The sequence below is a fragment of the Eulemur rufifrons genome, chromosome 15 (genome assembly GCF_041146395.1).
Source record: "Eulemur rufifrons isolate Redbay chromosome 15, OSU_ERuf_1, whole genome shotgun sequence".
Taxonomy (NCBI): Eukaryota; Metazoa; Chordata; class Mammalia; order Primates; family Lemuridae; genus Eulemur; species Eulemur rufifrons.
In genome coordinates this window covers 85,037,607-85,109,695 of record NC_090997.1, presented here as the reverse complement: position 1 = coordinate 85,109,695, position 72,089 = coordinate 85,037,607, and the positions used below count along the sequence as shown (strand labels likewise).

Below are 72,089 nucleotides of genomic sequence, written 5' to 3'. Positions count from 1 at the left end.
AGGAGGATCACCTGAGCCCACGAGTTTGAGGTTGCTGTGAGCTATCATGATGCCACTGCACTCTAGCCAGGCCGACAAAGAGAGACCCTGTCTCAAAAAAACCGACTTATCAAAATGTTGGTGAATGTTCATACGCAGATAGGCTACAAGCGTGACTCATCTATGTGTTTGTATTGGTGAGAAAAGACGTTGCCGTTTCCTTCCTGTCAAGGAGGTAAGGACACCTTTCATGGCACTTTTGTGCAAATGGATGGAGAGTTGGAGGGGAATGAGAACAGTCAAGCAGAAAAGGAAAAGTGATGGATCTTGGCAGGGTTTGTCCAGTGAAGGCCATACCCAAATATTAGTAGGAAAAGATTCTTGAAAATATACTTTCTGGCCGGGCGCGGTGGCTCACGCCTGTAATCCTAGCACTCTGGGAGGCCGAGGCGGGTGGATTGCTCAAGGTCAGGAGTTCGAGACCAGCCTGAGCAAGAGCGAGACCCCGTCTCTACTAAAAATAGAAAGAAATTATATGGACAACTAAATATATATAGAGAGAGAAAAAAATTAGCCGGGCATAGTGGCACATGCCTGTAGTCCCAGCTACTTGGGAGGCTGAGGCATGAGGATCACTTGAGCCCAGGAGTTTGAGGTTGCTGTGAGCTAGGCTGACGCCACGGCACTCACTCTAGCCTGGGCAACAAAGTGAGACTCTGTCTCAAAAAAAAAAAAAAAAAAGAAAAGAAAATATACTTTCTAACACATCGGTACCATCAGCCTATACAGAGGTAGCCAATTAAGGATGTGGTATAAAAAGCGAACTCTGATGTTGAGAAATAAAAATAATTTTTAACCAATGATTATTTTTAATACCAAGTTGTCAAAATTAGTAAGAAATACGGCAAATGGGAAATGCAATAGGAAGACTGTGCATCACAAGAGAGAAGGGAAAATAAAAACCTTGGGTGTGCTTTCTGCCTTTCCTCCACTCGTTTATTTTTACCATCAGGCAACAACGATCCTCCTCCTCAAAAGTCCCCAGGACATAAACTGTTGCTTGCTCAATGTTAAACCAGTGACTCATCTTTTTAGTGCAGCTCGCCACTTTCCTCTTCCCACAATCCAAAGTGCCTTGATTGCAAGCAGACCAGACCATGTGGCTACTTGAAAAGACAAGCTTTCTTTCAGGAGTCAGAGCCAAGGGGATTTTACCAAGGAAAAACAATAGCAGGAAGTGTGCAATGGTAGAAGGAATCTTGGACACACGATCAAGAGTCCAGCCTGCAGGACGAGCTAACCATGTCACCTGGCTTGGGACTTCAGGAAAGTCAGCTGGTTGGTCTGCCCTTCTATAACCACATCTACAAAATGATAATAAACAGCACTGGTACTATCTACAGGTTACAGTTGTGGGAATCCAATATTATAATGGTTGTTTAAAAGCACTTCCTAAACTGTAAATCAAACAGTAAGTTCTGTTACTATTGCTATATTAGAAGTCACTGTTGAAAGATAGCTGCATAGGCTCAAGCCAAGCTGTGCTGTGAAAGATCAAAAGAAATATGAGATACATATCCTAGACCAGGGCCACAAGCTGGACATCTTCAATTTAGAATCAGGTGTCATTCTCTACATGCAGCAGAAACTGATTCTTGGGTAACAATCAGAAGCTTATACAATGGCTTCTTTAACCACGTGCACGGAAACAGAAAACCAATGAAGGAACTGTGCTCAGTAATCCACAGTGCTCTATCCCAATTCCTTTCCCGAGGCCCAGTCTTCGGAGCCCCTGAGACGCCCCCATATCCTTCCAACAAATTCCATGTTTTTGGACTGAAGCAATATATAATTTCAAAGCCTCATGGCAATGCAAAGGAAGGCCAGGCAGAGGGCCTAGAATCTAACAATTCCCAATATAGAGTCATTGTGGGTGTTAGGCACAGCAATGGCATGCTGATTGAGGAAGATCTGACCAGTGACAGCAGATGACGGAGCCCAGGTGAGAATGAACATGGTGTCAGATGGCAGACTGTTGCAGTGACAAAGCACAAGGGCCCAGGACCAACACGGTGGCCACAGATACACAGAGAAAATAACAGCAATGAAGGACATCACTGAAATAGGTGAAATTAATTTTGGTCATATATTTTCTTTAACTCAACGTATTCAAAGTATAATCATTCAACATGTAATTATTATTTTAAAAATATTAATGAAATGTTTTACTTTCTTCTTTTTTACTACGTCTTCCAGATTCAGTGTGTATTTCCGATTTATGGCTCATCACTATTTAAACTAGCCATATTACAAGTGCTCAGTGGCCACATGTAGCAAGTGGGTACCATCGCGAACAATGAAAGTCTAAACTCCTAGAACATTTTCAGGTGTTTTACTCTTTCTCATTTCCAATGCTATAAACTGGACTGGATTTACTGATTTCTAAATCCAAATCTTTGCCTTTTAAAAACACACTGTATGTCCAGTCCATCTTTTGTTCTAAAATCTTCCACTTAGAGAGTCTGATCGCATAAATTTGAACTAAAGCAACGCTTATGGTGAGTGTTCTAGCTGAAAACCCCACTTACAGCTCAACAAAATCTCTAGCTCCTCTTCACTGCTGATGTATTAACACATACTTCAAACCACAGAACTGAAAAAACAAATCTTTTGAAGTGATAATGAAGTAATGATTCAAACTTAATACCTTCTAAAAAGGAAGTTCATTAGTATAACTATTCAAACTTCTAGGCTTTAATTCAAAACCTCCCCAATTTTTTTAACAGAGGAAGTGAGACCAATTTCTATCATAAAGATTATTATTTCTAGAATTTCATTCCCTCTTTCTAAAAGAAATATAAAATAAATATAATACCATCATCATTACAATAACCATTTTATAATAAAACTTCTAAGTAGCTGATAATTTTAAGGTAATGATAAGAGATAAACATAGAATCTGTTTCCCATGAGATGGAGCAGAACCAATGATGGCTTCAGATTGAAGGCTTTCTCTTCATGCTCACCTCATAAGAAACAGTGCCCACGTCCTGCAAGTCCCGATCAGGGCAGAATTCACCTCCCTAACTTCTCTTTTGTCTCAGATGCCCAACCTTCCTAAGTCACCATGCTTAGAAAGTATATGAAAACTATACTGGGCATCAACTTTCTTCTCACTGAAGCAGATTCTAGCTTACCTGCCTTTTTCTAGATGTTTGTCTCCCAGAGACAGTCCTAAGTAGTCAGGCCTTCTCTTGTGCTAGCAGGCCTGCTTCTGGGAACTTGGTTCTATGCCAGCTCCTCCTCCTTCCTTGGCCCACTCAGAGACAAGTGTCCCAAAACTGCACTAGGAAGATCCAGCCAAAGAAATTCTGCCAGCAAACCGCCTTCAGACTTGACGTGCAACATCAGCTGTTCCCTGGTCTCCAGTCTGTCAGCCTTTAACTTGAACGACAATATCCACTCTTCCCTGGGTCTCCAACCTGCTGGCCCACGCTGCAGATTTGGGACTTGCTAGCCTCCATAATCATGTGAACAGTTCCTTAAAGTAAATCTTTCCCTCTACACATACACATCCTATTGGTTCTGTTTCTCTGAAGATTTCTGATTTATACAATCATGCTTAATATTTGGTGATTTAATGGACTATGTTGCTAGCTATTTCTGACCAAGCCTAGGAGAGTTCAAGGATTCCTTCGGAACATTACAGTTGTCTCTTGAAACACTCATCCCAGCCCTCCCCCACTGTATAGCAGTCATGGGGTTTGGGTAGAGTGGACCCCACCCCTCACTCTAGGTGGGGCCACCAGGGTAATTCAGGCCTCAGCCTTTACTGGCCACCATTCCTTGTCCACAGAAACTGGTCAGAGATCGTCTGCTGGAAATTTGTGGGAAATGCCCCTTCTCTCCCTCTAAGTGAGAAGAAGGAGTATCATGGCTCTATTCTTTCTGCAGTTCACCCCGTGACCATGAGGGAAGTCAGCCTTAAGAAGAGGAAGGGCCAACAGAAGCCAGGAAAGTGAACCTGCAGCTAACCCCACTTCTAGAAAATGTACTTATGTGAACCAGTCTTACACCTGATTGGATGGCAGTCTTATCTAATGGCTCTTAGTCCTGTTGCCACTGGTTGATGGGTCAGAATATAGACTTGATGCCCTAAATGTGATCTCTGCTTTGTCCCACTATAGTGTTGCTGGTTTGCAGAGCCTCAGCCTCTCCAGAATTCTCTGTGGTAAGTGTGCCTGGTCCTTAGAACTTTAGTCTGCTCATGTTCATTAGCATTCTCGTTTCTCACCAGAACTGAAGCACCGCCCAGCACACCAGCCACTTGGCAGGGGTTCCAAAACTCTGCCTTATCCTTACTTCTTTGTACATTGGACTACACCCCCTGATTTCCTGAACAACCACATCAAACAAGAGGGCAGAATCCCTCCACTCACCACCCCCAGCCCATGCCATGGTGCTACCATCCACCTGACAGTAAGTCAGAGGAGGACCCCTGCAAGAGAGATGCTTTTTGGACAGAGATTGTTTTTCTACATTCTGGAAAATTTCTCATCTGCCTCAAATGCCCACTTTAGAGCCCAGTTCTCCCCAACCCCACACTTAACATCTCGACTTTTCCAGCTGAAGATCCAACACATTCTGTTAGCTCACCTTTTTAGTTCATAAGTTGCTGGATCATGAGGAGCCATGTGAGACTGTCAAGGATGAGGATGGCCCATGTGCAGGAGGAAGAATGCAATGAGGATGTGGTGATCTTGCCACTGTCCTGCACTGACAAAATGGTAGCCACTCAAGCTCCCTGCCAACTGAAGTCTCGCACATGTGCGTTTGAAGAGATTTAGGCACATGCCAGTGTCCACAATAGAAGGGAGTCTGGGGAAATACAGTATTTGTTTTAATTCTATCTTAAGCACACAAAACCTAAGGAACCAGTATAATGAGAGGAACCATCAAAATGTATTGAAAGGAGTTTTTTAGGCCACAAATGACACGTTATCTACACCTGTTCTTACTAAGTGCACAGACACTTGAGACGGGAATAAAGGTGGGATCAGTGGAAAGTCAAGCTCAGGTTCACACTTTACCCGAACCCCTGGCTCTCACAAGTGGCCTGGCCCTGCTACCCAGAATGGTTGATCTGCCAGGCTTTACTCCCACGGTGACTTTCAGAGGCCGACTGCTCCTCCCTGCCATCTCTAATATTGGTTTCTGTGTTCCTGAGTCCCAATTGCAGGTAGAGTTCAAGGTCATCTCAAGAGATTCCCAGACACCTTTAAATCAGATGTGGCTCAGCACCTGCTTAAGGCTCCCACCCATTTCAGGACAATTAGGAAGTCCCTCGTTGTTCTGTGACCATCACCAAATTTATTTGTTCTCTGCACTCAGAGGAGCTCTAGCAGATGATTTTGCCTTTTGCCAAACACCAGCAGTCAAAGTCTCAGCTTCAGCAGCACGAAATAACCAAAGTTAAACTCAGGAATGTCAAAACAGAGTAAGCTTGTGTATGAAGTTTGCTGGGACTGAGGCCAGAGGAAAGAGGATGGAACTGTGACCAGAAGATGCTGAGCAAAGAGAAATACTAGCCATGGCTTATCTAGCACTTTCTCTGTCCTCGGCACTGCACAGCTGTTACACGCATTCACTGAGTTCTCACATCTACTCTGTTGAGGTGAGCACTAATGTGACCCCCATTTTACAGATGAAGAAAATGAGGCACACAGAGGTATAATAACTTAGCCAAGATTACAAAGCTATTAAATGATGGGGCTGGGATTTGAACCCAATTAGTCTGATTTCCCATGCTCTTAATTAACCCCTGCGAGGGACTAGATATGTGAATCATCAGGAAAGGACACCCTTTCCCTTGGACTCTGCCGGGAACACACTGAACCTTTTTGCTTCTCTGAACTCCATATTTTTGCTACTTTTATCCTAACCATTCAGAAGTTGACATGGGAGCCTTTGATGTAGTTTTAAATATATATCTTAATGTCCTCACCTAGGTCCCGGTTAAATTCTTTCTCCCTCTTTTGGTCTGAGGAATAGAGTTGGCATCATTATATGTTGATTTTAAGAAGAAAGCTCTTCTTACAGTCTTCTTCCAGACTGCCTATGTACCTAACCTGCCGTGAAAGACTATGGAATAGGGTGGGAGTACAGTGTTTGTGGGTCAGCAAGTGCAGGCAAAAGCCATAAACAGAGGCAGCACAAGCTGACGATGCTTACGGATTTGTCACTTGGCAATCATTGAAATATAAAGCAGTAAGCATGTTTTTAAAAAATATGATAAATCCATAGGGAAATGTTAATACATGCTGTTGAAAGTTTTTATTTTCTCTACCATTATTTGGTGGTTGCTAGGAGACCATGGTGACAGTAGGAAATAGTTTCAAGATTTAGTTCAAAGGTCTTCTCTTATTATAAAGAATTTCCTGACTGCTCTCCACCACTTTGAGTAGAACTGACAACTCCCTGCTGGGTTCTCAGCAGAGGAGGCACAGACATTTATCACAAGTTAGATAAGATAAACAAGTAAAGCTATAATGCCCTTTTTAATAAACAAATCTCTCTCTCTCTCTCTCTCTCTCTCTCTCTGGTTCGTTTGCTATTAGAGAGTAAGCTCTCTTTAAATCACTGGGAGGACTCGAACAAATAATAACACAGCTAGTGTTGATCTTCTTACTCGTCAGACATGGGACTAAGCATTTTTCATTATTATCTCATTTAAGCTTCACAAGGATCCTATGCAGTACACATTATTCTAGCTCCACTTTACAGGTAATGAAACCAAAGCATACAGAAGTTAAGTGACTTGCCCAAGCTCACATGACTATCAGTGGTGACTGGAGCTCTCAATCCAGGCAGCTCAGCTTCAAAGGCTTTGAGCTTGACCTCGGCGCCATACTGCTGGACCGTCTCTCTCACAAAATGCCTGACTAAGGAAAGGACTGTCTTGCTCGCTCCCAACCCCACAGCTAGGATTTCTGTGACAAAATTAACACATTTTTTAGATGATAAATTTTCTTGTAGATAAAATTGTTCTCTATGTAATTCGGAGCAGTAAGAAATTACCTTTTCATTTTTGTTTCATTTCCAGTCCAAAAAGTCATATTATCAATTCTTTATTCACACAAACTTCATGCATTTGAATTCTCTTTTTAAAGGTCTAAATGTCAGCACATTCTTTGACTAAAGTATCACTTATGATAACCTGGTGGTGTGGGGGAGAAGAGATTTCTTTTCTCACCCATCGTTAGGTTCATGGTTGAAACACCTGTGACAAAAGACAGATTAATGAGAGAAAAGCACACAAATGCATTTAATATAAGTTTATGTGACTTGGGAGGCTTCAGAAATGAAGACCCAAAGAAACAGGGAAACTTGTGTATTTCTGTACTTAGGTGTAAGGAAGAGTGGACAGTCACGGAAAGTATGATTGGACAAGCAGGTATAATCTGATAGTAATAACTTAGCGAGGCCTGTTTCTTAAGATTCTTATCTGTGTCCCTGTGTCTTCAGAGATAAAGATGTTCCTCCCCTCTGGGTCTAGGGAGGGCACCTCTCAAATGAGGGTCTGTGACCTACATCAGAGGAAAGTCAGAGAATTCTTTTATGGCCTGCTTCAGGGGAGAAGGTCAGAAATACATTCCTGCTTCTGCTGTTTCCTCAAATGCCAAGGTGCCATATTTTGGGGTAACTTGTCCTAAACTCCATTTGGTAAATGCCTACATGTTAGAACCAAGAAGGTAACATAAATCAAGTAGCATCACATGCGACAATTGAGATGGTGGGCCTGTGACTCAGCTGTGGCATTGTAGCTCATAGAGAAAGTATTTTTATGTTCCTGCACAGTTCAGTTAGAGATTTCTGAATACATTTTACTGAAACTTGGAGTCTGAGCTAAAAGAACAAGCCTAGAACTTAATTTATACATGATTAACTAGAAAAAATTCCAGAGATCTACCTTTCTAAAAGTATATATGTTTTCATTTCAAGGAGGAATGAAACCCCCAAGACCATGGAGGCATCTCCTGGGATGGAAAGCTAGAAACATTGGTCTTACCTCTCCTGTGGAGAAATTTATTTACATTCCAAAAGGTAAGCACAAATTCTTTGTGTTCCCAAGAATTTGTCTATACTAGAGACCAAAGGATTTCTTTTCATTTCTCAGACAGGGAGGCGGAAGCTGCCTCTCTCTTTTACATAAATGGCCAGATTCATTTTGAGGGTGTCCTTGCCCACAGAAGACACCATTACCCGTAGGATGACATCTGGTTCTCATTGCATGGCCCTAGTGGTAAGAACTGGGACAAAAGGGAATTAGCATGATTATCTGTGGTAAATAAATAATGTTTTGCTCTGCTCCAGAAACCTAGTCTTGGCATTCAAGGTATCAGTAGTAAATAAAGATATTAACAACTGAATAGGAACACATGCCTTGTCTAGAACCAATGAAAACGAAATTCTCTCTGCTGATTGAACAGACATGTCTGTTGGCTGAATTCACTTTGTGAGTTGCTAATTTGTCGTAACTAGTGTAAGATATTGCCTGCCTTTTAGGAAATGACCTGTCATATCATGTTTTGAAAGGTACCCAAAAGACTCCCTTGTGCAGGGCAAAATATCTTCTCTACTTCCAGTCATGACCTCCAATGTCACTACAGCAAATCCATTGTTTCACTAGTTAAGAACTGTCAGAATGCCAAAATACCTAGGAGTCCTAACCTCAAAATGGTCATCAAATACCACTGTCAATAAATTAATTTGTTCATCCATTGTTACCCAGAGCCATCTAAGAGCGTCTGCCTACAGAATACAGAACTGTTTACCTAAGTGTGGTTAAAAGATCAGGATGTTGAGAAGCCTTAAGCGGAAGCCTTATGAATCAGGGCAGTTCCAGGTATTCTCCAAGTAGGAGGATTCTGGACATCTGAGAAGCAGCAAGAAGGCACTGGGCTTTGGTGTCTGGCGTGTCATGAGGGAAAGCACGTACACTGGAGGGGAAGACGTGATGAAAGAGGAAGTGATGAGGCTCTGAGCACAAACTGCAAGCTGCTTTAGCCTGCCCCGTTCTTTTTAACAACAGCTTTTCCAGCCCAGTGTTTTGTGTGATGCTGAGAAATGTTTTCTAAAAGAACACGGTAGCTGCTCTTCAACAGACTGACCATCCATGGCTAGAAATTATGTCAGGTGAGCTCTGTTAGTTGCAAGAAACAGCGACATTCAGATGCCCTTTAGTGACAAGGGACGTTGGTATAGACGTGTGGGAAAGTCAGAAGAGGAAAGACTCACCAGTGAGCTAGTCTCCAGGCACTGCAGTGAGGGCGACCGTTTACCAAGTCTCTGGCTGCTGCTGTAGCTGCAAGACCTGGGCCTCTTGTTCTCCCCTCAACAAGGGATCTTCTTTGCTTACTATTCTAGTATTCTACATTCTAGAAGTTTGAGTTTGTTGTTTCTTCTTTGCTCTTTTCTCCCTTTCCCCTTACCTGTTCTCTTCTCCATTGTTTAGTTTTACATTCCTACTCTCTGAGGGAGAATTTATTTAGGTTGGCCGGACGTTGAATGAGAAAACATTTCAGCACAATTAACAGAAAAATCAAACTGACAGTGGCTTGCATCAAGAGGGGTTTATTTTTTCTCCCATAACAAGCCAGAAGTAGGTGGTCGCAGACATTGGTTCAGCTGCTCCATGCTGACATCGCTGACTCAGGCTTTCCATCTTCCCAGCTGTGTAGCTGTTGACTTTTCATCTTCAGTCTTGTGCCTTGTGGTTGCAAGACGGCTGCTGCAGATCTAGGCATCACTAGATCTACATTCAAGGCAAGAAGACTGGACAAAGGCCAAGGCCAGCAAGCTCCCCTGTTGCCACTGTCACTTCCAGGAGGAAGGAAAAGTTGTCCCAGAATGCCCTGCAATGCCCTCCCCCATCTATCTCTCTCTCACACATACACACACACACACACACACACACACAGGCGTCACAGATTTCTGCTTATGTTTCATTGAGCAAAACTATGTCATATGACTACACTTAGCTGCCACAGAGGTTGGGAAAGTGAATATTGAGCTTTTATAGGCTCTATAGTGGGAAGGCATCAAGGTAGAAGAGGACTGAGAAAAGCTGTTAGCACTCAGCTAATGAACAATGTCTGCCACAGTCACCTCACAGCACGTGGCTTCTATCCTAGGCAGTGCTCTAAGACAAGCCATCTACTAGAAGACCTGGCTGTGTATGGATAACTACCTTTGAGCCAGGGTTTGGTCTGATGTGATCGCATATCAGCATGACAGCTAAGAAGGAGGCTGTGCGCAGGGCAAGAATGAATAATGCTTTGTTTTGTACCAGTGTGATGGCCAAACATCTCCAAATTCTCATCAGTGACACAATGTAGCTTAATCACCATAAATTTAACTATATCTGTTTCAATCCCACACCTCTTTACAAGCTTTTGTTCATACATATTTTTATTCAATAAATATTAATGGAATGATAGCTACTTGTCTAGTGCAGGGGATCTAACAGTGAAGAAAACAAGTTTATTTTCTAGTGGAAGAGAGAGAAAATTGGAAAAAATGTGTATATGTACACATATATTTATACATACATTCGTACAGATATATGGATTTCCTTAAATCTCAGATTAAGTCCCTGTTTATGCTCCTATAATCCTGTTGTTCTTCTTGGTAATGATGACTATAATTTCAGTAATTATTTGTGGAGAATATATATATGAATAAATGTGTGTGTATGTGTATGAATATATATGACATTTCCAACGGAATCTCCAGATGGTAATTTAATAAGTGCTACGACAAGAACAAAGGGGCAGTGTGGAGGTGTGGGTAGAGTGTGGAAGGGCAAGAATATTGGCTATAATTTATAGAATAATCAAGAGAGTTTAAAACTATGTGCTTCAACCATAAACTTTCAAGCTGTCTCCTTTAAAGGGAAGCTGGCAGACATTTCTGTTGTGGAGAAAAGGGGAAGGAAACGCACAGTGACCCAAGCCAAAAAATATAAAGTTTGTGCTACACGCCCAGTCTCTGTTCTCATTGGAGCATATTTCTAATTTCTTTTTTTTTTTTTTTTTTTTTTTTTTTTTTGAGACAGAGTCTCACTTTGTTGCCCGGGCTAGAGTGAGTGCCGTGGCGTCAGCCTAGCTCACAGCAACCTCAAACTCCTGGGCTCAAGCGATCCTACTGCCTCAGCCTCCCGAGTAGCTGGGACTACAGGCATGCGCCACCATGCCCGGCTAATTTTTTCTATATATATTTTAGTTGGCCAGATAATTTCTTTCTATTTTTAGTAGAGACGGGGTCTCACTCTTGCTCAGGCTGGTCTCGAACTCCTGACCTTGAGCGATCCACCCGCCTCGGCCTCCCAGAGTGCTAGGATTACAGGCGTGAGCCACCTCGCCCGGCCTCTAATTTCTTAAATTATTTTATTCAGCCTATTAAATTCCTCTAGGCTGTGTTGAGTGTGGCCTGCAAAAAAAAGCAGCACTTCAGTGTACACCCAGCTTTGGAATGCTCTACTCCTCACCCCAAATTTGTTTTCTTGGTTTTAAAAACTCACCCAAGGCTACAATGGAGACCAACATATTCTTGGATATTCTCCAAGAATATCCATTAAATAACCAGCCATTAGACATTGGAAACTTACCAAGGAGGCTGGCACTGCTGATTGGTTTCTATGTTGACTCTATAAGATTTTTATATTGGACTTTAAAATACATTTTATTGATCTTCCTCCTATCTCTCTTAACTAGTCTGTGACCCCTGCCCCCATCTCCCAACTTTATCCAGGCTAATTTCCCCTTATCTTTCAGGCCACAACATAATTGTACTTCCTTAAGAAAGAATGTCTTTAAAACTTAGACTAAGTTAAATCCCTGTTTGTGGTCCTTTAATCTTGTTGCTCTCCTTGGGAACAATTACCACAATTTCAGTACTTACTTATGTAATACCTTGTTTAATGCACCTCTCCCTCAGTAGACTGTAAGCTCCATGAGGGCAGGGGCCATGTCTGTCTTGCTCAAGTCTACATCTCAGTGCCCAGCCGTGTCAGACACACACAGTAGCACTCAATAATATTTAGCGAATTAATAAATATCTTTAGTCTCCAAGTGACTAGCACATGCCTCAGAAGAACAGGTACTGTGGTGGGCACTATGACCGTGAAGCTTTGCCCAAATCCCCCTTCAGGAATAGAAGATTTAGTTCCATCCCTCTCCTGCCTCTGGGAATGTTGCCAGTAGATACCCTCAGCTGTCAGCCTTCTCTGCAGAACACCTCAGCTAACAAAACGGACAGCCCCAAATCATGTCCCATTTTAGGTGCAGTTTGTATTCAATGACAAATCAGTGCCGAGATGTGAGGTCCAGCCCCTCATACCAACTCAGGACACCTCTACAAAGCCAACCCAGCTCCAGAGCTCTGTGTGGGGTCTGCTGAAGCCTTTCTTGGGATGGCATCACAGATCAACTTCTTCCTCTGCTCCGCTTCCTCCACATCCCTTTCACAGGGGTTTATCCCTGCAGCATTCCCTAATAAATGCGTTGCACCTTAATCTCTACCTCAGAGTTTACATTTTGGGTAACCCAGCCTGTGATGGGTACTAAAATAATGTTTATCAACTGAATATTATGTTCTGTCCTTCCCCATAAACTCCTAAACAGCAAAGATCAGTTATATATCCTTGCACTGGCTACAGGGTGCCTTTCATACAGTGGACATCAAAAATACATCAAAGGAAAATATTCCTCCAAAACCTAGTCTAGATTGAACTACGGTCTTCCTGCTCGAAGTGTGGTCCTAGTGCCAGGGCGTTGGCATTGTCTACATATTTTGTTAGAAATACATAGTCTCAAGCCCCAACCTGAATCTGAACTACTCACTCCAAACCTGCATTTTAACAAGATCCCCAGATGGTTCACACGTACATTGAAGTTTGTGAAGTACTGAGCTAAGGGACTTTTTATAATATAAACAAAATGACCTAGCTGGTAATTCCTCTAGTTGTCTTCATAAGGTTTTTCCTCTCCAAAATTCTGCTTAATGCTAATGTAATCATGCATTCTATCATTCAGCAAATACTAATTGAGTGCCAAGCAAAGATTTCAGCCCTATGGAGCTTACATTCTAGAAGGGGGAGAAAATAAACACCAAGGTGCATGTTATAGCGTGAGCAAGGTCAAAATGCCATGAAAAAATAGTAGGGCGGGGTAAGGAGGATGGGAGGGTGGGTTGCAATTTAAAATCTTTACAAAAGGCCACGATACACAGAGAATTGCAGCCGAGATGATTAGCCATGTGTATGTTTGAGCACAAGCGTTGAGCGTCCTCGGAAGGGCAAGGAGACCAACGTGGCTGCAGTGAAAGGGGAGAGATGCAAAACAACAGATGTGGTCAGAGGGACAAAAAGCCAGGCCTCTTTATGAGAGGCTGCTTAGTAAATTGCTCTTTGACACTGAATTGCTGAAAAGGTAATGCAGGTTGTTTTTTTCTACAAGAATAAAGTAGTTCTTGGCCAAGTTAATTCGATTTGGGATGTGGGAGTTTGCAGAAACCATTTTTAAGCTCCTTAAATAAAAAAGCAGAGACTGGAAGAGGACTTTAAGGGCTCTTCTCTTCCAGAATCTCAGGCTGTAAGACACGTAGGTGGCAAAGTCTAATAGGGTAAAGCAAGTATCGTGCCCGATTGTGGCCTAACGCAAGTTCTACAACCCCAGGACACCACAAAAACAGGAAGAATCGCGGAATGTGGTGCCAACCCGAAAGACGTAACCTTTGGACGCAAATTACCCACACACGCATAAGCCCAGGCCACGACCACAGACTAGGTCACCAACAGCCCGATGCTTGGCGAGAGTCCCTCTCCCTGTCTCCACTCCTCCCACGCCCCTCCCCGCTCCTCCCACGCCACGGCCCCGCCCCTCACGCCGTGGCCCCGCCTCCGACCGCAGCGCAAGTTCCCTGAGGCGGAAGTGACGTGAAGCTCTGGCTAGAGTGCCGCGCCGCGCGACGCCCGCGGTCTCTCCGGGCCGGGGTTGGTGTCGGTCGCGGGCAGCATGGCTCTCTTCGTTCTCCTAACCCTCCTCATGCAAGCTGTGAGCAGGGCTGAGAGGGACGCCTCGGATGCGGAACCGTCCTCTGGTACTGTCGCTCGCGGCGGGCTGCGGCCGGGTGGAGACGGGATGGCAGGGAGGGAACCGCCCCAGCCGGGAAGCCCCGCCCGGTGGTGCCGCCTCGGTTCTCCGCGGCCCTGCTCGCCCCCGACCCAGCGTCTGGCGGTGAGCTGGCGGCCGGGAGGTGAGGGGGTTCTCCGTGGTTGCGTAGGTCAGGTCCCTTCCTCTCGCCTCTTCTCTTGTTGCCACCACAGTAAATCACGCCTCTCGATTTCTCCGGCTCTTTTAATCTATTTTTAAATACATTTATGCGCTGCTTAAGGACGTTTTCGGTCAACGTGGGACGGTGTGGTCCCATAAGATTATAGTACCGTATTTTTACTGTACCTTTTCAGTATTGAGTACAGTAACAAGCTGTATAGGTTCGTAGCTTAAGAGCAATAAGCTACATCATATAACCTAGGCATGTAGTAGGGTATACGGTCTAGGTTTGTGTTAAGTACACTACCACAAGACGAAATTCCTTGTCGTTAAATGACACATGACTGTGAGTTTCCTGGTCAGCATTTGACACCGTGGCCACAATTCATGGCTTAAATACTTTATCCTTAGGGTGGACCCCAAATCCTTGGGATGGGAGAGATTGCGTTCTATTGCCAGCAGGGAATTAAGTGGCAGTAAATTTTCCACCTTAAGTCTGTCTTGAAGTGGTGGGATGCGAGTACTCACTGTCTGATTTGTCTGGCGGTAGGGCTCTTCATATAGCTTAGTTCCTAGGAGCATTTCATTTCCACCTGCTTATTGACTTTCCTAGGAAACAGATGTTGATGGTAGCGTTTCTAAAGTTCAGTAATGAAGTAATGATGATTAGGAGCTCCAGTGAAATCAGTAGACCTTTTCAACTCATCTACCACCCCGCCCCCTCCCAAATCTTGAGTGTCTCCAGTTAGCAGCTGCCTGAAAGGAGTAGGGAGGCCCATCCTCTTTAATCCTGGCAAACTCTAGGTTGAAACTCTGTATAATGACTTCTCCCATGAGCTCCTGTTAAGTGTGCTCCATTCATATCCAGCTATCCCTTGGCTTGCTCTTTAAAAGTCAAGTAAAAAATATTTAAAATACGTAGTCATTTTTTGGGACAGACATTGTGTCAAGTGCTGGGAATACAAAAATAGTGGTTTCTCAGTTTCCGCTTTCAAGTCAAGGATCATGATTATAATAGCTAATAGCTATTAAGTGCTGGGCATTGTCGTAAGTGCTGCAGTCTGCCCAGAGTCCAAGTTCTTTTTTTTTTTTTTTTTAGAGATGAGCTCTTTTTACATCATGCTGGCTGGTCTCAAACTCCTGTCCTCCTGCCGTAGCCTCCCAAGTATCTGGGGTTACAGGTGCCAGCCACCACGCCCAGCCAGAGTCCAAGTGCCTAACCACTCTGCTAGCTGCCATTATGTAAGGCATGTCAGTCATCCACATGGGCAATTGCAGCATGTATATTAATACATTGTGATAAGAACTTGAACTTAGGCACAGGCTCCTGGAACAAGCAAGGTATGGGTACTTGTCTCTTCCAGGAGAGTCAAAAGAGACTTCACAAAGAATGGGACCCCAGCATTAGAACCAGAGGGGCAGAGAAACTGGTATGTTCAGAGGCAGAGGTGTGAAAAAGCATTTTGAATTAGTGGAATACTAAGCGTTTTATAGGCTATGTGTGTGAGGATACAAGGGGAGATAGGATAAGTGAGAGATAAGAACCAAATAATGAAGTGCCTTGGCATGTATAACAGCAATGGTTAAAAACATAGCTTTGGCTAACTTAAGCAAGAAGAGGAATTTATTGACTCAGAAAAACCAAACAAGAGTTAAACAGAAAATTAGAGATGCCAGCTGGGCCTGAAGAAGCTAGAACCAGGAACACAAACTGCTAAGACTCTCCTCTTATTTCTAACTGGGTGTTTATTGACCATTTTGACATCTTGCAGCTTTCTTCATCTTAGCAAAATCCCAGGGCAAGGCTCTGATTTGCTTGTCTTGCTTTACGTGCCAATTCACATGATAGGGACATTGTAACAGTGGGTGGGGTTACAGAGTTCCCAGAAGAAGATGAGTGGTGTCCCTGAAAGAAGTACAGGTGCTGAGCCAACAAAATGATATGCCAAGTGTGCCTTGCTGCAGTCGGTCGTCATTGACTAATGCTGATGTCTTTGAATTATCTTACAAAGAGGAATAATTTTATGCAGGATTAGATATGCCGTTTAGAAAGACCAGTCATCTTACAAAATAGTTTGAGAGTAGACAGGAGGCCCATTAGGAGGATGCTGCTTTAGTGTGGGGAGGAGTTGATGAGAAGTAATTTAAATGGAGAAGAGAGGACAGCTTGAAGGAACATTTAGAAGGCAGAGTCATAGGACTCTGACTGACTGGATGTGGGCAGAGAGGAGGAGATTGACTCAGATTCCCAGCTCAGGGTATTGAACTAAGTACCAAGCCCTTCCTTCTGAGTGCAGGGCCCTCCTGAGTGTGGGATCCCTTGTGATTCACAACTTGCACGTCCTTGAAGCCTTTCTTGAGAGTAGGATTGCCTGTCTGCCTCCCATGGGAAGATCTTCTGAAGACTTTGTGTTCCAGAATTTTATAAATACAAGTGTCAGTGAGCCCCCTTTTTCTTCAGTGCATTTCTAACACATTTCTCTAGATTTTTTTCGTTGTATTTCTGTAGATTTGGTTGTGTTCCTTAGGCTTTTAAAGTTAATTTAAAATACAAAATCTCCAGAGAGTAGGAGGAAACCCACAGAGACACCTGGTTCTGGCTCTTCTTGGTTAGCTTCCCAGTCTTTCCAGTGCCTGCACTTGGTATGCCCTCCTTGTGTTAACTCTTACCCTTGCTGAACTTGACTATGTAGTTGGAAGTTCATCTTAGATGAGGGGACTTAGTAGGAAGCAGATAAGAGAATATAGTGATATAGTCAGTCTCTGGAAAATCCAAGTGTTTGGAAATGTGTTACATTCATAGGCTTTGATCAGTATTTCTTAAGTGAAAATAAAAATGCATGTGTGCCAGTTAATAATCAGTAATGTTTCATTTTTCATGCCCTTTTACATATTAAAAAAAGTATATATTTTTTAAGTAAATCAGGATGTGCTACTGGCTGCCTTCATCCAGTTTGCTGTTCCACTCTGGGTAATGGCTGGAGGGGCAGACTGGACTTCTCCCAGATCCAGGGCTCTTAACTGACCTGTATTTTATCACCTATGCTTCTACTTGTCCTCTGGCTTTAGGATAATGCTTTGGATAGTGTTTAAATTTTTCATTATTTTCTCTGGGTTCTATACATATTTCAGAGATTCAGAATACTTAAGCATTACATTAGCATTTTAGTTATATTTATTGAACAGCATATTAAATTTTCTTTTTCATTTTATTCTGATTCATGATTCATACAGACTTTGAAAGATTCACATTTTGGTTCTATATAAAAGAAAACCTAAAGAAGCGAATGTATCTTTAAATATTAAATTTGTTAAAATAATAAAGCACATTACTGAATGATAATCGCTGTCACATAGTAAACATTTACTCCAGGACATGCAATGTGCTCAACTTTTTTGTGCATTATCTCAGATAATCACCACAAGCATCTTGTAAGAGAGATAATATTATCATACATATTTATCAATGAGAAAACAAGACTTGAAAATATGCAGAGTTTTTTTGGGATTTTAATTAAGAAAAACTGCTTAAACATGTCTGTGATCGTGTAATAAAATAAGGGATAAATAATCTCCATATATATTTGAGAAATTGTGTTGGCTTTTAAAAAGCAAACTCATCCAGAACAGTATGAGAAATTTAAAATGGGCTCAGTAGCTAACTCGTTCTTCCACCTCTTGCCTGTTTTTCATATAGACTGAAAAGGCCTGTTCTGTTTTTTCAGTTCCTAAACTATAAACTGTTTCTCAACTTAAAATGAGTTAGTCCAAAAGGGAGTTAGTCTTGAGAAATAACTTCTCTTGGGGACTAGATTGGACTGTTCCAAATCAGAATTAATGCCGGACCAAACCGAACCCTATGAAATTGGATAAACAGGAATAAGAATAAAGTCCTAGGTTTCAAGTCAGAAAAGTGGCTGAGCAGATATTTATTGGATAAGCCCTAACTTGGTGGTGCTGTGAGGGAAAGATACGCAGGAGGTTAGTTAATACAAGTTCAGTGTAAGCTACTATTTGTTATGCCCAGTTCTAAAAAAAAAAAAAAAAGGAAGAAAAGTATTTCACATCTGTTTTGTCATTTCTGGGCTCCACATTTTAAGAGAGAGAGAGTGAGTGATTAGACCAAAATAGGTCCCAAACATAGAAGAGAAGACTGAAAGGAATCTTGACTCAGTTAAGGAACTGTACATAGACCTGAAATGTTTTAGATGTCCTCATTGAACCCTTAGTTCTGAAACTATCTTTTTCTGAAAATGTGAGAAAATAATAGGAAGTAGAAAATGGACTGTTTTTCCATTAGTTTCCAAAGTGATCAATATATGATTCCTTTCAAAGACCAAAAGTGTTGAAATATTTCAATTAAAAAATTTTTATGAACACTTGAAACATGTGCAAGAATTCTCAAAATGTCCTTAATTCAGCTTAAATCTAGGAGATGCTGCTACTTGCTAAGATTAAAGTTGGAAGGCATTAAGAAAAATAGCCATTTTATAAGCACTATAAAGCTATTCAGGAGGTAGATTGTAATCATAAATATATTCTGACAAAAATACGAAAGCTTTGATTTGATATTTTTCACTTAGTACAGGAGTCCCCAGCCTTTTTGGCACTAGGGAAGACAGTTTTTCCATGGAAGGGCGGGCAGGTGGAGCTCAGGCAGTGATGCAAGCAGTGGGGAGCGGCACGACTTGGCTGACTTGCCGCTCACCTGCTTCTGTGAGGCCCAGTTCTTAAGTCTCGTGGAAGACAATTTTTCCACTGGGAAGTGGGTGCAGGGCTCGGAGTTCAGGCTGTGATACGCGGCCCAGGGGTTGGGGACTGCAGAACTTAGTCAATCTGGATTTCTTACGCTGTTGCTGTTTGCTGTGCAGAAGAAACCTTTGTGAAAGTACCCATGGGCCTGTGTCTGTAACGTGGGCAAGGTGTTAGATTTCTTCTCTGAGTGTCCTTTATTCAGAAAAGGGTCTGGATGCTTTAATTTAGAGCATTTGGTTTTGAGTTGTACTATTGACTGTGGGTGGCACTGCTCCATCACCAGCTGATCTTTACTGGTGCTTTACTGTCCTTTCCCTTGTTATTTTTCCACCTCCTGTCTCTTCCGGCTTATCAACTTTCTAAGGAAAGAGTTGGCTCTAACTAGAGTTGTCCTTTTTTTCTGCATTGTAATTAGAGTATTATGAAAAACTGATTCTTCTCTCCTGTGTTTGGTTTTGTTAAGTCCTGAGCTATGAGTTCTGGAGGAGTTTTGGGAATTAGATCTTAAAATAGCTAAAGTTTACTCTGGGTGTAATGCAAACCTAATGCACCAAATAATTTTGAGCCCATTTCCAAAAGCAAGAGATGGGAAAATTTGTAAGATGATTTTATTTCACAAAATCACTCTAGTAGGATCTTTTCTTAAACTCTTCAGATAACTCTTTTGCTATTTCTACATATATTTTTATTTACACAGTGTAAATGTACTATAAAAGTTTATTATAAGCTTTAATTATTTTAATCTGAATATGTAACAATTTAAGCTTCAGATTACAAAATTCTGAACCTTAGTGAAAAAACTACTCTTGTCTGTTTATCATGTGATTTTGGCAAAGAGGACAAAGGCAGATATCTAATAACCACATGGTTTCTCTTCTGATAGAATTAAAACCATAGGTTACATCCTTTGATGTAAATATTCAGAAGTTTCTCCTTTAACCTAGTAGTAATTTCTTTCTGCCCTAATCCATTGAAATTCCCTTCCCCCTACCACCTGTCTGTCTTGATTACTTTGAAAGCTATGATTTAAGTCCTTGTCCTAGTCTAAGCATGTCAGGCTTTTCCTTAAATTATGAGAAACATACTTTGGTTCACATTAAAAACTAATGCTGCATGAGTCTGTTGTTTGTGGTTTTATAGTGTGTGATTCATTAGCCCCTTCCTAATACAAAGGTATTACTTTATTTAATATTCTAGTATATAGATTGACTTCTATATGCATTTTCCTCAAATATAGGAATTTCAGATTGAGAATATACAGTTGTAAAGCTATTCCTATTGGAAATAATTAAAAAGAGGGCCTTAAGGGGAAGTGAAGAACTTGTCACTATTGGAAACTAGAGGAAGGAGGACCCCTGTTGTGTAGTGGCAGAAAGCTTAGCGACACTTGCCTTCACTAACACGGAAAGTAGAAATTGTGCCTCATGAGCTGCATGATCTAGCTCGGGAGGTTTCCAAGCAAAGTGTTGAAGGTGCCGTCTGGTTTCTCTTGCCTCTTGTAATAAAATGCAAGACTTAGATTAATCATGGGAAGGACTGTTAAACAAAAAGAACCCAGGACCTGATGGTTTGAAAATTCCCAGCCTCTGAAGAGGCAAAAGATGCTAAAACTAAGACATGGCTTCTAAAGGAAGCTCAGATTCATTATGAGTTTTCTTAGCATTAGGTACCTCTCTTTCTTATCTGGTTGCAAAATTAGGTTTATATGTGTGATTGTTGTTTGATATTGATGTTAAATTGAATCCAAGGGGGAAGTGGCTTTTATTTCAACCTAAAGCGTGCATTGTAAACTGTTTGAGACTAGGTGTCTCAGGAAGTTGAAGTACAAACATACCACAGAAAAAGGAACCCTCCTAAGAAAGCCTCAGTAGTCCCTGCGAGGTATGGCTATCGGAACTCTACCAAAACCAAAAGGGAAAAGCCAAGGATAAATCATGCCAGAACAGTGCTTTCGGGCTCACCTTCAAGGAAGTTGCTTAGAGAACCAAAGACTGCCTTTAGCAGTCTTTTAGGAAGCCTAGGGAGATAAATTACAGTTACCTGATCACTGGCCACAGAAAGGTCAAGTTAGTAGTATGGAGTATTTGAATCTGTGAGACACCTTCCCAGCTTCATAATCTCAACCTTTTGGCCCAAATTGTTACACTACTTTGGTAAATAATATAGAAGTTAGGTAATTTGGCAGTAACCAAATCTATTTGGTTGGTTGGGGGGAGCCATGAAATATATTAGTTTACTATAAAGCATTCTGTTTTAAATTAGTTTTTCTTCCTAAACTGGAAAAAAAAAAAACAAAACCCTAAAATTATGAACATAGAAAGCAGGGTTTCTCAACCTTGGCACTATTGACATTTTGGGCTGGATGACTTTCTGTTGTGGAGAACTGTCCTGTGCAGTAGGATATTTAGCAGCGTCCCTGGCCTCTATCCTCTAGATGCCGGCAGTAGCTCCCTCACCCCCTATCCCTGCAGGTTGTGAGAACCAAAAATGTCTACAGATACTGCATAATGTCTCCTGGGGAACAGAATCAACCTCCTGCTGAGAGCCACTGCCTTAAAGGAAAAAATAATCAGAAAAAGACAAAAATGGCAGTAGAATTTAATTGTTATTGTTTACCTAAATAACTCTTGATCCATATTCTGCTTTGAAAAGATAATGCATCTGTTAAGTAATTATAAATTACAGCAATATACCAGTTTGGTCTCAAATGGGAATTTTTGTTTTAGGAAAATATAGGTGTTTCCTTTAACAGTAAGCAAATATCTTATGTATATGAAATTAACACCTCACTTGACAGATGAGTAGATCTCAAATAACTATTTAGCAGTATAGCCAGGAAAATACACAGGTTTCTTAATGTCTGACCCAGGGAGTATTTTTCTTATTAGGGCAGCCCACTTGACATGAACCTCAGTGAGCAGCATTATCATCCAGGGTGCTTTGAAAAAATATAAACCTCTGACTCTCACAGAATTTTTGAGAATGATGATGTTATGTTTGGAAACTGCTGCTCCTATCCACATTGCATTCATTTATTTATTTATTTAAATTAATAAGTAAATCATGTTTAGTGGAATTTCCCAGCTAGGTGGGATTGAATAACCTTAACTTTTGGGTCATATCGCCAACTCTGTCCCTTCATGTTCATTTTAAAGAAGTGAAGGGAGGGAGGGGATGTGTATGTGTTCAGTTTTCCAAAGGGTGGTGGATAACAACTTTTTATACTGAGCAGGGGGAAAGTGGCTACTTTTAATAACTAGATTTTGGTAGTGTCTGATTAGATGTTGAATTAGATATTGAAATGATTTCTGCCTGTTCTCTTTCAAGTCTTATTAACAAATGTTGTCTGAAATGGTTTAAAAGAGCAAAGGCAAGAAGAAATATTGGGTACGTTCTGTAAAAACAGAACAAAACAAAAAAAACCCTACGCACCCCAGAGAGCAGAACGTTGTTGAAACTAGAATGGTCAATGACTCCTTCAGTCAATCTTCAGGCATCTCTTCCTGTACTATAGAAAAGGTGTTAAAGGTGTAATAGTACTTATTGAGTATAGGGTTGAGAGCCTGGTGATATTTTAGAGTGAAATTGGCCATTCCTGATATAGCCAGTTCGTCTCTGGATATTGAATACAATCTGTGGTATCAAATATTGAAAATTCCAGTGATTGAATGAATTCTGAATTACTATTACAGTAGGCAGTGTATTTATTTATAAAAATTCCTAAAACATGGGAATTTATTGTCTCGTGCTATTTTTGTGTTACCCTTATATCACAGTGATGTTTCTGTAATTTAAAAACAAATCAGAACTTTCTATACATTTTTCAGTAAAATTAATTTCTAGAAATCTCCTAATTTAATTTTAATATCCTGTTGAATTGTACTTTCTTAAAATATACATATTTGACTAGTATGGCATCTTATAATAAGGTTTTCTAACATTAATGTTAGCTTCTCACTATTGTCCATTTTACTTTTTGAATCTCTTGCAGTGCCTATACCAACCAATGTTACAATTCAGTCCTATAACATGAACCCTATCCTCTACTGGGAGTACCAGACCATGCCACAGACCCCTGTTTTTACTACACAGGTAAAGAACTATCGGTGAGTGTTGCTCTTTTATCCTTTTTATTCTGTTTTTGTCTAGGTCCTTGCAGATTCCACAACTCTCTGTGTTCTGCTTTCACCATCCTTCCTTCCCATGTGGCAAAACTTACTGTACTGCGTGTAGATGTCTAGAAGTGCTAAGGATACAAATTAATTCTTTGCAGAATACATCTTGCCTGCTAATTGTTCTTCCTGTCAATATTGAAAAGCATCACTAACTTCCAAGATTTTAAGGCATAATATATAAAGCTAATAGTTATGATGTCATCTTACTTCCTATAGTGTATGTATTTTAGTAGAAAGATGTGAAACTCCAAAAAGTTTTTGACAACTGTTAGGAGTCTTTGTAACATGTTTGATTCTGTAATTAAGTAACATCTATGTTAATGGAATCTAGAAGCAGATTTTTAAAAATTAGTTGTGGAAATGTCATTTGTACAGGTCTTATATTTTGAATTGAGCCTCTTTATTGAAAAGGACTTTGTAGTGCTTCTAACCAAAGAATAAGGGCTTCCTTTGTCTCGCTCTCCATCCTATTCTTATTCAGCTCTTTCTACTAAGCTCTATGCTGTAAATGAAAAGCAAAGCACAGTCAGAGGTGATTCAAGTTTATGTGGTAACAGGGAAAGTTATCTTTGTGTTTCTTTATTCCTTTTTGTTTTAGGGATGCAGAATGGATTGATGCCTGCATCAATATTTCTCATCATTATTGTAATATTTTTCACTACACTGATGATCCATCAAGTTCTCTCTGGGCCAGAGTTAAAGCTAGGGTTGGACAAAAAGAATCTGCCTATGCAAGATCAAAAGAATTTATTTTGTGCCAACACGGTGAGTAGAATGTTTACACATGTAAATTTTAAATTTTAAAATACTTACACATGTCTTCTGTATATATTTGCTTTCATTAGCAGTTGCTGAAAATTATCACAACGCTTAAGAAACATTTGGAGGAATTTAGAGAGGCAATATTGGTTGAGTATCCCAAGTCCAAAAATCTGAGATCCAAAATACTCCAAAATCTGAAATTTTTTAAGAGCTGACATGACACTCAAAGGAAATGTTCATTGGAGCATTTCAGATTTCAGATTTTCAGATTTGAGATGCTCAACTGACACATATAATGCAGATATTTCAGGATCTAAAAAAATTAGAAATCCAAAATGTTTCTGGTCCCAAGCATTTCTGAAAAGGGATGCTTATCCTGTATCTTCCCTTTCTTTCAAACCTTACAGAACAGGGCTAAGAAGCGGCCATCACTTTGCCCCTTCTAAACCATTGACATTTCTACTCCATACAATTATGGATCAGTACAAGTTCCATTCACGGAGGACTTTGGCAGCTGACTCTCATTCTTTCCTCTACTTTAAGTCTTTAATGCCTGTTCAAATTTTAGAGTTCCTTAATCTCTCCAGCCCAGTAATATTCAGCCCTTTGAATATTCTTCTAGCATCCCACTCCCATAGTATATGTGATCTTTGTTGTCACCTCAAACTCCAGAGTCCTTAGTGCCAGTTCCTGTGTTCTGACTGTGACATCTTACCTTAGCTCACAGACCCTCACTCCTGAGTGAAGGAAACCTGTCGTTACTTGACTTTTCTCTAGGCTTCCAGTCCTTCAGTACCTTTTCTTCGAGCTTCACTTCCTTCCTTGTTCTCCTGCTTTTCAGATCGTGCCTCCTTGGTCTCTTCCACAGGCCCCTCCTCTACTTGCCCTTTAATTCCCCAGAGCCCATGCCTTTGTCGTCTGATAACCTTACCATCTGGATATCACATTTTTCCCACACAGACTTATCAAGGGTCTACAATGTGCCAGAAAGTATGCTAGGCCCTAGGATACATTGGTGAGTAAAGACAGGCCTGCCTGGCACACGATAGTGTGCAGTAAGTATGTGACAAGTAGATCAACAGTTCACCGACAAAGTCTCAAACATGAAAGACATAATGATAAATATTTGTGGAATAGATAAATACATAGTTCTGCTTTTCACAACAAAAATTGAATGCGTTAAAACAAATTTATAGAGCCTTCATGCCAGACACCCATAGATGTTGAAGACACAAAGAATTTTGGTGAGGGAATATAACTAAAATGCCTTTTCTGAAACATTTTAGAAACCAGGTTTCTTAATCTACAGAAGCAAATTACTTAATAGAGCTTCTCTTATGTCAAGTTTTTTTTTTTTAACCAAGGTTTATCTATCACCTGTTTTCTCTAGAACTAACAGTGAAACTGCTTAAGAGGAGTTTAGATAAGAGTACTTCTTGCCTGAGATTTATTAAACATTTTCTTTAAGGACATCTTCTTAATCTTTGTGGAGTGGTTTAAATGGGTGGTCCTTCTTTAGAACAACAACAACAAAAACAAAAAAGTAGATTATTGATTGATTATGGCAATTTTATGAGACATACTCTGAAGTTCCGAGGCCAATACTAATTAGACTTCCTTCTCCTTCCCCAGGAAAAGTTGGACCACCTAAACTGGCTATCAGAAGGAAGGAAAACCAAATCATTATTGACATATTTCACCCTTTAATTATTGTAAATGGAGAAGAACAGGGAGCCATGTATGATGACGAAAATACCTGTTACACATTCATGTACAATGCGTATGTGACAGTGAATGGAAGTGAGGTATGCGTTTCTATTTCATATTTTTCAAAATGGAAATTATTCTGTAACTAGCGTAAGTTGTTTCTTTCTGTAGTGTAATGAAAGTAGAAGGTTTACAAATATTCAGGCAAGACTCACAGATCATAGATTTTGGTAAGAAAAAAATATATGTGAATGCTCTTGAAAGGAATTGATATGGAGTTAATCACTAACACTGACAATGTGAATACATTTGGATTTTTTCTTCGCCTCATTTAGCAGCATGGCCCTAATCTAGAATTTTTCCCTGTGTGCCTCCATTTCTCCACTAGTAAGATGAGGATAATTGTAACTTTTTCTTCCTTACTAGCAGTGATGTAAATTAATATGAAGCTATAATTTGAATCATTGTTTTTGAAAGAAAATTTAACGGTGTACCGTGGGCTTATAATTACATTCTGGCACTGGTGTGGAGTCCCCATTTTGATTAGAACTATTCTACTCCATCCTCCACAATGCTGCCATTAATTTATTTAACAGATATTAATCAAGCACATGCTATGTGCCTTCTAGGCACCAGGAGTACGGCAGCAAACACCACAGGTAAAACTCAGGGGAGAACTGCCATGGAGCAGAGAAATAGGGTGGGCATCGGGGAGGGGGAAGGGATGGGTGGATAGTGATAGTGATTTTTTAATAGGGTGGTCAGAGCAGGCCTCTCAGGAGGGTTGTTAGCTGGAGCCAGGGCAGAAAGAGGCTAGGAGGTGAGTCCCATGGATGTACCCGGGGGAGCGCTCAGGCAGAGCCCCTGACGGGAGCGTAGTAACCCTGTGAAGGCAGCAGCAAGGAGGGCAGTGAGACTGGGCGGGGTGCAGGGAGCAGGTGACTGGGGGCCACATCTCTTAGGGCACTGGAGGGATTTGACTTCGATATTTTTATTCTGGGTGAGATGTTGGGCCTCTGAAAAGATGGAAGAGTGGCATCTGATTTAGATTTTAAAATATCACTTTGGTTGCTAGCAGAGTTTTCTTTCTAAAGTGCAAGCCTAATCATATTACTCTTATATTCTGCTTATAACCTTTTCCCAAATCCCCATTGGCTTCAGAATGATGTCTGAATTCCCTCCCATGGCCTGGCCTGCAAGGCCCTGGGATTTGGCCTCTTGTGTCCTCTGTAGCCACCTCTCTCCCCATTCCCTTCAACCTTGTTTTCGTCCGTGCTTTGGTGAACTGCTTATTTATAATTCCTTGCAAGTGTCATGCTCTTTCACAGAGTGCCCTTCTCTATTTTTCCATTTGGCAAATTTCTGCTCATTCTTTAGGAGTCCAATGAGGTATCACCTCCCCTTTGAATTCTTTTCTGATCCACTAGACTCTTTCTCCTTCTGTGGTCTGGTTATTCCTAATTCCACACAGTATTCCTTTTGTAGTAGTCCTTACTCTTTGTTCAGTTTCTTACTTGTCTCTCTATTTGAAGTCAGGCACCACCATCCTACTTTTGTGTCTTCAGGCTCTAGCACAGGTGATCCATGCACTGTGGCTGATTGAATGGTCAGCTACCAGGGATTGCTCCAGTCACTTCTATGAATTACTGCCCAGAGATCCTATAGCCTTTGTATAAAACCTTTATTTTTCTTCCTATAGATTGCTTTTGTCTCCGACCAGCTGAATTTCTAGCACTCCAGGAATAGGACAAATGAACATTTGTTAAATGAACATTATTGCTATTTGAGTTTTTAAATTTACAGTCCCTAGAATGAATACTTTAATGGTTACATAGCATGATGCTATGTTGAAGTAACAAATTGATTTATAATTTGATATCAAAGCTATTTTTAGACATGTTCAACATTAATGATATATATGTTTTAATGAAGTGTTTGACCAGGATTAATCTGGTGATTTTTTATTTTTTGGCAGATTAAAACATGCCATGCGTTTTCACTGTTTTCTTTCCCATCAGATCCTAGATAAAATACATTTACAGACAGGAGATGATTGCAACGAGACGCAGTGCCAGTTAAGTATTCCAGCGACCTCAGTGAATTCTCGGTACTGTGTTTCAGCAGAAGGAATCTCAGACACATGGGGTGTTACAACAGAAAGGTCAAAAGAAGTTTGTATTACCATTTTCAGTAACAGCATAAAAGGTAAGTTCTTGCCCTTTTTTCCCCCCTAAAAATAAAGGGTGATAACTAAAATAGGATAATGTAAAAAGAGGCAAATTCATTTGCAACATCAAAAGATCTGTTTTATTTTAAAAAATATTCAGTAGTTCTGTTCCTCAGAGTTTAAAATTAGAAATAAGGCAGTTTCGCAGGCATTGCAAGATACAACCAACTTGGAAAGCCATGTGATGGCCTTTTGACCCAGGAAAGAAAAAATGTAACAAATACTTAAGACTGTGTTCATCAATGTCTGCATTTCAGGATTATGGACAATAATAAGTCAATTTGTTACTTCAACGTAGCAAAATGTTATGAATCCATTAAAATGTTCTTTATGGGGATTGTAAATTTAAAAACTAGATAGCAGGAATATTTACTGATTAAAATTTTGTGACAGATTAAAACTGTGTGAATTGAATAAGGACTAGAAATTAATATCTAAAAAAGTATGTAGAGTTTTAATAGTGGATTGATTATGTGTCATTTTGTAACATTTTAGAATAATTTTATTTCATCTTTTCCTTGGGTGTGGATGTATATAATAAAACTTTAGAACTGGCATTCTCAGCAGGTATCTTAAAAAAAAGTTTGGACTTTTCTTTGCAATTATGAAATTTAAGTGTTCATTATAGATAATTTGTAAAATATGAAAAGCCAGAAGAAAACAAAATTATCTGTAGCTTTGCCATCCAAAAAATACCCTATTATTCACAGTTTGGTGTTTTCTTTAGTTTTACTACATAGCCATGATCATGTTGTATAGTATATATAATTTCATGTACTGTTTTAAACATATAAATATTTTTCCATTTTCATTGCGGATACTTCATTAGTATTTTTTAATGTCTGTAGAATATTTCATCATGTAAATTATATTTTATTTAATGTTATACAATTAGATTTTTAAGATTGTGGAGTTTTCACTATGATAAATCATGTTTTGATGATATATATTGTGTTCTATGTATATATATTTAATATATATTTTTTCCTATTGTTAAGATGTTTTTAGAATGTATTTTGTAAGTTAAAAAATTTACTAAAATTTTATGATACAAGTATCTTTTTGAAGAATGGAAATCTAGGCTGAAGAGTCAGATCAAATACCTAAAATCTAAAATTTAATACTAAAAACTTTTCAGGCCATTAATGAAGGTTTCACATAGGTGACTTAAAGTAATGCAGTACATTTTATGCTAATTTGCATTATGCTATTTGAGAAATAAAATACTAGTTTATACACAAAATTTGAAATAATGCAAATGCCCCAGATTTATTTTTTAAAAAGCCTGAATTATAAACTGGACTGCTGTTATGGCCACGTGGTGGCACCACTGCAGTTCGTGGCACTCCCTGCCCACCTGCCTCGATGCCTTGCATACTGCACCTTCTCAGCCCATAGGACTTCTGGCACAGCACTGGTGTTAGTTATGTGGTTAGTTACTTTATCTTTTACTATTGCAATGATTTAGGTTTTTTTTTCACATCCTGTAATAGGCGTAATATAAGCATTCATTAACTAGTAACTTGCACAGTTACTATTCCAAAGAGATTACTTTGGAAAAGAAATTCAAGGTAATGAAATGCCACTAAAGAGGCCAGATACCACCACAATATGTAGGTACTATTATTAATAATTTGGCAGAGAGGACTATGAGGCAAAAAATACTGAAGATTGTGCTGCTTAAATTAAAAGCAACATTATAGCAGAATACAATGGTGATTCCAGATGTATGTGCTCTGAAACAGATCTTCCCTATTTTATGTTAGTCTTTATATCTAGTTTGCAATAAAGGGGACTTTATTCCTGTGCAGCATTCCTGCATGTGTGTACATCTGTGTATCTGTATAAGTATTTGCAATCTTGAAATAAACGTAACAGAAAATTCTGGGGAGTGAGGCTAAATTATTTTAAGTTACCAGCATTCCCACAACTTCTTTCTAAAGATAGAGATTTTTTTAATTCTTTTGCCTTTTTAAGTGAGAGAAAAGCATAATCCTGGAAACACCCTATATTTGAGGCTGTGAAGAAATTGTTCTGAAAAAGCTATTTTAACTACACTTTGTCATAGCAGTATAGTCCCAGAAAGTTTTCGAATTGCCAAGCTGGGAAGAATCATATTGCTGTGTAGGACACATACCTGATTTTTTTACTCAGATTGCCTGACTTCTGCTTCTTCAGTGTTCTTTAAAACTCTGACCATATTAACTCATGTGTAAATCTATTAAAGAAGAGCACAAAGACTTTTTGACAGATAATAGCAGTATTCCATCTTAATTCTAATTTGTGATTTTTTCCCCCCTTTTTTAGATTCTGTTTGGATTCCAGTTTTTGCTGTTTTCCTACTCTTTCTAGTACTTATCCTGGTATTTGTCTATTGTCATATTAAGAAGATTAATCCATTTAGGAGAAAAAACATAATGTTACCCAAGTCCTTGGTAATATATTTAAATATTTTTATTTAATTATATACAAAAATGTTAACTTGAACCTTTTTTGATAGTTTCTTAAGTTATGTTTTTAAAGTGGAATAATATTCAACAGCGTTTCACCTGCCATATGTCATTCAGTCTATCATATATCCAAAACCACATACTGCATCTTTTACTATGCACCAGGTACTTTTTTTATTTTCAGGGCAAAAACACACTTAAACCAGTCTGTCAAGGAACTTACAGGGTATTGGGAAAGAAAGAGAAGTATACAATGGGTATATACAGTGTGAGAGGTTCAAAGGTAGAGGTTTATGCACGAGCCAACGAGGACTCCATCCAGCTTTGGGGAGTGGGTCTTAGTCATGGCTTTTCCAGAGGTGATGATACCTGAGCAGTCTTGAGGGACAGATAGGAGTTTATCCAAGTACTAAGGGACAGTATGTGCTAAGGCCCAAAGTCAAAAAGCATGGCTTTTGAAGATCTGCAAATACAGAAATTATGTCATTGTAGTTAGAATGTAGAAGGCAAGATGGCCAAAAATAAGAGTAACACAGGAGTTTGACATTTTAATCTCCAACATTTCAAAGCCTTTGTATGATGAAAAGAACATTTAAAGGTAATAGAATACTAACTGTTTGAATCAAATATGACAGGAATAATATCTGTGATGTTCAAAGCACACATTGAAATTTACTATGAAAACACTACCTTTAAGTAAAGTGGATAAGAACTATCACCAGTTAGTCAATTCACATATAAATTATAGTATTTATCCTTAGTAGTAATTAAGCACAAGGCAACCTTGCAATATGCCATTTTACATGCACTAGAGAAGGAAAAATACTGAATATCCAGTAGTCCCTTGGTAGTATAACTGCTATGTGCTGGTGAAAAGTAACATAGCCCTGGTGGGAAGATAAGTATATAATGAGTATATAGTGTAATAGTGCCACAAACATGCCATACCCTTTGATGTACTCATTCTATTCTTAAAATTTTATTGTAAGGAAATAATTTCATAAATAAAAAGATGTATGAAATATTGAACATGTTCTGTAGCTAGTAAAAATTGGAAACACTTCATCTGTTAATACTATTAAATTATTTAATTATTATAAAGAAATGTGAGCCACTGAAAATTATAATGATGAAGACAGGTAATGATTATTATGTAAATTAAGTAGGTGTACTCTTGTTGCAAATATAACATGCATACATGTGGAGGGCAGTATACAAAAAGCAACATATATTGGTGAGATATGGAGTGGCTTTTTAAAAGTCCTAACAACTTACTTTTATTCTTAATGTAGTACTTTTCATTTAAAAGAAAGAAAATAATAGGCAACCACCTGATTGAATTATGTTATCCTAAATGTGCCGTGTGGTGGTCCATTACCTGTAGACATTTTAGGGTTTTTTTGAAGATAGGAACTTAAGTTTAATAATTAATTATCATTTTTAAATAATGTATTTTTAATCATTTTCTTTCTCCTTAGCTTTCTGTGGTAAGAGGTGCTACTTCAGAGACAAAACCTGAATCAAAATATGTATCGGTCATCACATCATACCAGCCATTTGTTCCAGAAAAGGAGAAGGTAATCTGTGAAGAGCAGTTGTCTTCAGCAACAATTCCAGGCATGCAGGCTGAGGACAAGCCAGGAGAAGCAGAACATAAAGAAGAACTTTCCATTGAAACGGAATTGTTGACTACTGAAGAAAATATTTCTGACACAGCCCCTGGCAGCCTCCCAACTCCAGTAAAGCGGGAGAATTCTTTGCCTTCAAGTAGTAACCAGTCTGAGCCCTGCAGTGTCGTTTTAAACTCATATCACTCCAGAAATGGTTCTGATAGTGGTCATGTGGAGTCAGGTAGCTGCTTATCTGACTCAGAATTCCCCCCAGATAATCAAACTGAAATAAAGACAGAAGGACAAGAGTCCACAGTGCTAAGAAAAGCCCCCATCTCTTTCGGTTATGATAAACCACACGTACTAGTGGAGCTGCTTGCGGATGATGGTGGTAAAGAGTCCTTGATTGGTTATAGACTTACAGCAGATTCTAAAGAATTTTCTTGACATCAACCAACTGTGAAGGATCCAATTTTCCTGGAAAGTTTTTCTGTTTTGATTTCATGAAAAGATCATGATCTCAGAAATTGTATCTTAGTTGACAACACATTAACTGCCGTGTGAGTTGTATTTAACTCACACTAGTTTTGAGCCCGGGGCCTCATGAAGCATATGTAACTTACATGTCTCTTCACGTTGGGAGCCACAAGAACTATTCTTCAAGTTGCATATAACTCATGGACGGAAAACAATAAAAAATAAATTTTTCATTGAATTAGGATTGTTTTGTTTTCAAAGTTTTTATTCTATTTTTGTAATAAAATACCATGGCCCCCAAGGAAAAAAATTTTTTTTCCTTATGTGGCAGTCACTGTGTTAACCAAATGGAATGTCTTGGTTTAGGTAGAAGTGTAAAGTGGCTGTTTGGTACTGTCATGTTTGATCTGAAAATTACAAAGACTTTTTAAAAAAATATACCAACAAAACCATTATAGCTTATTGAACCTTTCCATACACATGGGTAAGCTATAGTGGTAAACACTCTCCAGTATCCCTTCTTCCTGTGAGAGCAGGTCCTTTCTAGCTGCTTCAAGAGATATAATGGATTTTTTTTTTTTTCTTTTCTGTTCCTCAGTATGGCCTTTGTTTTTATAAGCTTATGTGTACAATATTTTTAAATTCTGAAAGCTTTTCAAAATTGGATTTAAAATCTAATTCAAGCTAATAGAATTAATAGAGCATGTAAATAGAAACATGTATATATTTGTAATGAAACATTACATTTAGAGATTTTTTTTTAAATAAAGTACTTTTAAAACTCATTTTTGTGTTCATTTATTCAAGTACTTAGACAGTCTTTCTATAGTTAACCAGAATATTTTTTATCCATTGCTTGTTTCCATGTATTAATGCTATAGAATTATTTTCTGATCGTATCTAATTCTTTAAACAATTCTAAAAATAATCTAATCTTTAAAAATGGTCCTTTTATGTCTATATTTCAAATATTTAGCACCCAGCATGCAGAACAATGTTCCAAGTAGTTTGGGAAGAAAAGATTTCATTGTAGAGCATGTGGATTGAGGAGTCTTTTGGCATAAAGGTGGTGGTCAAAGCCATGGAGTGGATGAAGGAGCCTTGGGAAGTATGTGGTGTGGAAAGAGAATGCCCAGTGAGGGGCAAACCAAGACTTATTAGGTTGGTGCAAAAGTAATTGCAGTTCTAGCATTGTTGAAATTTGCCATTTGCTCTTGGAATGCATTCTTAAGTGTGGTTATGTTATACATCATTTTAATGCGCATTTCTCACATTACGTTTTTTTGCTAATGACTTACTATTCGCTGTTTATATTCATTTTAGACTGCGGTAGTGATGTTAGACAAAAAGCACATTCTTACTGATTTTCTTATTCAAGTTCAAAATGGGTCACACAGCTGCAGAGACAACTCGCAACATCAACAATGCATTTGGCCCAGGAACTGCTAATAAACATACAGTGCAGTGGTGGTTCAAGAAGCTTTGCAAAGGAGATGAGAGCCTTGAATTCGAAGAACGCAGTGGCCAGCCATTGGAAGTTGACAATGACCAACGGAGGGCAGTCATCGAAGCTGATCCTCTTACAACTACACGAGAAGTTGCTGAAGAATTCAGTATCAATCATGCTACAGTCGTTTGGCATTTGAAGCAAATTGGAAAGGTGAAAAGCTCAATAAGTGGGTGCCTCATGAGCTGACTGAAAATCAAAAAAAAATCAACGTTTTGAAGTGCCATCTTCTCTTATTGTACACAGCAACAACGAACCATTTCTTGATCAGATTGTGACATGCAGCAAAAAGTGTATTGTATATGATAACCGGTGACTACCAGCTCAGTGGTTGGACCAAGAAGAAGCTCCAAAGCTCTTCCCAAAGCCAAACTTGCACCAGGAAAAGGTCATGGTCATTGTTTGGTGGTCTGCTGCCAGCGTGGTCCACTACAGCTTTCTGAATCCTGGCGAGACCATTACATCTGAGAAGTATGCTCAGCAGATGGCTGAGATGCACTGAAAACTGCAATGCCTGCAGCCGTTATTGGTCAACAGAAAGGGCCCAATTTTTCACCACAATGCCCCACCACGTGTGGCGCAGCCAATGCTTCAAAAGTTGAACGAATTGGGCTACCAAGTTTTGCCTCATCCGCCATATTCACCTGACCTCTCGCCAACCAACTGCTGCTGCTTCAAGCATCGCGACAACTTTTTGCAGGGAATACACTTCCATAACCAGCACGATGCAGAAAATTTTCCAAGAGTTCATTGAATCCCGAAGCACAGATTTTTTATGCTACAGGAATAAACAAACTTATTCCTCGTTGGCAAAAATGTGTTGATTGTAATGGTTCCTGTTTTAATTAGTAAAGATGTGTTTGTGCCTAGTTATAATGATTTAAAATTCAGGGTCCAAAACCACAACTACTTTTGCACCAACCTAAAATAATATCTATATCACACACAAGATGTGTTCTTGGCATTACTAAGAGAATAGAAATATTAAGACTCACATGAATTAATGGACCAAAAAGTTTTAAATACAATTTACATGAATAAGTTGGCAAATAAATCATGGAAAAATGTTTCTCTTCACTTAGAAGTGCAAATTCAAATGTCCTATTTTATTCTGTCAGTGGAAAAAAAGTAGTAAATCCTGGTGTAGTTTGCAGTGAAACTGGTATACTCATTTTGGGGGTGGTGTCTTGTGAATTGCTTTTCAAACTCATATTCCAGTACGTATCACATTCCATAAAAGTAAATATCCCTTGACAGATTTTGATCTCTTGTGAGAAAATTCTAAAAAATCCTTATGTGAAAAATGCACACATTAGAGTGGGGGAAAAAGCAAAATTATGAAAATAACTGAAATAGGCAAGGATAAGGTCATAGTTACTGCCCTGCAAAAGGATTGTACCAAAGTGTACTCCCACCAAATGTGAATGAAGTACCTGTTTTTATATCCTAGCTAATTCTGACTGATAATAGTCTTTAATCTCTGTCAATTAGTCCTATAGATAAAATTAAGACATTTTAATACTTTGGCATTTCTTTAATGGTTAGTAAAGTTGAGCATGTTTTATACATTAGGTATTTATACTTCTGTAACTTGACTAATCTTGTTCTTTGTGCATTTCTTGCTGAGCCTTTTGTCTTTCTTACTGATTGTACCCTTTATCTGCCATGAATTACACAGTAATTTTACAATTTCTTGCCTTTTGACTTAGTCTCTTACCACACACACAAAGTCGAATTTATTTCTCTGTTCCTTGTGTTTTCTTTAAAAGCCCTTCTCCTTCCCCTTCCCCCAAGAAGATATAAATTTTCACCCATATTTTCTTCTGGGGATACAGGGGGATCACTGTTGCATTTTTACATTTAATTCTTTTATCTATCTAGGTTTTTTTTTTTTCTTTTCCGTGTAAGGAGTGAGACAGGGATCCAGCTTTATTATTTTGTTCTAGTTTTCTTACGGCTGCCATAATAAATTACTACAAACTTGGTGACTTAAAACAGAAATTTGTTCTCCCACAGTCCGGATTCTAGAAGTCTGAAATCAAGGTTTCAGTAGCGCCAGATTCTGTCTGAAAGCTGTGGGGGCGGTTGCTGGCAATCAACTCAGCTGCCTTACTCCACTTTCTACCTCTGTTGTCACAAGGCGTTCTTCCCTGTGTGTCTCTGTGTCCAAATCTCTCTCTCTTCATAAAGACACTAGTGCTTGGATTAGGGCCCATTCTAACCCAGTATGAATTCTTGATTACATCTGCAAAGACATTATTTCCAAATAAGATCACATTCGTAGTTGCCAGGGGTTAGAACTCCAACATATCTTTTTGAGGGACACAATTCAATTCATATTTTCCCCCCGACAATTAATACTAGTTATCAAATCATCCAGCTTTTTATGTTAATTTCAAAGGTCACATTTATCACATGTCAAATTGTTAGTACTCTTGGAACAGTTTCGTTCAGTCTTTTCCCAAGTACGTATCATCCTATTTTAATTAATACAGCTTTATACCGGGATATATTTTAACTTTTTAAGTGCTCCCAAATATTTTCAGTCAATGTTCATTGCTCGTATTTCTTAGCAATAATTATTCCATAGTTTACCTGCTTTTTAGGTAAACTACAGAAATTTTTGCCAAGTGTTCCTCCCAAATTTTGAAGTCCTTTTGGAATTTGTATTGGCATTGCATTGACTTTATAAAATGTTTAGGAATAACTAACATTTTCCAAAATTGAATGTTTTGCAAGAATGGGGATTATTTCTCAAGTGTTCACCCCTCATTAGAGTCTTATACTTCATACAGGTGTAGGGCACTTCTCACTAAGTTTATTACTTGGTATTTTATGTTTTGTGTTGCTGATGGGAATGTAAATCTTGCATTTTGGTTTCTAAATGGCTGTCGGTACATACCAAAAAAAAAAAAAACACCTTTGATTATGTGTATTATTTTTTTTATCTAGCCAACATCTAAACTTGTTTTTTCTTTGTGGTTTTTGGTTGATTGGCTTGTCCAGTATTCAACTGTATCATCTATAAATAAGGATATTCTTGCCTTCTCATTGCCAATATTATTCTTTGTTAAATACTTTTGTTCTCTTGTGTTCAAACTTTGATGAATTGGTATGGTCTATTTCCCAAGAGTGATTGACCAAACCTGGTGACTGTGGGTGAATTACTTAGCCCCATGGGAGTTGGATTAAATTCTATCTTTTGGCTCACAAGTGTTTTCACTTGTGTTAACTAATAAGGGCATCTTTTCAACACAGTTTTGTTTCTAAACTTAATTTTTTCCCCTACATTATAGCTGGTTATCAGAAACTCACGTTACTGTACCATTATTTCATGCCAAGTTAAATTGTCTAAGATTACTGCCTGTGTCAAATTTAAGGTACTGGTTCTTATGCCTAATGAGAATATAAGTGGATGACTCAGATAATAAATGCCAGCTTTGTATGGTCATTAGTTTCATTTATGAGGTGCCGTATTATACTTACTCCACCTTTTGCTCTTCTGTGCTTCTGTTATTATTTCTGGTGTGAACTCTTCTCAGCACATTCTACTGGAGCTGCCAATCAGGAATGAATGAACAAATGGACAAAAGAACAAACATAAATGTTAGGAAGGAAAAGCACCGGGTGCAGCCTTAGCATAGCAAGGGAACCTAATTGACACTAGAGATCAGGTAGTCTCTTAAGGAACTGGCAAATGAGCCTGAATTAGGTGGTGGATGCAGAGAGAGTTGGGAAGAAACTTCCAAACCAAGGCGACAACAACACTGCCTCTTGAGCTGCACAATTTATTATGTTTTCATATTTTAATGCACATATGGATATTATGCCTTTTAACAACGAAAGCTTTTGAATTAATCTTATAAATAATGCAATGCTTTCTCCTTATATGACACTTGAATTATATGAAAAAGTATGAGGCACAAACCACTGATATAACCATTGCTAACATTTTAGTGAAAACCCTTTCTGGGATCTCTGGTATGCATTCACACACACACACACACACACACACATACAGAGATTTGATTTTCTGAATTTGTCTCAATAACTTATAGCAATTCTCTCAAAGTTAGTTTTTATAGTTCTAATTGTTTATTTTTTATGGCTGCATAATATTGTATGTTCTGCTGCAATGGCTTTCATTAAACATTCTATCGATTTATCGATGGTATACACTTCATTTCTAAGCTGTGGGTATAGGTACATGTGTGTGTGTGTGTGTGTGTGTATGTGTGCATGTGTGCATGTGACTACAAATAGTAATCCAATGAACAAGGGAATATGCATGTGTGTGCATGTATTTATTTTGTGTGTGTTTGTGTATAGTATATGTCCTTAGACTTACATCCTTAATTTCTGGCACATCTATGGGATTGATTTCAAACAGTGGGATTTCCGGGTTGAATGATATGTGTATTTTTTATTTTAATACCTGTTGCAAGACTGTGTTTCAAAAAAGTCTCTAACAATTCACATTTTTGCTGTGAATGTATGAAAGTATTCTTTTTTCCCAGAAAAAAAATGTTTCATTTTTTGTGTTCCCAGTCTGGTTAGCTTAGAGCCTAAGGAGTCAGCTAAGGGCTAGGACAGGGAGCCTGAGGCCTACGATGGCCCTTGGGCAGGAGCTTCTGCTGTGCTGTGTTTGGCTAAGGGACAGCATGGGAGGGGGAGAAGTTTGGAGTCCTCTGCACACGTAAGGTGGAACCCCTATTTTAGGGAATAGGGGATGCTAAATGGGTTCAGTTAAAGAGCCCAGAGGCCCCAGAAATCAAATGCATTTTGTGAGTACTATGGGTTTGTGTGGACACCTGAGGGAAGGAGAAATCGCATCCTACAGGCTTTTGAGTACCAGGATGTGAACCCTGTTGTGAGTGAATGAAGCTCAGAGAAGTGTGTTTTGAGGGATTTGAATTCGGATTTCACCTTTTGCCTAATCCCATGCTTTTACCACTGTGTTCTCACATCTCTAGCTTCCTGTATTTAAAAAAGGGACATTAGACCTTCCACTTTTCTTTGAACAATATGAAGATGTGTCATGCTTTATTTAACTTTGACAACCACATCCAGAAATAGCCTTAGGCAAAGCTGGAAATACAATCTAATACGTTACTTACGGTGGTTACTCATAATGCTACAGTAAAATCATTTTTTAAAAAGTCACAATTTTAAAATGCAAAAGGCATTTTCCTTACTCTAAGGTTCAGGAGGATTTTTAAATTTTGTTTAGAAGCTCAATGTACATCTCATTGGACTGATATGCATGTAAGCAGTTGTCTAGCCATATTTTATCTTTGTCCTTGAATAATAATCTAAATAATAAGTTGAATAGTAAATGCTAATCCAACTTCCAGAAAACAAAGCAATAAGAGAGGGGATTTCCAAATTGAGCATGGTTGCGTAAATCAAGCATGGTTTTTCTTCTCCTCTGAGAATCATGGAAAAGAAACAATGAGAATTGTTGGAAATTCCGCTTGGAAATTTTGTTTTTAATTCTCTCCTGGAAAACTTTTGGGTCAGAAAAAAAATCTAAATTGTAGAATTGCTAAAGAAAAAAATATCACATTTCAGAGCCAATGGGGGAGCCTAAGGGATACATTTCAGAGTAAATTTCTGGTGGAAATTCTCATATTGGTATAAAATGAGGAATAAAACAAATGAAATAATCATCTGACTCAAGGAGTTTTTATTTTTAAAAACCCAACAAATTAAACTGAAGGAACAGAATGAAGGAATTTGCAAAGATAAAAGGAAAAAAGAATGAGATATGAAATTTTTTAAAGTAGAATTTACAACTACAAAATATGATTCCTTGAAAAAAATTTTAAGATAAATAGCTAGCTTATTTACTAAAAATAAAATAAGAAAACAAGGGAGAAAATCATTACTCAAAATTGGAAATTACAAAAGGGAAACCACAGAAATGGGAGATTGAATAAATCCTAAGGGAATAACTTGCTCAACGCTGTGCAAATAAGTTTAGAAGCACGAATGACAAGGTTACTCTTCTAGAGAAAGTATGATTTGCAGAAACCGAACCTACGTAAGATAGAAAATCTAAACAGACTAATTACCATAGAAGAATTAGAACTGAAAATTGCCAAAGAAACACCACTGCTGTATGGCCCAACTCCCCTCCATCCAGAAAAGCACCCAGATAATTTCTCAGGGAAATCTATCCAACTCTCAAGAAGCAGATAATTCCCAGGTCACACTAATTGATTTATCCAGCTCAGGCCTTGGCACTGCATGATTTTGCAAAGAACAGTGTTGCCCGTGCGTATCTGACTAAACCATAGTGACCTCCTGGACCAGCCAATCTCATTGGCTCCCATTCCAGGACTCCCATTCCAGATCATTAAAAGGAGAAGAACATTTTCCAGTTCTTTCAGTGTAAATCTTGTAAATCCATGCCAGGTGCTAATATCACATTCCTTTTTATTGATTCAGCGGACATGTGCTAAGCATTTACTATATGCCCAGCTCTGTCCTAAGTGCTGGGGGCAAAACAGTGAGCAAAACACGCAACACATAACAATAAGATGAAATAAAAAAAAATAAAAAAAATACATTTCCTATAAAAAAAAATTCCTCTCTATGTACAATAAAAAAAAAAACAAACACGAAACATCCCTGACCTCATGGAGCTTATATTCTTGTGGAGGAGATAGCAAGAATAAAATAAAACAGCCTATCAAATGATGATAAGTGTTATGGAGAAAAATTAAGCAGATGAAGGGGCCAGGGACAGCTGGTGGGAGAAGTGCTCTGTTTCAGGAGGTCATGGAGCAATTCACTGATAAGGTAACATTTGAGCAGAGACATGAAGGAGGTGAGGGAGTGAGCCTGGACACCCCAAGAAGAGCATCCAAGCAGAGAGGATGGTGCTAGTGTGGGGATGCAACTGGCATGTTCAAGAAACAGCAAAAAGGCAATCCAGGCAGGAGCACCGTGAATTAGGAGGAGAGTTGTAGGCGATGAGTTTAAAGATAACAGAGCCAAATTATATAGAACCTAGTAGGGCACTGTAGAAATTTGACTTTCATTCTGAATGCGATGGGCAGACATTGGAGTGTTCTGAGCAAAAGGTTCTCATCTGACATTTAACAGGAACACTCTGCCTGATGCAGAAGACAGTGGCAGAGGCAGGGAGTAAGGAGGCTGTGGCCACAGCCCATGCAAGAGGTGATGGTAGCAGGGACCCAACAGGGTGCAGTGGAGGAGACGAACACTGGTTGGATTCTTATTACACCATGAAGATCTTTCCAGGGTCCAAACAATGAATACGCTAGTGTACTGGCATAATGATCGGTGCTGTCCAACAGGGGTTTCACGGTCAGTGACAGACCTTGGTCAAGAACAATCAAAGCAAAATTAGTAGCATCTTTTATCCAGAAAAATAAGGGTGAAGAGTAGAAAAGGTTCATTTAATGAAGCCCTAAGTCCTCTGAACGGAGATTGTAAATAATGTATTAGTGTTCATAGCCCCCAAATTAATCAATACTAAAGTTTCTCAGATTAGCCATTGTGTTTTTTACCTGAGTTTTAATGATGAAGTTCCCTTTTTTATTTCTGAATTCAAGTTCACAAACTATTTTGAATCACACACCGATTATTTCCAGAATGCGGAACTGCCTAAAGGTCATTGGTCTCCCTCGGTGGCTTACTGAGGGCCCCGCGAATCAGAAAGAACAAATCGTTTCCCAGCTGCTGGTACTACAGGTAGATAGTTTTTCCATCGGTCTGAGGGAGAGAAAGCTGGTGTTCAAGCTATAATTCAAGATGAAACTTTTAAAAGATGCCCATCTGCTTACCAAATCACAGAACTAGGGAAAGAGCCTGGAGCAGAAACATAATCCATCTGACTCCTCTTGGACAGACACCCCCAAAGTAACATCAAACACTAGTTTTTAAACACTTTTCTGAAGGAGGATAAGGAACACGTGGCCTTTGCTACCAAGACCTGGCTGAAGAAAATGATGTCGGCTGCGTGGGGGCTGGCTCTGCCATCTGGCTCATGTCTGCACCCCGATGCCTAGCACAGCACCTGGCACACAGCAGAGAGGTGCTCAATCAACATTTGTTTGCGTGAATAAGCAATTAGAGGAGTGAATGGTCAAATCTTCTTCAACATAATTCTATCCCTTTATGGAATGAATATTACAAGTGAAGAACAATACAATCATGATTATATAGTCCCCCTCGGGCCCTGAAGTTAGCCAGAGCTGGTTTCAACCCTCACTCTGTCACTTCTTGCTTTAGAGCCTCGGTCGAGTTCTCTTAGCTTCTCTGTATCTCAGTTCCTTCATCTGTGATATCCGGATGTCAATACCAATCTCCCAGCTTATTGAGAGGATAAGCTAAGATAAAGAGTGCAAAGAATTTAACCTGGTGTTAAGTAATTATTAGATCTTATTATCGACACTATTAAAACTCCTTTATAAAGATGCCATCTTGTAGATAAACTTTAAAAATAGTTTCTTTTGTTATGAAAAATTTTAAATATCTACAAAAGTAGAGAGGATAATAAACCACCATGTGCCCAATACCCAGTTTCAACAATTATCAGCTCGGGGTTGGTCACCCCTTTCCTCAATCCCTTGTATTGTTTTGAAGCAAATCCCAGACATTGTGCCATTTCCTCTGTAATACTCCACTATCTATCTTTAAAAAAGTAATAACGTTGGGAGGCCAAGGCGGGAGGATTGGTTGAGGCCAGGAGTTCAAGATCAGCCTGAGCAAGAGCAAGACCCTGTCTCTATTAAAAAAAAAAAAGTTGAAGAATCAGCCAGACATGGTGGTATGCGCCTGTAGTCCCAGATACTTGGGAGGCTGAGGCAGGAGGACTGCTTGAGCCCAGGAGTTTGAGGTTGCAGTGAGCTATGATCAAGCCACTGCACTCTTGCCCAGACAACAGAGCAAGACCTGTCTTAACAACAACAATAAGAATAACCCAAATCCCATTACACACTTAAAAATAATTAACAATGATTCCTTAACTAGATAAATTGTTGGTCTTCTGTGGAAGCCACAGAAGAAAGGAATAAGAGAATCAAAGCTGTCCAAGGCAGGGGCTTCAGTAAGCTCTCTCCAGACCAAACACGATGGCGGTACCCACTCCATCGTGAGCACGTGGGACTCTTTCTGCGGCAGGGTGGGGCCGAGGGGTGGGGCAGCAGGGGGAAGGCAGGAAGGAAGCCAGCATTTCGTGCCTGAACCACGGCCGAGCAGAGATCCCCTAGTAATTGTAATTTCTTATTTACCAAACCAAGTGCTGTTTCACTTGAAATAATTCTGCACAAATTCTTCTGTTTCCAAATTGATGGGAAATTAGAAGCTAATTTTATCCTTTCATCTACCTTGAGGCTTTGTTGGCAGGGTTGGCTTTTATGTAGGTTCTGTTACACAATTAGAGCTCATTGAATCGTGACAGGACTGGTTTGGTTTCTGAAATTTAAGATAGCACCGAAGCTCACATTTTGGGGAGAATTCAACTCTTAAATATTCTACATTTTTCTCACTTCCCCCTAATTCCTCTTTATTTCTTCTCCATAGTCAGTAACCCAGTGGAAGCTCCAATTTCATTTTCTGCTGCTCTATTTATAAAACTTTAAACTGAAGTATTTTCACTTTTTTCTTAACTGAAACTTGGAGCCATGTGGGGCCTTCAAGATGAGATCTATTGGTATCAAAGACATCAAACATCAATAGTTCAAACCCAGATTATCATCCCGCATTGAAATACCAAAGTCAATGCGAAGTCTAGAGTTCAGTGGACATCAGGAATAAATGAATAATGATGCTAAGAAGGCTGGAAGCTAAGGAGCACCAAGGAGGTGAAAAGGGAACACAAGATACTCCGCATGTTTCTTCTTTCAAAGCAAAAGCTACCTTATAAAGCAGTGAAAACTTCACTTGGAGGAGATAAGGAGTCTGGATTCAGAAATCTGACACAGCACAAGGGCGCTGGAAAACCTGCTGTTACCTTCACAGACCTTCCATACAGGTCTGGCTTCAGAAAGCATGCGTCACATCTGTCCCCAGTAACTGTTATATGAATTCGTTATGTGACAATGGCCGTGGCCTGGTCCACTGGGATCTGGTTTCTGGGGAAATTCCTAACAGGCTCTGTTTCAAGACATCTTGATCAGGGATGAGGAGGTTTCCACTATAAGGCCCCCACCCCATTCAAGGCCTCACCGTCTCACCGAGCATCTAGAACTGTTGTCCACAGGTACTGGTCACAGGGTTGGGGATGGAGGGTCTATGCTTGAAAACAACTTCTCCTCTGCTCCTGCCTTCATACAGAAGATCATCCTTCCCTCTTTCCTTGAAGACTCTGCCTGCCCCACATCAGCAACCCCCCTCCCTGTCCTTTCAGCTCCTCCATCTTTTCTCCTTCCCTTCTTACCCTCTAGTCTTGGCTAATTATCATGGGGGGACATGGAGGCAAAGTGGTTTTGTGAGCTGGCTTCTGAAACTTTGCCTCCCATTTCAAAAGGAGGAGAAAGAAACAGACAAGGAGAGTTGACTAGAAGTCACAACCCCACCATAGCTCTTTGCTGTCTAATTGCACCCTTAGAAGCAAGCTTCAGGAAGGCAGGGCCAATGTCTTTCCTACTCACTGCTGCATCCTTGCTGCTGAGAATATGCCTAGTTCATGGTAGGGCAGCAAATGTTTGTTAAATGCTATTGCATGGATGGATGGACGGATGGATGGATGGACGGATGGATGGATACTGACCAGCAACCATCATTATTCCTTACTAAAGGGGCTCTTTTACCAAGAGCTTGAAAAAGACTACACAAGAAGAAACAGAAGCCAGAATGCATTTCCTCTTTTGACCTAAAGAACCTGTTTCTTCAACAACAAAAAAAATCTTTATGACTTTATTGTGTGTTAATCTATAACTTCAGTGCTTCTAAAAACATGTATTATGGTAAAAAAAACAATTGGTAAGAAAAACAATATAATGAGTCATTGACAAAGAAGAGATAACCTAGTTCAATCTGATTTTAAAGAAGATATGAAAAAGGTCTGATGTTGCTCAAAATGAATGTCTTCTACATTCATCCTTTTAAGGAATCATTTGGTTTGACAGGCTCAATTTCTTTATCCAGACTGCTAGAACCTGGAGGGTGGGAATGGACAGAAAGGCGTAATTGAGTGGGGCCCGAGACCACCCTGGAGGAGGGAGGCTGAAGCGCTGCATGGAGCACTGCAGAGAGCCACAGGGGGTGGGAAGGGGGGCTACCAGGGAGATTAATTGGGGAGCTACCAAAAAGGGAGGAAAAAGAGGAATTCACAAGACTCCACCTGCTTTGAACCACTGCCAGGGGCCCTGATAGCTGTAACTGCCAAGCATAGTACACGAAATCACCCTGTGAGCCAAGTTCTGGTCCCTGGCAGCCTCTTTGCCTCCTGCGGGCAGATTCTTCCTAAGGCCTCACAAGTCGTTTCACTCACTCACCTGCCTGCGACTTGCACAATCGCTGCCCTGCCCTGCCCTTCAGCTCTACCCATCCTCAGTGTCTTGCCTTCCCACAGCCAATGACTGAAACAAGCTTCCACATAAAAGTGACTTACAGCAACTATTGTTTTGATTCTTATAATTTTCCTAAATTAATACAATCCAGTAACAAAATAAAATTGTAGTTGCAGCGAGGAACCCCTTCCCTTGCCTTTGGTTAAAGCCAGGAGGGATGTTCTGCTTGCGGATTTTATAGTTTCCTCTTCTGTCCTGAGCTGTCCCTCTCATTGAAGGGAACACTGGTTGCCTGAGCAGTCACGCCTGTGACCATGATGCCTGAACACTGCTTTCTAGGCTTCCTCGTCAGTGTCTTCCTGACTGGTGTATTAGGTGAGTGCTTTGTTTCTTTTCCATTGTTCACAGCTTTATCATCTGAGTCTGATCAAGGGACTGTTAGAAATGGCACTGGCACTTTTCTGGGCTTTGTAAAGATTTTAGCTTTCTTATGTCACTACATGATCAGAACGGGCATGGGTTAGTTCCTGTCTGCAGCCTGAGAAACTCCACATGTACTGAATGAGTACCTGCTACAGAGGAGGCACTCTGGTGGGTGCAAGAGACTTCATACAGGACAAATGTACATCCGTGTCTCTCTCTCTCTCTCTCTCTCCCTCCCACCCCCCATTTCTTTTGCCTTGAAGTGTCTCTGTAACATAGTGGTTACAAGCACATGTTCCTAAGCCAGACTATCAGAATCTGAATTTCAACTCTGCCATTTACTATCTAGGAGAACTTGAGCAATTTACATAACACTCCTGTGCTTCAATTTCCTCATTGCTAGAATGGGGGTAGGTCACTGTGAAGATGAAATGAGTCCCTATATGCCAAGTGCTTAGAGAAGTGCTTGGCACAGAAGAGGGACCTTACACACCACGTGAGAATTTGCTGCTAGTATTCATGAGGAGCTCTTCAAGGGAGTGGAGCATTCCTCTGAGCAAGGCCATTGGGATCCCAAGTTAGCAGATGGGGACCTCTCAGGGTAAATGGCTCAAATCACTTCCCAAGACAGCACCATTGTCCAGCGACTGATACATAAAAACAATTCAAGCCACCATCCTCCAGAAATGTGTGGATTTGAATAGACTATGCCTTTAGCCCTTGGTAACAACAAGGACTCATTTAGCAAAATATGGCAGGAATTCAAGCTCTACCAAAATGACCCTGGCTCTGCCTCTTCCCAGGCAGACACACAACATGTGGGGTAAGGTACACAACTTCTTTAAGCCTCAGCTTCCCCATCTGTAAAATGCAGGAATTAAATACCTACCTTACCTGGTGGTTGTGGGAATTAAATAAGTTGTAAAGCTTTGAGCACAGTCCCTGATACTAGCTAATGTTCATATATGGCCAGTGTTCAGGGAAGGAGCCAGAGGAGGAGGGAGGCAGGAGGAGGAGAGAGAATATCCTCAGCCTCTAATTGCTCTGCCTCGCCCAGAGCTTTGCTCTTGGTTTTCTGCCATCAGTAAGAGGCAGGCTCTGGAGTCAGACTGCCTGGGTACAAAGTCTACAAAATCAGCTTTACCTTTTGCTGCTGGGCGAGTTTCTTCACATCTCCAAAGCTGAGTTTTTTAGTCTACAAAAGGAGGACCACAATGCGTAGCACTTGTCTCATAGAAGAGCTGGGCAAATTAAGTAAATTAAAGTAGATAAAAGCCCCTTCAGTGCCTAGTGCAGAGTGAGTTGTTATTACTGTTGGGGATGGTGATAGTGGTGTTACTACAAAAATGAGAGAAGAAATCCATAGACAGAGGGCAGTTTCCCTCCTGCCTGGGCCAGTTCATCTCAGCAATGATGCTTGGGTGCTGGGAGCCAGGATGCAGGCAGGTAAGAACCACCATTCAGAAGTGGGACAGCAAAAGCAGAGCTACCTGGAGGCAGGGCCCAGAGACTGAGCAAGAACCTGGGAAAAGAGGAGCCGAATGCTGGGCTGAGGTCCTGGAGCGAGAATTGATCCCAGGCAAGTTTTGCCTCAGAGTAGAGCTAATACAGTGGCTCCCAGGAAGATAGATGATTGGCCTTAGTGTGGGTCTTGTGTCTCAGTCATTATATCCTGTCACAATCTGGGAATGAAATAAGGACAATACTTTTTCACTGCTATTCACTTCCTCTCCAGCTTGGGGAATAGGGTGGGAGGGTATAAGTACCTTTTTATAATCTAGAACACATTATTCTGAGACTTCAGCATGCATCAAAATCATTGCATTGAAGATCCAAAGTGTTGATTTCTGAGCTCCACCTCCACCTCCACTTACAGCATCTATTTGGGGAATCCTGATGCAGGAATTTCATTGAAAACTACAGCTAGTAGCAGTGGTGCTCATATCAGTGTTCAATGTTTTTCCTTCTCTTATTCTTTTAGGAGCTCAGCCAGCCCATGAGTCTCTGAAGCCTCAGAGGGTACAATTTCAGTCCCGAAATTTTCACAACATTTTGCACTGGCAGCCTGGGAGGGCACTGATGGGCAAGAGCAGTATCTACTTTGTGCAGTACAAAATGTAAGTACACTGAGCTTCATGCGGCTAATAGAGATGGCCGCTAGGATAGCATGTTCTAGAATGCAATGGAGTGTTAGGATCTGAGCTTTTTTTCAGTTTAGAGAGGTTGAGAAGAAGCAGAGGTTGGGACAGAAGTGACTTGTCTCCTATGAACTCTGCCTGGGGACTCAAAATGCACGATGATGTGCAGCCTGTCGGGCAGACACTTCAGCCCCACCGCACCCAGCACGGAGACCTTCCAGGTCAGCCTTGGCCTCCACTGCAGTGCCTGGCGCATGGTGGGCTCTCAGTACAGATTTGTCAAATGAATGCTGGAAGCCACTTGTTTGACAGATGACAAGGACTCAACTTGCTATGGAAACTGCAAGGGGGTTTTAGCCTAGATCCAGTTGCTTGCTGAACAAAGATCCAATTATTGAGACAACGAGGATTGCCGAGGAAGAAAGGAATGTTAATGCGAAAGATATCTGTTGGGAGAACAGAGGAAATAATTTCAAATCCAACTTGCCAGCCAACAGAGATCATGGGGCTTTTCAAGGAGGAGCCACAAGCCCTGGAGCAGGTGTGGGGTATGGCGATTCTTGGTGTCAGGAATCCTGCTCAGGAGCCTTGAGCATCTCAAATGCTTTTGTCTTATAAAAATTCTGCTAATTCTAAGAAACAACTCAAAAAACTCACGTGGTTAGTTAAGGGAGGAGATTATAAAAAAACATACAGGAGTCACTGAAGAGCCAGCTACAAATTAAGGTGAACTACTGATAGTTGAAAAAGAAGTTGTGGCAAACACGGAAGTGAGTGTATAAAATATATTTTTAATTTAAAAGTCATTTGTTAGAGTGGATTTACTATTTAGAATATTCTTTTCCAAAATTAATGACTCCTGTAAGCCTGAACACAAACTGGAACATGCTGCTGCATGTTCCTCTTGTGTGATCTTCAGGCGAATCTTGATAGAATCAACTCAGATATAATCTACTCCTTTCCTGGGAACAGACACTCCTGATTTGGAAATGGCAGGTTTGTCCACTCACACATTTCCTGGGATTTTTTGTTGCTCTTCCTCCTCTGTTATAGTTTGAAATGCTGGCTAAGCATGAGACAGAAGATAATACAGTTTAGCTTTCATGGGTTTTCACTAGAAATTCAGAAAATCAGATGCAGATATGGGATAAAATAACAATTTTCATTCCATAAATTCTTCCATGTCCCTATAGCATGGGGTAGAACCTAGCTCAGATTTTACTATTAATTAATTTCAGAAAAAATGTCCCCAGAAGATTCTCAGTCTTTAACTGCTGCTGCGTCTCTCAACATAGTTTGTCTAGCAACTGTAAAACTTATAAATCTTTACAATAAGGATTTCTCCATTACAAAAATAGATTTTCACATAGCTGGAGATGCTTTCAGCACATAGGAAGTAGAGATTGGTACTTGTTGGTGGGGGGAGTGTGTAGTATGGGATGAGAAAGAATTCTCGACTCAAAGATTAGGATAGGTGTTGAAACAAGAAGTTTATTTTACTTTCCAAGGAAGTAAAAAGCATGGCATGAAAGAAAGAAAGAAGGAATGCTGGCCCTGAGGATGAGTGGCTTGGGCTTTTATTGGGATAAAGGATAGAGTTGTTATTGTTGCAAAATTATAACAGGAGATGGTTGTAGTTTTTCTTCTCTGCTAGACTGGCTTTATCAGACTTCTCAGAATGTGGTCTAGCAGATGTGGAGGAGGCCTACATGCCCTCTTCTGTCTGATCAGTGCTGTTCCAGTTCTATAAAACAAGTTCTTTAAAAAAAAAAAAAAAAAAAAAAAAAAACCAAGTTAAGTCACAGGTGGTTAAGCTAATAAAGCTGCACTTGTGTGCAGATTTTTTTTCCTGTTAGATGATTTACTAGCAATGCCATCCTTTCAGTACTTCTTTAATACTTCCCTTTAGGCTGTATAAACAGGTTGAAAGTGGACCTGTTTGTGGTCCAAAGTAAAAATCAGATTAGAAGCTATTTTATTATGAAGCTAATGAAGATTAAACTTCAGGGCCCCACAGAAGAATTTTACATTTGTAAATTTTTTTTTTTTTTAGAGACAGGGTCTTGCTCTGTCATCCAGGCTGGAGTGCAGGAGCCCAATCATAGCTCACTGCAGCCTTGAACTCCTGGACTCAAGCCCCAGACTCCCAAAGTGCTGGGATTATAGGTGTGAGGCACCATACCCAGCATGTAATTCTTTTTCTTAAAGCTGCTGTGGTTTAAGTTTGTCCTCACTAAAACTCATGTTGAAATTTGGTCCCCAGTATGGCAGTGTTGGGAGGTGGCACCTGGTGGGAGGTGTTTTGGTCATGGGAGTGGATCCCTCATGAATGGGTTGGTGCCAGTCTTGCCAAAGTGAGTGTGTTCTGGCTCTCAGGAGGCTGGATTAGTTCCCAGGGGAGTGTTCTCATGAGAATGGGTTGTTATAAAGCCAGGACGCCCCTCCAGTTTTGCCTCTTCACACATGTTCCCTTCCCCTTTGACTTTTTCCACTATAATATGACACAGGATGAAAAGCTCTCACCAGAAGCCAAGCAGATGCTGGCATCATGCTTCTTGTACAGCCTGCAGAACATGAGCTAAATAAGCCCCTTTTCTTTATAAATTACCCAGCCTCAGGTATTCTGTTATAGAAACACTAAATGAACACAAGATTATATAAATTTCAGACCCCAGAATACCTGGATTCATTCCTGTCTCCAAGGTATTTTCAGTAGGAGAAGGTAGATTTATAGTTTTGAAAACTCTCACTTTGGTTGTATCCAGTTCATGGGATGTACTGTTAATATCTGTCTCATCTGGGTTAGGACAAAAAATGAGGTATCATATTAAAAGAGAAGTCAGTCATTACAGTTAAGTTAAAGATACTATTTCATCAATAAATAATTAAAAACATCAAATTATGCTTAATATATGTTGTTGGTTCACTTTAATTCTTTTTTTTTTTTTTTTCCTCTCTTTTTTTTCCTTTTCTTTTTGGTAGAGATGGGGTCTCACTCTTGCTCAGGTTGGTATCGAACTCCAAGCTCAAGCAGTCCTCCTGCCTCAGCCTCCCAGAGTGCTAGATTACAGGCATGAGCCACCACACCCGGGCCACTTTAACTCTGATATAATGAAATTACTGTCATGTAGATTACAGAGTACAGATACCACAATATTCCTCATTGTATGGCTATAAAGTTAGATTTTAAGTCCTTCAACAAATATTTTGGGAAATCTTTCTCCTCAGCCTCTGATTTCTGCTCTGTTCCCCACCAGTACCTTATTGCATGTGTCTGGATTGACTGGTAAGGAAGTGAAGCTTTAATCTTTCCTTTGGCTGTTTCACCATCTTGCGGTCTCAGGTTGAGTCAACCAACCTGCCTCTTTGCCTCACAACATTCTTGCATGGGTTTCCCTCCCTGTCTCCCAGCCTCTAATTACAGGAGTCCCTGTATAGTACTCACTACAACTTCCTCTCAATTTTCAATAAAGAGATTAATCATGTGTGTCGGGTAAGCATCACCTGAGATGAAAAGTGGTAATGACTTCTCAGAATGGGCCACATTACTCAATAGCAAGCTGATGAGAAGTGGAGAAAAACCACAAAGTTGAAACCTCAGAAGTGTTAAGGATGTGGAGAGCAAGTACTCAAAAATGGAAGTTGGTCCACACACCAGAAGAAACACTGCTAAGCCTTAAAAATATACAAACTCTTATGTTATTGACACAGAAGGTGTCAAGGTTGTTCGTCTTTCTGCAAGACGGCACTTTGATTCATGCAGTGGGTTGAATGTGTCCCCCAAAAGTTCATGTGTTGCAGCCAGGTGCAGTGGCTCATGCCTATAATCCTAGCACCCTGAGAGACCAAGGTGGGAGGATCACTTGAGCTGAGGAGTTCAAAATGAGCCTGAGTGAAACCCCATCTCTACAAAAAAAAAAAAAAGAAAGAAAGAAAGAAAGAAAGAAAAAGAAAAATCAGCTGGGTGTGGTGGGCATAGTCCCAACTACTCGGGAGGCTGAGGCAGGAGGATGGCTTGAGCCCAGGAGTTTGAGGTTGCTGTGAGCTATGATGATCCCGCTGCACTATAACCAGGGGAACAGAGTGAGACCCTATCTCAACAAAAACAACAACAACAGCATCAAAGTTCCTGTGTTGGAAACTCGATCCCCAATGCAGCAATGTTGAGAGACGGGACCTCTGGGAGGTGATTGGGTGATGAGGGCTGTACCCTCATGAATGGATTAATCCACTGAGGGTTAACACATTAATGTGTTATTGAGGGAGTGGGTTAATTATCACAAAAGTGAGTCTGATATATTTAATAAAAAGCCAGTTTGGCCATCTCTCATAAGCCCCCTGGCCATGTGAAGCCTGTGCCACCTCAGGACTCTACAGAGAGTCCTCACCAGCAAGAAGGCCCTCACCAGATTCAGCCTGTAGACCTTAGACTTCCCAGCCTCCGGAACTGTAACACATAAATTTCTTTTCTTCATAACTCACCCAGTCTCAGGTATTCAGTTATAGCAACAGAAAACAGACTAAGACAGCTAAAAAACAGGAATTTTTAAAAAGATGTTTAAGAGTAGCCATAGCTTTCACAGTGATACTGATATTAGAGGACAGGTTTCAATCAGTCTAAAGAATTAATAGACTGAAGCCTCCTTTGATGGAAAAAAGAAACTCAGATCTTTGTCTTTTCCCTTCTACAGGTATGGAGAGAGACAATGGAAAAGTAAAGAAGGCTGCTGGGGTATTCAAGAACTCTTTTGTGATCTTACCAATGAAACCTTGGATATACAGGAACCTTATTACGGGAGGGTGAGGACGGCCTCAGGCGGGAGCCACTCGGGCTGGAGCATGACGCAGCGCTTCATTCCCTGGTGGGAAAGTGAGTTCCATGGAGTTTCTTTGTCTTTGCTCTTCTGCCCTTGAATATCCCCCTCAGAGCCTGGCCCAGCTACCGGACCCTGTGCTTTGCCGAGGTCTACACCATCATCTCATTTGATGTAATTCTCAGATCAACTCTGGGAGATAGCTTTCATGATCTTCATTCTGCAGCCCTCAAAATCAAGGCACAGAGGCTTTGGTCATTGCTCAAGTCTTACGGCCTTAATTACCCAAATCAGAATTCAAATTCTGCTGCATCTGACTTCAGAGCCTTCACTCTATCTTACTGCCACACTATTACCTTCTTTTTTAAAAAAGTATTTTTAGACAGCTTAAAAGAAATCATATTGCCCTAGTTCCTCCCCAAACATGAGGGTTAAGTTCCTGAAAATACTCATGTTAGAAGAATTTTCTGTTGAGGAAATTAAGACTTTAAGTCATCTACCCAAAAGAGGAGACCAAAAGTGCTCTCTCAGTATCCATTTCTAAAGGACATTATTCCTCTTCTAGTTTAGTTATAATCACAGAAAAATACCTTACAATCTAAGATGTATATTATAAAAGTAACCATTACCAATAGACCTTGCATAAAATAGTAGAGAAAAGGGAGAGAGAAAGAAGGAAGTGTTTAATGTTGATGTATAAAGATATGCATAACAGAACAGGAAATGAAATATGAATATTCATCATAATCTTCATAATGGCAACTCGTCATGAAGCTGTAGTTAATATTCATGACGTCTTCCCTCATTATTAACTCAACATTCACTTTCTTTTTAGCCTGCACCTCAGTTCTTTATTCGTGAGAAGTCTGAATCCTTTTGGTCTTTCCAAATCTTCTGTTGGCTAATACAGGAAACTTTTATGTAAGATTATGTCAAGTTAATACAGGAAAGACCAAGCTGAATATAGAAGCTTTAAGAGTCACATCAGAGGATACCAAGCATCCTTCTATCTGATCCCCTTGTATTTATAACAACTCCGTTTTCTCTTGATAATCAGAACTAATCGCCCAAGAGAAATACGAGAACATCATTTTCTTTTTTTTTGGTTAAATAGCACGAGAAGCCCCGAAGGGTCAGGTGGCAGCCTCAACTTCCAATTCTTTGAAACCATTTTTGTAATAAACCAGAAGAATTAAAGGTCAAGCATAAGGGAGACAAAAAACTTCATGAGTTGTTTACCATGTGTTATAGCGAGAGTTGCCCCCTCAATTTCACTTCTTGTATCCCAGACCAGTGAATTTCTGTCTGTGGAAGAAACAGCACCATGCATTAGTCAGAGGCTTAAAGCATAAACCAATTCATACACCTCTCAAACTGAGTGTTATCTCTCAAACTGAGTTTTCAATTTTCCATTTCACCTTCCTATAAAGGCAGAGATTTCTGACTGATGAGATATATGACAAAACCAAATATTCCTGTGGATATAAGACCTTGCTTCACTACTTCCACAATGACTTAATTTCTTTGTCATAAGCAATGTATTTTGGGGTACCATGTCCATGAATAAAACATTCACTACATCCGTGGGTGCGGATGGGGGGAGAATCTGCCTATAAAAGCATTGAATCAGTAAAGAAAAATCTATAACCAGAGGAGTGTCTATTCCAGTGTCTCTTGCCCCCTCCCTGTTGGAAGGGACCAAAAATAAATCTACCTGCCACCAACTGGCAGGTGAGAGCCCCTAGAGTATGACACTATACTAGGGGTTCAGCATTGATCTTCCTTACTGGGAAGTTGAGCACTCAGTAGTGTCAGTCTAAACTCGTAAGAAGAAGCCTGTATCATTGAGCCTAAAAATAGCCTCCCAGCCTTTCACACAACCACTTTGTCCATAGAGCAACTATGGAACATTGGGGAAGTAAGCTGTCACTGTGTCCACTTAGATTTTTTTTAAACAGCTTTATTGAGATATAATTCACACATCTTACAATTTACCCTTATAACATACAATTTAATAGTTTTTAGTATATTCACAAACATGTAACTATCTCTAACAGTCAATTTTACAATATTTTTGTCAAATCAGTAAGAAACTCCATATCCTTTGGCTGTCACTTTCCAATCCCCCCATTCCCTCAGCACCCAGGCCTAGGCAACCACTAATCTACTTTCTCTATAGAGTCCCTGTTACTGATGGAGTCATATAATATGTGATCTGTTGTGGCTGGCTTCTTTAATTTAACATGTTTTCAAGGTTCATCCAGGTTGTGACTTGTATCAGTACTTCATTCCTTTCTGTGACCAAACAATATTCCATTATAAGGATACACCACATATTGTTATTCCTTCCTCAGTTGATGAACATTCGGGTAATTTTTTACCTTTTGGCTACTATAAATAATGCTGCTACAAACACCTTACTAATCCTTTTGATTATAGTCTTCCTAGTGGACATGAAATAGTATCTCATGTGATTTTGATTTGTATTTCCTTGTTAATTAAGAATATTGAGCATCTTTTTATATGTTTATTGGTTATTTCCAAGTCTTTCTTGGAGAATTATCCATTGAGAGCCTTTGTCCATTTTAAAAATTAGATTATTTGTTTTTTTTATTTCATTTATTTATTTCATTTTATTTTATTTTAATTTTTTCTTTTTTTTTTCTGGTCATGGTTCATTAGGATATTTTATTTTAATTTTTTTGAGATGGAGTTTCACTCTGTCATCTGAGCTAGAGTGCCATAGCATCAGCCTAGCTCACAGCAACTTTAAGCTCCTGGGCTCAAGCAATTTTCCTGCCTCAGCCTCACGCCTAGCTGGGATAACAGGCACACACCACCTTACCCAGCTAATTTTTCTATTTTTAGTAAAGATGGGGTCTTGCTCTTGCTCAGGCTGGTCTTGAACTCCTGACCTCAAGTGATCCTCCTGCCTTGGCCGCCCAGAGTGCTGTCTTTTTATTTTAGAATTGTAAGAGTTCTTCATATATTCTGGATATCAGTCTCTTATCACTTATATGATTTTCAGATACATTCTTTCATTCTGTGGATTGTCTTTTCACTTTCTTGATGGTGTCACCTGAAGCACAAAACTTTGATGAAGTCTAATCGATCTATTTTTTCTTTTGTTGCTTGTGCTTTTGTGTCATATCTAAGAATCCTTTGCCATACCCAAGATCATGAAAATTTATCCTATGCTTTCTTCTAAGAGTTTTATAGTTTTATCCTTACATTTAAGTCTTTGATTCATTTGAGTTAATTTTTATATATGGTGTGAGGTAAGGGTCCAATATCATTTCATTGCATATGACTATCTAGTTGCCTCAACACCATGTGTTGAAATGATCCCTACTGAATGATCTTGGCACATATTTTGAAATCAATTGACCATCAAAATGTGGTTTATTTTCTGACTCTCAATTCTATTCCATTGATCTATACATCTGTCATTGTGCCAGCACCACACTGTTTTGATTACCATTGCTTTGTAGTAAGTTTTGAAATTGGGAAGTGTGAGCCCTCCTACCTTGCTCTTCTTTTTCAAGATTGTTTTGGCTATTATGGATCCCTTGCAATTCCATATACACCTAGATTTTTAAGGCCTTCTTTCAGTCAGTGCCTTTTGCTTTGCATTAGTATGTTCACAGAAATATTTACATTCTAGATCTTAGTACTTAGGAAGCCCATCCATATACTTCTTCTAACTGGTGCAATGTCCAGTGAGACCCAAAATGATTGGATCATGCCCAAAACACTAGATGCAATGGAACTCAGAAAAAGTCATTTTTTGTTTTCCACTCTCCAATTAGCAGGAGGGTGGAACAGGATTTGAGCAAATCAATCCATGGCATATATCACATTGTTTCTTGGAATAACTTGAGATTTAAGGCCAATGCACTCAACCAGCAATTCTCTAGTTGAAGAACAGGAGGTTTCATGATTAAGCTAAAAGATACCAGTGAGGGGAATTTGCAGAGTAAATTCTGATTATAAATAATAAATAAATATAAATATATTAATAAATATTTAATATATATATAATTTAATAAATAAATAAATAATATAAATATATAAATAAATAAATAAATTTTGATTATTATATACTATTATATTCAAGCCTAGAAATGGACTCAAGTTCAAATTTATTCATCAAAGAAACCCTCATCCAGTATGATTCACTGCACCAGTCAGGTAAGAATAACCTAAGACATTGACTGAGATGAGTGGAGGCTTTGGCTCAATTCTACTTAAATTGGAATAGTGTTGAGTTAAGAAGGGTTTGTGGTTTTTCAAGTTGACCATCCTCAATAAAAAAAGAACAAAAAAAGAACATTAAAAACACTCTTTGAGCTATGTCCCTTAAAAAGCCATTTTATTTCAGGACCTCTTAGTAGAAGAATAAGAAATCCAGTCTATAAACATTTAAAATTGGAGCTACTCTTGCTGAAACAATAGTGAGGAACCCTGCCCACTCAGCTATCTCCTCACACTCCAACTTTGCTCTCTCCTACCACAGCTCCTGATGCTCTCTCAAGAACAGATTTTGAAAAGCACATTTCTACAGTCTTAGGACAGCATGATCCTAAAGTCTGTGATATGGACTAATGAGCCAACTATAGGCACAAGACCTGTTTTTGAGCAGCAGGATGTTATCTTAGGTTAAGAAATTCTGATTTCTCCAGGTGTCTATCTGGAGACAAAGTAAGATGTAAAAATAAACAAACAAAAAAACCTGAGCATTTGAGGCTCAGTAAGACTTCAGTATTGTCTGACCCTAGAATTTCTTGGGGTAAAAATAGATACAGAGTTTTGCAATAGGCCTTATTTTCTAGTGGGGTGGGCTACAGTCAGACTAAAGAATCCCCTGGCTTCTTTATCCATTCTACAAGTATTTATAAGCCATTCACTATGTTTCAGGCATTGTGCTATGTCCTGGAAGAAATATGGCAAGCATAGCAGACATAAGTCTCTTTCTTCATAGAGCTTTATGTTTAATGGGGAAGACAGATATTATAAAATAACCACACAAACAAACATAAAATGGTGCCTGTGGCAGGTGGTACAAAAAGAGATAGATACACAGTGCTATGAGAGTGTAGGCGAGGATGGACCTGACCAGTGACGTCAGGAAAAGTATCCCTGGGGAAGGGACACTTGAACTGATATCGAAAGATGAATAGGGGCTAACCAGACAAAGAGGGTAGAGTATTCCAGGCAAAGGGAACAGCATTTGCAAAGGTCCTCTGGTAGGAGGAATCATAGCAAATACAAGGGACTGAAAGACAACTGGTACAGTGAAGACGAGCATGCAGGAGTGAGTATGTAATGCCATGGAACTGGAAAGTTAGGCCAGGCATAAGAATCTTTTAAGGAGTTATGACTTCCTATAGAAAAATGTAATTTTTTAACCAGGGGACCACATGATCAGACCTGTGTATTGAAAAGATCACTTTGGCTCTATCCGGGGAAAATAGATCAGAAGGAGGACAGACTAGATGCAGTTAAGTTGTAGGTTACTGTAATAGTCTATGAGAGACAGAACTTGGCTAATGGAAAGGGCTATTGAAAATTTATCATTGGAGGGACATTTAGCAAGAAAAATTGGCAGGAGCTGGTGATAGGTTAGATATAGTGGTGAGAGAGAAGAACATGTCAGAGATGGCCTCTAAGTTTCTTGCTTGCACAGCTCGATGAGTCACTGAGATGTTTTTGATGGGGTTTGATGAACGAGCAGTTTAGTGGGATCCAACATATTAATAATAGAGATTATGAGTTCAGTTTTGAATATGTTGAGTTTAAGATGCTTTTGAGACTTCCAAGGGAAATCTTTATACAGATCCAGGACTCAAGGTATGGTCTCCATTAGTGACACAAATTTCTGAGTCATTTGCATATAGTAAAAATGGGTATTGATAAGATTGCCCAGGAAAAGTATTGAGTGAGAGGCAGAGTTGAGTAAGACCAGGTATTAAGGGAATCTCACCAAAAGATGCCAGAATATGATAAACCTTAAAAGGAGACTTAGAAGGAATAACCAAAGAGGTTGGAGGAAATCTGTGGACTATTCATGAATGCCTTGGGCAGAAAATATTTCAAGGAGGGAGCTGTCACCAAGTATGTGAGATCAAATAATCTTGAACTGGATTTGTAACACAATCACAATCGAGTGACTGGGTCAAGAATGGTCACTCAGTTGCAAAGTCCAACATCACAGATCAGGAGCCCTTGTGAGGTCTGCAGCCCAGCTCACTGATATCTCCAGGCCAATACCTGAAATAGGTGCTTCACCATAAAAAGTTAGTGACAGCTGCATTTAAGATTAACTATCACACTGAACAATTAAAATCTAGGATGATGAATTGATACATTCAAAGGACAGATTCTGTATGCACACAATTAAAAGAAAATTCTGTGATAATTACAGTTTGGGCCAGAAAGGGAAAATACTCTTCAGCTTTAATATAAATATTTTAGTGAGGAAAAAATATACAATGGTATTTAATCTTGCCAGGATTTATTTTCAACTAATTTCTACCAACTGAAGCAAGGATATACACCTGAGTCACACAAAAGAAAGACTGCTTTTTGGGTGCTAAATATGTCACAAGAATGTTAGACGTATGTTTTTTATCAAGGAGAAAATTAATTATGCATCATACTCTCCTATAAAACTGAGCAGTGACTCATTCTTCTCACCTTGCAAGTGGTAGGAAAGAAGTCTATGGTCAGCAGAATTTGGAGGATGGTAAGCATAAATAGGATTAAATTCACCCCTTTGAAAGATTAAGGTGTAAACAAAGAGGAATTCCTTCTTCAAGCAATTAGGCAAAATGTCCAACATAGTTGAGAAGTGGATTAACAACTTTTGGTTGCAAATTAAATAGCCCTGGGGATAGGGAGAGGGTGGAGTCTTCCTTTCCCAGAACACCTAGAAATTCAGGATAAAATATAACATATTTAATTGACTCTACAGAGGAGCAAGAAAGAAAATAAAGGAAATCCCCAGGGACCAAAACAAAGTAGCTATTAATAGAAATCTAGGCGAAAACAGGATATACATAGTGAAGTCCCTGTTGCCCTGAGGGCATTTGCCCCACTTGGTAACTAGACCCAGGGTGGTAACAGACATTCCTAAAACAAAAGACAGGTCTTACTATTAATTTAGCACGAGGTGGGGAGTTATAACTAACATTCTCATAAAAATCGTAGGCCCTCTGAGGGCTACACTCTCATTACAAGGGCAGAATAGGAAAAGTCCTCCACTAAAGAGGGGAAACAAATGTGTATGTTTCAGTCTTGACCCTGTTAGGAATCAGCTGTCCTCTAAATTCATAAAGGTTTGAGATTCAAATACATTTACAATTGTCATGTTTCAGAAAACATCAACTTAAAGTTGTGCTAGGTTGTTGGTGCCACAGAACACCTTGTAGAAGAAAATCCAAATCTTAAACCAGAATTCAGAGTAACACAATACATATATGGTCATTTGATTTATGTCTAGGGTGCAGTTCAGTGGAGTAATTGTGGTCTTTGTAATAAAGACCAGAGCCAGCAGTGGGTAAATGGCCAAGGCTCATGCCTGAGAGAAAGTCCTTCTAAGTCTTGAGCTGAGGGTAGGGATTTAAAAAAGGAACTTGGTGTGAAGGGTGTGCAGGAGTGGCAAGGAGGTGCTGGTCAGCATGATGACTATATTGAATTATTGTCCAACTGGTGAATGGGCTGGTGATATCTCAAAGGCTGTTTATCTATAAATTAATAGGTATTAATCCAGGAGATTACCTTGAGATAATCTGGTGGAGGTCTGGATTGTTTGGAGACAGTCTCTGGAACTTCTAAACAAGCACATAATTAGATGGGGGCACTTGAAGAAGGGAGTGCCTGGTGGAAAGAAAGAGGGTAAAGGTCAGTCTTTCCTCACGGAGAAACGGGCAGGAAAATTTCAAAACGGGGCCTGTACTGGTTACATAACTATATTGTATACATGCTACCAAAAGCTCAGCACTTGTCCCCAAGTCCACATCAGAAGAATGAGGAAGAGGAAAGAGAAATTTATTAATTTGCTGGCAAATGAGGAGGTTGGCAGACTGCCATCTTAAAGTACCAATATCCTGCCTCTGAGCAGGAATACAGAGCTTTTAAAGGGGAGGTTTTCAGCTTCAGGCTATTGCTGTTCAACTATGATTCATGGTTCAGGTTCATCTGATCTTTGGCTAAGACAATCTCGTGACCTCCACCCAGGCAATTACCTTGAGCCATCTCCTGTAGAACAAACATTCCCTACCCTTCCAGACCACTGGCCTGAGGCAGGGATGCATGTTTTAATTTCCAAAAGAAATTAAATTGTACATCAATTAGTAGATTTTTTAATTGACCCTGGGGCTACCTTTTATGTCCTAAACTCTAGGACAGGGGAGGTTTTAGAGAGACAGAAAACATTTTTACCCTTTTTCAGGCCATTCCCCCTGTTCCATATTCCCCACTGTCAATTTTACCCTTCCATATCTATGGGAGGATGGGCCACATAGTCATTGAGCTACTTCCTGCTGAATTGGGGCAATGTTTTAAATGAAAGGTTTGTACATTTTTCCTTCCTCTTAAACAGATGTTTTAGATTGCATAAAGGCTGGCCCATCCACTGGGATTTGGGATCCTCTTCTTCCCTGGGGCACCTCTTTACTCTGGTATGGTGGAGTGGACCAAGGTTTCACTCTTGACAATTTCAAAGAGGAGAGTTGTTAGAAGAATTTCACAGGATCCCTTTCACTTCTCTGTCAGTTGTTGTTCAGGTCCTTGTTCCTTTCAAGCTTTAAGCAATACCTGGTCTCCTGGTTTAAAGGGGTGTAGAGGTGCTTCCAGCTGAGGCAGGGACCTAAACAGGCAAACGCATGTATCGTGGTTAGTATCTGACTTATTTGTTAAATATATTGCTTTACTCTGTTTTCTTCATTCATGATTATATTACCATACCTACCTCGGCGTGCTAGGAATAGTCTCTCATAAACCATTTCATAGGGGCTCAACTTCTAGCGGTTACCCTTATCTGGAAGAGGGTGAGCAGCGATACCTTATCCCACCTTCAGGTGGGTTTCTTGCATTAATTTTGCTATAGTCCTCTTTAAATTATGATTCATTTTCTCCATTTTTTCTGTAGATTGAGGTCTCCAGGATGCATATAATTTCCATTCTAGATATAGGGGCTTTACTTACTTGCTGAGTTACCTCTAATATAAAAGAGGGTCCATTATCACTCTGTATGGAGGGAGTCCATACCTTGGAATAAGTTCCAAGGATTTGGGTGACTTCAGACACTTTCTCGGTTTGGGTAGGATAAGCCTCTACCCATCCTGAGAAGGTATCTTTTCCCCTCTGGAAAACTGAAGAGCTCTCGTTAAAGCAATCAGCTCAGCTTTCTGGGCTGAAGTCACAGGTGAAAATGCCATTGCTCCCAGCACCTGTTGTTTCTCGACCACTGCATATCCAGCCCTTTGCTGTCCATTGTCCATAAAACTGCTCATGAAAAGGTCCCAATCTGGCTCTGGTATTGGCTGATCTGACAGATCCATCCTGCTAGAACAGACGTCTTCCAGAATCTCTAAACAGTCATGCTACAGAGGCTCATTCTCTTCAGCTGGTGACATGGTGGCAGGATTAAGAGTAGACACAATCTTTAATTTCACATTGGGATTATCCAAAAGGATTGCATGGTATTTTTCCAGCCTTCCTGTAGTCAGCCAATAACTCCCCTTCTGTTCTAACAAAGTCAGAACCTGGTGGGGTGCATACACTACAACAGGTTGTCTTAAAGTGAATTTTTTGACCTCTTGCAACAGCTCCCAAGTAGCTGCTACTGCCCAGAAGCAAGGAGGCCATCCCCTCATGTTATTATCCAGCTGCTTTGATAAATATACCACTGGCTATGGGATGTTTCTCAGCATCTGCATTAGGACTCCAAGGCCCATTCCTTGTTTTTCATGATGTGCAATTTAAATTCTTTTTGGGAGTCAGGCAATCCCAAAGCAGGGGCAATCATAAGACTCTGCTTTAGTCTCTCAAAGACACTTTGACAGTCAGTGGTCCAGATCAGAGGTTCTGCATCTGTCCCTTTAAGGACTTCCTTCATATGAGGGCTTTGCTATCAGTCTAGGGTTTGGGATCCAGATGCAACAGAACCCTACCATCCCTGGGAATTCATGCCATTGCCTTTTATTTCTGGGCACTTTAAGATTCAAGATGACTTGCTTTTGGTCTGACATTAGGCTGTGTGTTCCCTTGCTAATTTGAAATCCCAAATAAGTAACTCACTGTGTCCAAATCTGTATCTTTTTAGGTGACACTTTAAGGCTAGATGATTTAGTATAGCCACTGTATTTGCAAGACAATGATTATAATCAGGGCTGGCTATAAGTATATCATCATATATTGTAATAGAATCCCTTGATCCAGTTGCAGTTTCCACAAGTCTCTTGCCAAGTTCTCACCGAACAAGGTAGGAGAGTTTTTAAATCCCTGAGGCACCGTCCAGCAGTACTGTGATGTCATCCTAGTCTCAGAATCCTGCCATTCAAATGCAAGAAGAAGTTGAGTCTTCTTTTCCAAAGGAATGTGAAAGAAAGTGCCTTTTAAATCTAGTACCGAATACCATTCATAGTCACCTGGTATTGTTGTCAATAGAGTATATGAGTTTAGTACTATAGGGTGTATGTTTTGTACAATATCATTAATAGCATATAGATCCTGCATGAATGTATACTCATTGGTGTGGGGCTTCTTGACAGGTAAAATTGGCGTATTATAGGGGGACCAACAGGGACAAATTAGTCTGTGCTTCAGAAATCTGTTCAATATAGATTGGATTCCTTCCAATGCTTCCTTTTAACGGAGGTATTGTTTTCTATGCGTACATGAGGCCCCTTATTTTAACAAAGTGATCATTGGTGTGGCTGTGATTGCCTGTCCCGGGATCCTTTCGGCCCATATGGCCTTACTCACTCTTTCCTAGACCTCAGGGAGAACAGAATTTGCTGCTGCTTTGTGAGTAGACATTGAAACCAGATAGCAGTTTCAGGTGGGACCTGTGGGGGGAGCTGTTGCTTCTCTGGAGTAAAGGTTACTTGGGCATTCAACTTGCTTAGCAAATCTCAGCCTAGGAGAGGTATTGGACAGTCTGGCATGTATAAGACACTGTGTCTCAGTTTCTGTTCTCCCGGTCTGACCAACCAGTCACCCCAACAACTGCCATCGAGTCTTCACTAATGGAACTTAATTTAGAGTTTAGAAAAGATAGCTCCAGTGTCAATTAAAAAATACACTAATTGAGTCCCCACTGTCAATTTTACCCGGGGCTCCTATGGGGATATTTGGATTGGAGTTTTTAGTGAGGCAGGGAGCGTCACTAAAGGCCCCTTATTCATCATCCGAGTTCCAGACTTGAAAGGCCATTTGCTCTCCTGGAGTTTTGTTGTTACCTGGAGCCGTTTGTGCCTTTGGGCAGTGCTCTTTCCCATGTCCTTCCTCTTTACAAAAAGCACATTGATTGTGCTTCTCTCTGGGATGGCCTTTTCCACCCTTTGTTTTTGACTGTCTCAAAGGACCCTTGGTTGGCATAGCTAACAGAACACGCGCAGGTTTCAGTTTCTGTTTTTCCCTGGTGTTATATACTTTGAAGGCGATATCAACCAGCCAGGAGGGGTTCATGCCAATTACTCCTTCCACACACTGCACCTTCTCCTCATATCTGGAACACTCTGCCCCATAAAAGTCATATTATCCATGTGCATGCCTTCAGGGGCGTCTGGATCTGCATCGGTATATTTCCAATACACCTGATAGATCCATTCCAAAAATTCAGAGGGATCCTCATTAGCTTTTTGTTGTAACTCCTGGACCTTGTTTAAACTCCTCTGTCTAGGCACTCCCCTCTGGAGGTCTGCCAGAATACACTTCCAGTAATGATTTGGTCTCACCCTGCCTGTGTCAGTATTAGGATCCCAGTTTGGTTCTGCCATTGGGATGGCCACATTGGAGTCTGGGATTTGATTAGGATCCTTGCCATGGAGACACTGTGCCTCCAGGGCCTTGTCCATCACTAGGCTACGCTCATCTGCAGTATGTAATATATTCAGTAAGGTCTGTACGTCCACCCAAGTGGGACAGTGCATCGCAGAGTGGTTGTAAACAACACTGTCATTCTCTGTAAGTGGGTTTGCCTTTTTCCAATTCAATAAATCCAAGGTGGAAAATGGGGTGCAAGTCCAATAATACCCTGCCAGCTGTCCTTGCACATTCAAACCTCCTATGGGTACTGTCCCAGTGGTAATCACCCTGCTCCAGCTATGGCTGCCCTCTGGCTGAATTGAGTTCCCTGCTGGGTCTTGGAGGGGGAGACCATTCCCATTTCCAAGTCATAACTCGGAGGTCATAGGACTGAAGAATCAGTCCCAGTCTCCCCAACCATGGGCCCTTCCACCAGTGATGGAGGGTACCAGGGAGGTGCAATGGTGGGAGATGCGGTGTGATGAAATTTGGGTTGAAAGGGTTCATGAGGAGTAAACTGGCTAATTCCTCCTCAATTTTTTTACCTTGGATCTGGCTCCCCTTCCCAACTATGGGTGGAGGTTTCCTTTGTACCATTAACTTTGTCCCAGGCATTTCAGCCTCTTTATTATGTAATTACCTAAAAGACTGTACATATAGGATCTCATCCATTGACCTGGTGTTTGACAAAATAATTCCAGTTGTAAGATGATATAATAATTTAAGGTTCCATTCAATAGCCACTTCTCCTCACACCATAACACATACATTGGCCAGGTGGTATTACAATAATACATCATTCTTTACTCAGATATAGGTTCATGGTTGTAAGTTGACCATTCAACCAAAATTCTTCCCAAGGGGCTTTCAGATGAAACAGAAATGGAGCCTCCCATGTTGGGAAAAATCTCACAAACAATCAAACACAAACAATATAGGGAATTCCCAACACAAACAATCTAAAATGCCAAGGCCTATCAATCAAATGGAAACCCAAAGGGGACAAATGCCACCCCAAACAGTGTCTCTCCATCCCAAATGGAACCTCTAAACAAATGTCCTGCCACAGGGCTGGAAAGTTCAAAACCCTCCCCAAATGTGTGGCCTGGTCCCCTCGTTCCCTGGGAACTGCAAATGAGCTCCAAATCCGAACCAGGTTCACTAGATCTACTCAACCTCATGGCTTCCACCCCAAATGGTGCCTCCAAACAAATGTCCTGCTATAGGGCTCCAAACGAATGCCCTACCAGAGAGCTGAAAGGTTCAAACCCTCCCAAATGGGTGGAATCAAGGGTTTTGGCATGCACACCGGGGAATTTACTCAGAAAAATGGCCAAGGCTGTCTGAACAATTCCCTTCAGCCATCTCCTGTGGTTCAAAGAACAAAGGACATTCCCCTGTCTCTCCCAACCACTGGACTAGGACAGGGATGCAGGTTTTAATTCCCAAAAGGAGTGGATGAGGTTTTAGAGAGACAGAAAGCATTTTTACCCTTTTTCAGACGATTTCCCCTATTGCACACATATTTAAATGAAAGATGTCAGACACAAACAAAGTATATATTGCATGATTCCAAAACTAATCTATATGACAATAGAAGTCAGAATAATTGTGGCTACCTTCTGGAGTTGAGTAATTGGAGGAAATATAAAGGAGGCTTCCAGCATGCTTGTAATGTTCTGTTTCTTGATCTGGGTGGTACCTATACAGGAGTGTTTATTATAAAGATTTTTGAGCCAAATCTTTATAATTTATTTATTTATCTGTATCTATTTTATAGGTCAATAAAAATTTTATTTAAAATTTAAAAATTCACCTAGCACTCTGAGAGGCCAAGGTGGGAGGATTGCTTGAGCTCAGGAGTTCAAGACCAGCCTGAGCAAGAGCAAGACCCCATCTCTACTAAAAATGGAAAAATTAGCCAGGCATCATGGGGTGCACCTGTAGTCCCACCTACTTGGGAGGCTGAGCCAAGAGGATCACTTGAGCCCAGGAGTTTGAGGATGTAGTGAGCTACCATGACACCACTACACTCTAACTGGGGCAACAGAGCAAGATTCTGTCTCAAAAAAAAAAAAAAAAAAATTAAAACCAAAGCTACAAAAGAGAAGTATAACTTTTAAACATATGCTCACAATGAAAACACAAGCACCAGATCAACATAAGTAAGTTTGGAAGGAACAAGCACCTACCTGGCCAGCACTTCAAGCATTTGTAATATTAGAAGCACAAAATAAAATTAATATGTTTAATAATAGAGCAGAGGAGATAAAAACATAATCAGAGGACAAAATATTATTGGTTTTAAAACCAGATGGATTAAAAAAGATCTAACAAACCCCATAAAAATGAAAAATACATAATCATTGAAGTTTCTTAAAAATTTAATTTATGGGTGGTTAAAGATCAGATTAGACATGATTGAGGAGAAAATTGGTGGTGTAGAGGACAAGTCTAAAGAAATCATTCAAAATGCAACAACGAGAAGAAAAAGATGAAACAAATAAAAGAGGTTGAGACACATAGAGAACAGAAGAAAAAATTATAACAGATGATGAATTGAAATTCCAGAAGAAAAACGTGTGTGTGTGTGTATGTGTGTGTGTGTAGAGAAAGAGAGAGAGAAGGGCTAATTTTCAAGAATTATAAAAGAAATAAATCTATAAACAGAAAATTATAATAAAGACCAAGCAAGGAAACAACCAAATCCATACATAGCAATATAGTGACTCTGGGGACCTTTAAAGTGATTATCTATTAATAATTCTCTTTCCTAGTTACTAATGATCTGATCATTGGTAACAAAATACATGAACCAAAATTCCTTTCCTTTGATTCTTCCAATATTGTTCCATAGAATATGACATCATCTTGCTGAATTAATTTTATAGCTACAAGTCTTCAAATGTTTTTAGAGCTGCTTTGAAATTTTACATCCTTAGAGGCCAATATAATATTTGCCTTTCTCTATGATCGCCCCTTGAATAACTTTTCATGCTTCATTTTCCAAAACAATGATGGAGGGCTATGGAAATGATTAATACAAGTCCTCTTAAAGCTGAAATAGAAATTATCAGTCTTTGCAAATAAAAAGTTATAGTCAAAGAAACTTCTCAGACATTTGTGATTTAGATGTCAACGATATCTTTTCATAATGATTTTTGACAGATTTCGGAATTTAATGATGATTTGTCATTATGCATAATGTGTCTGTGTGCAATACATTTTTTTAATGATTTGCCAAATTTTCTTGTTTCGCTAGCAAAAATAGATCCCCCGGTCATGAATATAACCCAAGTGAATGGATCTTTGTTGGTGACTCTCTGTGCTCCAAATTTGCCATATAGAGACCAAAAGGGGAAAAACATATCTATGGAAAATTACTATGAACTAGTATACCGTGTTTTTATAATTAACAATTCACTAGAAAAGGTAAGTTCAGATGAATTGCTAAGGTTAGTATTTTTTTCTTTTGTTTATTTAACTAACATTTTGGCCATATTCCATGTTCTGTCTTTTGCTAGGCTATCTCCTCTTATTTTTCTCTTATCTTTTTAAAATTCCTTGTTAACTTCTACCATCACTGATCAACAGCTAGTGCTCACATCCCCATCAGCATTTGTGCATGTGTGCACGTGTGTGTGCATGTGTGCACATGTGTGTGCCTTTCAGTAGCTCAGCTTGTCTCTGCTTGGTCTTCCCTGCATAGCTAAAGATTGGTATTAACAATACTTATTTCATGTGACCGTGAGTATTCATTTTTATGAGCTTAACATATTTTATTTTAAAGTAGCTTTTGAATCACAGCATTATAAATTTGCATCAATTTTCTTATGAAATTCTATTCTGCCATCAGTGCCTATATCTGGGTTTGGTGGATAATTGAATGTTCCATTTTTGGTGCCCAAGTAAGATGGGATTCCTTTGGTTGTAAGTAGTGGAAACCCCATTCTAACTTGTTTAGATACAAAAGAGGAGGGGCAGAGGGGAAGTTTTATTAGGAAATAGACAAGCCATCTCAGAGACCGCCAGAGCAGGAAATGGCACGGGGCAGGCTTTGCTGTGACTGGGACAGGGAAACGGGTATGGAGCTCTGAAGGACCCTGCCCTGTCTGTTGGGCTTCCCATCTCTCTGTGGCCATAGGCTGCACATTTACAGTTATCTCTGTGCATCTACTCTATTCTCCTCGCTGCATAGTTCAAATCTGGAAAAAGAGATGCTGACCACAGGGTCAGTCAGTCATCAGGGATGAGTCACGTAGCACCTGAAGGCCACTTGGCCGGTCCCTTTACCGGGCTATGGCCTAGGACTCTGGGGAAGCAGGATGTGTCTGGGAAGGAACCCTACAACTCATCTACCGCAGTGATCATGGGCTGCCATGACCATGTGCATCTTATTAATTTTAACAAAAACAGAGCAGTGACTTCCTGGCAAGCACTCATCATCTGATTTTTTTCCCCTGTGTACAGGAGCAAAAGGTGTATGAAGGGGCTAACAGAATTGTCGAAATCAAAGCTCTAGCACCTCGCTCTGGTTACTGTGCAGTGGCGGAAATGTATCAGCCCACGTTAGACAGAAGTAGTCAGAGAAGTGAAGAGAGCTGTGTGGAAATTCCATGAAGGGGTATGGAGTGCCCAGCAACACGGCAATCAAAAGCTCCCCAAGCACGGGATGGCTCGTGTCTGAAGGATCTTACTTAAAACTGTTTTCATATTTTCTTAAAGCAGTGTTCACCATTGTTTACCCATTCTTTATTTCTTTATATTTCATTTGTGAACTATACTTGAACAATACCCCCAAAAAAATTAGAATTTAAAGAAGCAGAGAATACGGGGGGCTCTGTGAAGTACAGAACTTTATTTCTGTATGCAACATCCCTAATAACAATCTTAATTCTCCTAAGACAGCAAAATAAAAATTTAAGAAACAAGCCATTTAATAAAATGTTGAAATAATTTTTTAAAAATAGCATTACAGACTTAGTCCTGGAGCAATCCTTTTTCACTTTCTATTGAGCCAGTTAAATTGACACAGATGTGCCATTTAAAAATTTTACATGAAAAAAAATTTTTGCATACATTTCTATTTTATGTGAGCATACTTTTTATAAGTTTATGAAAAATTTCTACTTAATGAACCAAAATTTTGTTTTAAATTCTATCCTCTGTAAATAAGAACAGTATTTGAAAAGAAAACTCTCATGATCTCAGGGTTAATATCTGGATTAAGTTTATCAACAACATCTAAATTTTGAAGGAAGTCTACTCAACACAATTTTCCCTCATGTAACACATACATTAAAGATTTCTGTCTTCGTTTGGTTTTGTTTTGAATATTGTCTTAGAAGAAGTTGTCTTTATTCTCAGAACTAGATATAATATCTTTCAGCAACAAAGAAGAAACTTTAACTCCAAGTCTATGCCACATTCATTACTCAATCCTCTTTGCAAAGTGTCTCTCGCCAGTAGCACCTTCGTAATCTCTATACAGGTGGATCCATGAGTGACAGTTTGATTGGGGACAGTTGGGGTTCAGGTAGAGAACGCAGCTGAAAGCACACAGTGGGTGGTAGGTATGTTTGGGAGGAGGACTGGGATGGGCGGTGATTACAGAGATGATAGGGCTAATCGAATCTCCCTCACCTGCTGGCTCCCTCTCCTGAGTACACAGCCAGTGGCCTAAGGCTCAGTGTGAGCCACAGAAAGCTGTCCCCTTTATGGGGACTCAGTCTCTATATGTAGTTAAGATTATCTTTCTTGCGAGGAGACATATATTGGAGAACATCTATACAATTCCCCATGAAAATTGCTCCAAAATGTGACAAAAATACAGTCGGTGCTTCTGGCTATATATTAATATAATTACTCACAATAATAAATAGATTAAAAGTATTCAGAAATGCATGAGAGGAGAGAATAAGAGAACAAGAGCTAGAGAACTGGTTTCATTGCTTCCCATATAGTCAGAAAATGTTGAGCATAAACCTAGAGACTGAAAAAATTACTTTTGTGTCTGTTTTTGTATTATTATTATCATCATTACTATTTTGTTTACTACCTTTTGTCCTTTTGGGGGAGGGCGATGCAGTGGGGTGGGTGGAGAGTGAGGATTGTGTGTGGCCAACAACATTCAAGTGTATGAAATTCAGTGCTGAAGTACACAGTAGTACTGAAGCCTGACTTATAAGAAACAAAAACCATTATGGTTGCTTCATGAAAGCTATTAGGTAGCATCAAGTTTTGTTTTTATTTTGTTTTCCTTGCTTTGGTTTTGTTTGTGTGCTTAGGCAAGTACAAAATACTTTGTGAAAATCATCATGGTTACATTCTTCATTGTGTTAGGAGTATATTATCATACTATTTCAATAAATCTTTTAAATTTTTGTTTTGCATTTTGGAATATTTGTTATTTGGGCTTTTAAAAGAAGAATACAGTGTTTAAGTCTGCCAGATAAAACCCCAATGAGAAATCGTAGGCCCACACTAAGTCCCAACCAGAAAGGAGCGAACATCATTAAGCAGGACTTCAGGCACTGGTTGAACTTGCCCTGTGATCAAACGATAATTCCACTCTTCCAGCTGCCGGGGTCAAAAGCTTCAGCACCACCTTTGTCTCCACCCTTCTCTCACATCCTATATTCAATACATCAATAAATTCTGCTGGATCTACTCCGAAATACGACGCTCACTCAACTTAGCTGAGCACCTCTGAGGACCACAGAGGACTCCAGTGGTGAGGATGGTAGGTGTTCAAGGTGGCGATGGGGACTGCCAGGGTCCTCTTGCTTACCTTTTCCCCACGGGTAGATGTCCCTTCCTGGCTGATCAGACTACGAGAAGGGGTGGCAGAGGCAAAGTGTTTCCTTCCATTCTCTATGTGGCCATCTGGGTTTCTGTACTACACAGGGTTTATGCTACTCCTTTCATGTAATCTGGTGCTCTCCTTTAAATATGATTGTTTATTTGTTGTTTCGGCTGCCATTGTTGGGAGGATGAGGGGCAGGACCTTCAAGTTGGCCATCTTGCTGATGTCACTCTTAAGTTGCTTTTAAGTCTAGGATCAATAATGTCTATAGTATCTTGATTTGCAAACAAAAAATCAGAAATCTATTTTGTAAATTAAGCTCCAATGTTTCCAAGACAAAAAGAAAAAGAAAAAAAACAACCTGATGAGATAAAATCTGATGTAGAATGAGCTCTAGACATGGTTTTA

At 39.8% G+C, this 72,089-nt stretch overlaps 3 protein-coding genes across 3 annotated transcripts; all 3 read left to right on the top strand.

The window, feature by feature from the left end:
- The first annotated feature begins 14,017 nt into the window (after positions 1–14,017).
- Positions 14,018–32,681, top strand: IFNGR1 (interferon gamma receptor 1). Its single transcript, XM_069487914.1, has 7 exons — positions 14,018–14,139; positions 23,059–23,173; positions 23,841–24,007; positions 25,637–25,809; positions 27,730–27,916; positions 30,246–30,373; positions 31,867–32,681. The coding sequence occupies exons 1-7, from the start codon at positions 14,055–14,057 to the stop codon at positions 32,443–32,445; spliced, it is 1,434 nt and encodes a 477-aa protein (XP_069344015.1). The 5' UTR covers positions 14,018–14,054; the 3' UTR covers positions 32,446–32,681.
- Positions 32,682–33,511: 830 nt separating this feature from the next.
- Positions 33,512–34,831, top strand: LOC138395997 (histone-lysine N-methyltransferase SETMAR). The gene is given in 6 exon segments (XM_069489094.1): positions 33,512–33,583; positions 33,818–34,136; positions 34,139–34,182; positions 34,185–34,717; positions 34,719–34,752; positions 34,754–34,831. Coding segments are annotated over 6 exon segments (1,080 nt in total).
- A 10,951-nt stretch (positions 34,832–45,782) lies between these two features.
- Positions 45,783–69,496, top strand: IL22RA2 (interleukin 22 receptor subunit alpha 2). The gene is made up of 5 exons (XM_069488810.1): positions 45,783–45,843; positions 47,873–48,008; positions 52,721–52,899; positions 68,139–68,308; positions 69,347–69,496. The coding sequence occupies exons 1-5, from the start codon at positions 45,783–45,785 to the stop codon at positions 69,494–69,496; spliced, it is 696 nt and encodes a 231-aa protein (XP_069344911.1).
- The last annotated feature ends 2,593 nt before the right edge of the window (positions 69,497–72,089 follow it).

Excerpts from the sequence above, each read along its gene's own strand:
- IFNGR1 (XM_069487914.1), top strand. The coding sequence starts at position 14,055 with ATGGCTCTCTTCGTTCTCCTAACCCTCCTCATGCAAGCTGTGAGCAGG. Across the intron at positions 23,174-23,840 it reads ACACAGGTAAAGAACTATCG|GGATGCAGAATGGATTGATG; the intron begins GTGAGTGTTGCT and ends TTTTTGTTTTAG. Across the intron at positions 25,810-27,729 it reads TGACAGTGAATGGAAGTGAG|ATCCTAGATAAAATACATTT; the intron begins GTATGCGTTTCT and ends CTTTCCCATCAG.
- IL22RA2 (XM_069488810.1), top strand. The coding sequence starts at position 45,783 with ATGATGCCTGAACACTGCTTTCTAGGCTTCCTCGTCAGTGTCTTCCTG. Across the intron at positions 45,844-47,872 it reads CTTCCTGACTGGTGTATTAG|GAGCTCAGCCAGCCCATGAG; the intron begins GTGAGTGCTTTG and ends TTATTCTTTTAG. Across the intron at positions 48,009-52,720 it reads TACTTTGTGCAGTACAAAAT|GTATGGAGAGAGACAATGGA; the intron begins GTAAGTACACTG and ends TCCCTTCTACAG.